This window comes from Mya arenaria, chromosome 12 (assembly GCF_026914265.1).
Source record: "Mya arenaria isolate MELC-2E11 chromosome 12, ASM2691426v1".
NCBI classification, from domain to species: Eukaryota; Metazoa; Mollusca; class Bivalvia; order Myida; family Myidae; genus Mya; species Mya arenaria.
Genome location: NC_069133.1, coordinates 61,040,247 through 61,112,335, shown reverse-complemented (window position 1 = coordinate 61,112,335; position 72,089 = coordinate 61,040,247). Strand labels below are relative to the sequence as shown.

Genomic DNA, 72,089 nt, shown 5'->3' with positions numbered 1-72,089 from the left:
TTCATTTCTTAAAGATACATATTCAGATATCTCAGAAATCGTTTTGACTGCTTCTGACGAAAATCCGGATGTAAACTGTAAAATCCTTGCCAGTTTACCAAGTGAATGTCTGTTTGTACATTTTCGAAGGACGGTACTCAACATTTCAGGATGTATATTTAAATGAATTGCTGCAAAGAATTCTTGAAATGTTCTGTGTACATATGAAATTTGTACAGTATGATCAACGACCGACTGCGTTTTGATAGTCGTTTGTGACAGCAAGCCGGCTTTGAGACATAGTTCTACATCGAGTTGTTTCATACCACAGTGTGTCAGTTTCGTTGTTTTAAACACAAGTGAGTCTGACTGAATGAATGACGTATATGAAAACTTTGCGAGTCCGATTATCATTCTTGCAAACTGAATATATTCCTCTTTCTGACGAAGAACAAAAGGTAGCCTGTCCAAATCATTATCTGAAGGTTCACTGATTTGTCTTGTAATGCATTGGTGCTCTTTTTGGTCCCTAAAGATTTTCAGCATTAATTGAACTACATCCACATATATCTCCGTTTTAGTCTCGTGCAGTTTATGATTATTGAACCAGCTGCACAACAGAAGCTTTAGCATTAGCGGTACTGTCAACAAACTTTGCAGTTTTCTTTGTTCTATTTCATGCTGGAAATCGACTACTTTAAGAGATTTTCCTTTACTTTCATTCAGTCTATCAAGAACATTGCTAGATAATACTTTGATTGTTTCAGTAGTCATACCCTTCAATCGTATTTCGATATCAATATCGGAAGGCCTTGGAAGTATTTCTGTCATTTTCCATGGTCTTGATGTGAATATTGCGGTACATCTGTTTTCTTTCCTTGGTATACCTGAAGGCGTTTTTGGAGAAATGGGGTCCTTTGTCTGCATCCTCCACTCATCCAATCCATCTACTATATAAAGGCACTGTTCTGGCATTGTTTTGATGATCCATCTGAAGGTTTGAATATGCGAGTCTTCAAGTAATTGAGCTTCAATCATTTTCTCGATGCTACGTTCTTCTGCAGCGTGCCGCAAAGACACATAAAACATGAATCTGAAACGTTGCATGTAAAGCATGTTCTTTGCACTTGCTTGTCTTACAAACTTCGATTCGTTTTTGTTAGATCTTCTTAACTGGTTTGAGCTTTCCTTGACTGAACATCGTTTTGATAAAATATTTACATGCGAAAAGCACCACGATGAAGTAATCTTTCTACACAGAGTCGTTTTGCCCATACCCGCATCAGCTATGACAAATATGTTTTTCTTGCAATCCCCACCTGAAGTTAGCATTTCCTCAAATGTATCAATCTGCTGCACGGTTTCATTATTTCTATTAACTTTCTGGTGTAAATCGTGTCCAAGATTGTTCTGATATGTCTTCTCAGTTCGAACTATTTTTTCCATCCTAAGCGGTACATACAAATGTTCAATATCATCGTCTTCTTCTGGCAATAATGGGGTCACATCCACCTTCACGTAATATTGTCTGTATGTATCTATCAGGTACTGTTGCAGATCTAAAATAAAGTGCATTGAGTACAGAAAGTAATGATACTTATAGAGTTGTATTCCGGCAAATCTGCTAAAATAACATCAATCTGAAGATAGCCAAAACTATTCATATAATTATGTATGTGTTGGGGAATGCCTGTGAAAAATAATTCTACGCAGCATCTAGAAAATACAACCAAAATGGCTAATTTCAGTTCTGTGTACACGATTTATTGTTGTTGATTTTTCAATAAAAGATTGTATTTTAAACAGTACAAGCATTTGTTTCTTATATCCGGAGCACGACGTTTACGTTCATGACGTCGCTTTTCTGTGTTTGAATTTTCGTGATGAATGGAATGGGCATAAACTAACACCTTATAACTGGTGTTTTATTCATTTGTTCAGTAAAGCAGCTCCTGTATCATGTTTCTGAAATGATGTCCATGCTCGTGATATAATCATCATTTGAACTCAAGTTAGAAGTCATTCAAATCATTTTCTAATTTTCTAAACTGCCCGTCCTAGAGTATTTTCTTCCCGTTTAAAACATTTATGACAGACAATAATTAATTTTGGGCTATGCATGCGCTTTCCCACTAATTAGCTTTAATGTATTTCATTTATTGCTTCAGCAAGTGAAATAAAATGCGTATTCTCAAATACATTTGTGAAACGTAGGCGGAAATTGAAATTTAATTATACATCCCATTATTAAAAAACAACAACAACAATGTTACCAGAACAACAAGTGATTGTCCAACATATTAGTAGTAGAATAAATGCTATATGCATTGAACTATGTATTTTGTTTTTCTCTCTCAAGATGTCTGATATCCCGTTTCATTTCGATCAAATATTAAATATTCAAACGCTTGGTCGTCATTTTGTACGCCAAATAATTATATCAAGCATTCAAATATGATTTACCTCAGTGTATTCAATATTCATAGGAAAAATGTAATCTCGCATATATTTACCATCTAAGACATCTTGCGAAACTGTTGAATCAGCTTTTGTTTTCTGCAAAGAAATATCAGTTATATTTAGGCTTATTCCTCGGAATTGTACAATAAATATTCAATTGATTATTATCAATACTATTCTATGACAAATTATCTTTAAAGAGATACAAATGATAAGAGAAAGAAACCGAATGTATCCGATGATCAATGACACGTATGTAAATTTCGACACTAGTGAACCCGTAGCATATTGCGATCAATGCAACGGGTTGAATGTGTAGGAAAAATGTGTAATGGTTAGATCGGAAGGTTACGTGGCAAATACAGATCACAATTTCACTTCCGAAGTCAATGGAAGTATAGAAACAATATCAGCCGAAATAAATTTATTTATTATTATTTAATAATATAATTATAGGACATTTAGTATAAGCCATTGTGACCAAAACGCAATACCCTTTAAATTTTCCAAAGTTATATGGGGTCGCCTGTCATGATCATTAAACGGTATGGCTACAAGGAGAGAAAACTTCAAAAGACGATAGATAACTAAAATATAAGTACTTCAAAAAACTCGTCGTGCTTCTTCTGTATCTTTTGAAGCTGAAAGTCCGTATGCTCAGTGAGTGTTTCAATCGCATTCTCCTTCGTCATTTCGATACTGTTAATAGCTATTTGTTCTAGCTCCTTCGCCTCTTCCAAAGTTATGATACCTTCATCATTTATTAACTGAAAAGGGACACGATTAACGAATTAAATGCAATTATATCCTTTTATTTTGAGTATAAAGTAATCTGTGCTTCGCTTTACATTATATTGTTAAATGCACTGCACCTCATGTTAAACAGATTATTTACGACTATGGACACTATACTGACACTATTAATCAGTAAATTGCTCAAATACGAAAGCATTATATATACACGTACATTAAATCAATATTTCGATTAACAATATAATAAATGTTTCACTTCTATCAATTGTTGTGTAGCAAGCTGGGCTTTTGGGTCCTTCAGCAGGTGTCGTTTGTCTGTTAGAATGCAAATCATGGATTGTATGATATCTCGCATCCCAATTTCTGACAGTTGATATGTTGCAGAGTGTAGAATTTCATTTCTAGATTTTCGAACCTGGAACATTGCATTTTGAATAATTTGTTGTAATTGGGTGATAGTAATTATGTGTGTTTGGTTGCACCAGTAAGTCAGAGAAAATTCGTTATTATGTTCATCAAAACACAAGCTGAATATATAACTTGTATGAGGTCACTACCTCTATAATTCAACCTTTGATATTTAATGAAATGTTTTATTGTTGTTTAGTTTTTTTTACAGACAAGGACGTTTTTAGTTAACAGTCCATGTAAATTTAGGATAAGCTAAGTTTACAAACTGCTTTGACATCAAGCATTCTTTGATTATATTTTCTATTCAAAACTATACATATCGCGTTTCGTTCATAGACACCTTTGAAATTGAAACAATGCGCCTATTATATACAGTCAGGTATTTATCAATACTCTCAAGGGTATTCAATAATTTTGTGCAATAACGCTCTTTGCACTGATCTGATCTAAAAACAATACAACGAGGAAAGCAAATATTCAGCCATAAACTCTTTTTAAATGAAAACAAATATCAAATGCAAACTTTAAAAACTGAAAGAAATGTCTGAATAAAAATATTGTAAGATATTTACATATCATAAACATGAAGAAACTCACTCTCTGAAGAGGCGCTATGTCATCAATATAGTTATGCAGAAATTTGCAGTTGATCATGACACTAAGAAGACTAGCCGCATCTAGGTCAGATGCACATGTCGACTTTGAATAACATTGTGTACTTAGGTAGCACAGGCAAATCGACCAATAGTCGGACGCCCACTGTGAACAATCTGTGCTGCTGAAAATGGGGTTTCTTGAAAAGTGGCCAGCAACGATTAAGTCGAAAAGTACACTGCAAGGACTTCCGGGCGATGAACATAAACGCTTTCCTCGCATGTTCTGTACACAAAAACATTTTAAATGCCGAAATTCCCGATACGGACAACTGCTTTTTGCGCGCACATGCCATGGCAAGATGTGTTTCACCAAACATTGAGAGCAATTCTCTAATTTCCCGGAGATAATTAGCTTTCTCGCGTCGGACTTCAACTGTTCATGGTATTTTTTCGTATGTGTGTCTATGAAGTCTTCTACACCACATTTTAAAACTTTAAGAGCACGGACAGCCTTCAACCAGTTTCTGTGCAATGGATCATTGACGTTTTGCACATCACAGGAATCCGCCATATCAACCCACACCAGCTTAAGTATTCCGAATATCACAACACATGAAGTTTTCTTGACAATCTGTTCTCAAATGTCAATATATTTGAATTTATATCTTAGATGGATTATGTTCTAAAACCTTTTTAATAAGGGCTTGAAGACAAACGCGAAGTTTGTCTGTACAAGCCCTTTAACGGTTTGTACGTGTATGTAAGAGGGTGGTGTCTATATAACATCTGATATTGTGCGAAAATGACACGCCTACAAATTTAAATATGTAAATGAGGCGGCGGCTACGTGCAACTAAGTTTATTACATAGGTTATGTTAGACTATATTTAATGTTATTTAGAATATTGATAATTCGGTGTCGTTCATTTTTATTTTTATGTTTTTGTATCCTGACCAAAATGTAGATATGGGTATTAACTAGATCAATAGATAACTAGAGAATGATGTTATCAAAATGGATGATTTGGAAACAAACATTATAAGTATTTAGTTGTTTCAGTGCAAGGTTGCTTTTCTGAAGTGAATTTTGTGAAAAGGGTTTTTAAACAAAGTTACTTTGAAATTAATTATGAATCAGTAACGGGCAATGCTTTCGACACAATCTATATACCGTGGTAACAATAATGATATAATATCCGCACCGATTATTTCCGGCGTCTTTCTGTAAACCCATATACTAAGGATATAGGGATCGCAATATACCGGATGTTCCCTAAGAATACTCCCTGCATCTCTTTGTAAACCATTATACTAGGCATATAAGAATCGCAATATACCAGATGTTCCCTTAGAATACTCCCGCGACTCTCTGTAAACCCATATACTAGGCATATAAAGATCACTATATACCGGATGTTCCTTAAGAATACCCCCCGCATCTCTCTGTAAACCGATGTACTGAGCATATAGGGATCGCAATATATCGGATGTTCCCTAAGAATACTTCCCGCGTCTCTCTGTAAACCCATACACTAAGCATCTAGGAATCGCAATATACCGGATGTTCCCTAAGAATACTCCCCGCACCTTTCTGTAAACCCATACACTGAGCATGTAGGAATCGCAATATACCGGATGTTCCTTAAGAATACTCCCCGCATCTCTCTGTAAACCCATATACTAGGCATATAAGGATCGCAATATACCAGGTGTTCCCTTAGAATACTCCCACGACTCTCTGTAAACCCATATACTAAGCAAATAGGGATCGCAATATACCGGATGTTCCATAAGAATACTCCCCGCATCTCTCTGTAAACCCATATACTGAGCATACAGGGATCGCAATATATCGGATGTTCCCTAACAATAATACCCGCATTTCCATGTAAACCAATACACTGAGCATATAGGGATCGCAATATATCGGATGTTCCTTAGGAATACTCACCGCGTCTCTCTGTCAACCCATATACTAGGCATATAGGGATTGCAATATACCGGATGTTCCTTAAGAATTATCCCCGCATCTCTCTGTAAACCCATACACTGAGCATACAGGGATCGCAATATATCGGATGTTCCCTAAGAATACTCCCCGCATTTCCATGTAAACCAATACACTGAGCATATAGGGATCGCAATATATCGGATGTTCCTTAAGAATACTCCCAGCATCACTCTGTAAACCAATGTACTGAGCATATAGGGATCGCAATATATCGGATGTTCCCTAAGAATACTTCCCGCGTTTCCCTGTAAACCCATACACTGAGCATCTAGGAATCGCAATATACCGGATGTTCCCTAAGAATACTCCCCGCACCTCTTTGTAAACCCATACACTGAGCATCTAGGAATCGCAATATACCGGATGTTCCTTAAGAATACTCCCCGCAGTTCTCTGTAAACCCATATACTAGGCATATAAGGATCACAATATACCGGATGTTCCCTAAGAATACTCCCCGCACCTCTTTGTAAACCCATACACTGAGCATCTAGGAATCGCAATATACAGGATGTTCCTTAAGAATTCTCCCCGCAGTTCTCTGTAAACCCATATACTAGGCATATAAGGATCGCAATATACCGGATGTTCCTTAAGAATACTCCCCGCATCTCTATGTCAACCCATATACTAAACATATAGGGATCTCAATATACCGGATGTTGCCCAAGAATACTCCCCGCATCTCTCTGTTAACCAATACACTAAGCATATAGGAATCGCAATATATCGGATGTTCCCTAAGAATACTTCCCGCGTCTCTCTGTAAACCCATATACTAGGCATATAAGGATCGAAATATACCGGATGTTCCTTAGGAATACTCACCGCGTCTCTCTGTAAACCCATATACTAGGCATATAGGGATCGCAATATATCGGATGTTCCTTAAGAATACTCCCCGCATCTCCCTGTAAACCCATACACTGAGCATACAGGGATCGCAATATATCGGATGTTCCCTAAGAATACTCCCCGCATTTCCATGTAAACCAATACACTGAGCATATAGGGATCGCAATTTATCGGATGTTCCTTAAGAATACTTCCTGCGTCTCTCTGTCAACCCATATACTAGGCATATAGGGATCGCAATATACCGGATGTTCCCTAAGAATATTCCCCGCATCTCTCTGTAAACCCATACACTGAGCATAGGGATCGCAATATATCGGATGTTCCTTAAGAATACTCCCCGCATCTCTCTTTAAACCAATATACTGAGCATATAGGGATCGCAATATATCGGATGTTCCCTAAGAATAATTCCTGCGTCTCCCTGTAAACCCTTACACTGAGCATCTAGGAATCGCAGTATACCGGATGTTCCCTAAGAATACTCACCTAGTCTCTCGATAAACCCATATACTAGGCATATAAGGATCGCAATATACCGGATGTTCCTTAAGAATACTCCCCGCGTCTCTCTGTAAACCCATACACGAGGCATATAGGAATCGCAATATATCAGATGTTCCTTAAGAATACTCACCGCATCTCCCTGTAAACCAATACACTAAGCATATAGGGATCGCAATATACCGGATGTTCCTTAAGAATACTCCCCGCATCTCTCTGTTAACCAATACACTAAGCATATATGAATCGCAATATATCGGATGTTCCATAAGAACACTTCCTGCGTCTCCCTGTAAACCCATATACTAGGCATATAGCGATCGCAATATACCGGATGTTCCTTAGGAATACTCACCGCGTCTCTCTGTCAACCCATATACTAGGCATATAGGGATCGCAATATATCGGATGTTCCTTAAGAATACTCCCCGCATCTCTCTGTAAACCCATACACTGAGCATACAGGGATCGTAATATATTGGATGTTCCCTAAGAATACTTCCCGCTTCTCCCTGTAAACCCATATACTAGGCATATAAGGATCGCAATATACCGGATGTTCATTAAGAATACTCCCCGCGTCTCTCTGTAAACCCATACACCGAGCATATAGGGATCGCAATATATCGGATTTTCCCTAAGAATACTCCTCGCATCTCCCTGTAAACTTATACACTGAGCATATAGGGATCGCAATATATCGGATGTTCCCTAAGAATACTTTCCGAGTCTCTCTGTAAACCCATATAATAGGCATATAAGGATCGCAATATACCGGATGTCCTCTAAGATCACTTCCTGCGTCTATGTCAACCCATATACTAAGCATATAGGGGTCGCAATATACCGGATGTTGCCTAAGAATACTCCCCGCATCTCTCTGTTAACCCATATACTGAGCATACAGGAATCGCAATATATCGGATGTTCCCTAAGAATACTACCCGCATTTCCATGTAAACCAATACACTGAGCATATAGGGATCGCAATATATCGGATGTTCCTTAGGAATACTCACCGCGTCTCTCTGTCAACCGATATACTAGGCATATAGGGATCGCAATATACCGGATGTTCCTTAAGAATTATCCCCGCATCTCTCTGTAAACCCATACACTGAGCATACAGGGATCGCAATATATCGGATGTTCCCTAAGAATACTCCCCGCATTTCCATGTAAACCAATACACTGAGCATATAGGGATCGCAATATATCGGATGTTCCTTAAGAATACTCCCCGCATCCCTCTGTAAACCAATGTACTGAGCATATAGGGATCGCAATATATCGGATGTTCCCTACGAATACTTCCCGCGTTTCCCTGTAAACCCATACACTGAGCATCTAGGAATCGCAATATACCGGATGTTCCCTAAGAATACTCTCCGCACCTCTCTGTAAACCCATACACTGAGCATCTAGGAATCGCAATATACCGGATGTTCCTTAAGAATACTCCCCGCAGTTTTTGTAAACCCATATACTAGGCATATAAGGATCGCAATATACCGGATGTTCCTTAAGAATACTCCCCGCATCTCTATGTCAACCCATGTACTAAACATATAGGGATCGCACTATACCGGATGTTGCCTAAGAATACTCCCCGCATCTCTCTGTTCACCAATACACTAAGCATATAGGAATCGCAATATATCGGATGTTCCCTAAGAATACTTCCCGCGTCTCCCTGTAAACCCATATACTAGGCATATAAGGATCGAAATATACCGGATGTTCCTTAGGAATACTCACCGCAGTTCTCTGTAAACCCATATACTAGGCATATAGGGATCGCAATATATCGGATGTTCCTTAAGAATACTCCCCGCATCTCCCTGTAAACCCATACACTGAGCATACAGGGATCGCAATATATCGGATGTTCCCTAAGAATACTCCCCGCATTTCCATGTAAACCAATACACTGAGCATATGGGGATCGCAATTTATCGGATGTTCATTAAGAATACTTCCTGCGTCTCTCTGTCAACCCATATACTAGGCATATAGTGATCGCAATATACCGGATGTTCCCTAAGAATATTCCCCGCATCTCTCTGTAAACCAATACACTGAGCATAGGGATCGCAATATATCGGATGTTCCTTAAGAATACTCCCCGCATCTCTCTTTAAACCAATGTACTGAGCATACAGGAATCGCAATATATCGGATGTTCCCTAAGAATAATTCCTGCGTCTCCCTGTAAACCCTTACACTGAGCATCTAGGAATCGCAGTATACCGGATGTTCCCTAAGAATACTCACCGAGTCTCTCGATAAACCCATATACTAGGCATATAAGGATCGCAATATACCGGATGTTCCTTAAGAATACTCCCCGCGTCTCTCTGTAAACCCATACACGAGGCATATAGGAATTGCAATATATCAGATGTTCCTTAAGAATACTCCCCGCATCTCCCTGTAAACCAATACACTAAGCATATAGGGATCGCAATATACCGGATGTTCCTTAAGAATACTCCCCGCATCTCTCTGTTAACCAATACACTAAGCATATAGGAATCGCAATATATCGGATGTTCCCTAAGAACACTTCCTGCGTCTCCCTGTAAACCCATATACTAGGCATATAGCGATCGCAATATACCGGATGTTCCTTAGGAATACTCACCGCGTCTCTCTGTCAACCCATATACTAGGCATATAGGGATCGCAATATATCGGATGTTCCTTAAGAATACTCCCCGCATCTCTCTGTAAACCCATACACTGAGCATACAGGGATCGTAATATATTGGATGTTCCCTAAGAATACTCCCCGCATTTCCATGTAAACCAATACACTGAGCATATAGGGATCGCAATATATCGGATGTTCCTTAAGAATTCTTCCCGCGTCTCTCTGTCAACCAATATACTAGGCATATAGGGATCGCAATATACCGGATTTTCCTAAGAATACTCCCCGCATCTCCCTGTAAACCCATACACTGAGCATATAGGGATCGCAATATATCGGATGTTCCTTAAGAATATTTCCCGCATATCTGTGTAAACCAATGTACTGAGCATATAGGGATCGCATTATATCGGATGTTCCCTAAGAATACTTCCCGCGTCTCCCTGTAAACCCATACATTGAGCAGTTAGGAATCGCAGAATACCGGATGATTCCTAAGAATACTCCCCGAGTCTCTCGATAAACCACTATACTAGGCATATAAGGATCGCAATATACCGGATGTTCCTTATGAATACTCCCCGCATCTCTCTGTAAACCCATATACGGGGCATGTAGGGATCGCAATATACCGGATGTTCTCTAAGAATATTTCCCGCATCTCTCTGTCAATCCATATACTAGTTATATAAGGATCGCAATATACCGGATGTTCCCTAAGAATACTCGCCGCATCTCTCTGTAAACCCATACACTGAGCATATAGGGATCACAATACATCGGATGTTTCCCAAGAATACTCCCCGCATCTCCCTGTAAATCAATACACTGAACATAAAGGGATCGCAATATACCGGATGCTCCCTAATAATACTTCCGCATCTCTCTGTCAACCCATATACTAGGCATATAAAGATCGCAATATACCGGATGTTCCCTAATAATACTTCCCGCATCTCTCTGTCAACCCATAAACTAGGCATATAAGGATCGCAATATACCGGATGTTCACTAGGAATACTCCCCGTATCTCCCTGTAAACCAATACACTCAGCATATAGGGATCGCAATATATCGGAAATTCCCTACGAATACTCCCCGTGTCTCCCTGTAAACCCATTTACTAGGCATATAGGGATCGCAATTTATCGGATGTTCCCTAATGATACTTCCCGCGTCTCCCTGTAAACCCATATACTAGGCATATAGGGATCGCAATATATCGGATGTTCCCTAATGATACTTCCCGCGTCTCCCTGTAAACCCATATACTAGGCATATAGGGATCGCAATATATCTGATGTTCCCTACTGATACTTCCCGCGGCTCCCTGTAAACCCATATACTAGGCATATAGGGATCGCAATATACCGGATGTTTCCTAAGAATACTTCCCGCGTCTCCCAGTAAACCCATATACTAGGCATATAAGGATCGCAATATACCGGATGTTCCCTAAAAATACTCCCCGCATCTCCCTGTAAACCAATACACTGAGCATATAGGGATCGCAATATATCGGAAATTCCCTAAGAATACTCCCCGTATCTCCCTGTAAACCAATACACTGACCATATAGGGATCGCAATATATCGGATGTTCCCTGATGATACTTCCCGCGTCTCCCTGTAAACTCATATACTAGGCATATAGGGATCGCAATATACCGGATGTTCCTTAGGAATACTTCCTGCATCTCTCTGTCAACCCATATACTAGGCATATAAGGATCGCAATATACCGGATGTTCCTGTAGAAAACTCCACGGTCTCTGTCAAACTGTATATATACAAACTGTATACTTGGCACATAGGGATCCCTCAACCCTTATCCAGAGCACAGCTGCGCTTGCTTACCGACAAGTACTAGAACGTTGGTGATTAGTTCTTAGCAACTTTCGTCAAAAGATAACTATACAGAAAGTGACCTATTCAAAGTCTCCTACTTGCATCAGAAAGAAATAAAAACGAGTGAACATGTTTATTTATCAATACGCATTTCTATAACGTTTAGAACCAAGTATAGAATATAAAATAGTTAGTTCTTCTTCTTGGTACACATACTGAATTTACATACATTCATATTACAATAAAATATATTCTTAGACATGCATGTTGAAAAATGCACTCTTATGAAGAGGAAATAATTCATAACCTTAACGAGTTCAATATAATCTTTACAAAAGTTATCCTTATAAATACATGTAAATAAACGATTTCGTACATATCAAAGTATCGCATTTGATTACAAGCTACATATTACAATGTAAACAAAAAATCGATATGGGAAAATAGTACTGCTTCCATTGAAATTGAGTGGAAATTTTTAACATGCGTGAATTGATTATACCTACCATACACGTTTGTATAGAAGCAATAAAATCATGGATACGAGTGTGAAGGCCGCAGAGTCAATAAACATCTGTAATATTTTCAGAAACATTACTGATATTTCAGTTACTCATTTAATTATCAAAGGTTCTCAAATATTTTAAGTTGAACTTAGTATCTTTTTTGCCGTCATTCTCTAAAGATTTACACAAGATACGATCTGATAATGAATTCACAACAGTATGAATAAAAAGAGATTTTAAATAATCGATCATGTTCTTACTAATCAGTATTGAGAAAACTAACTTTGTTGATGTTAGACTAGATGTTGCATTAGTAGTACATTTTGTAAAATAATTAAATTTCACATCATATGCATGTTGTATTATTGTTTTACGTAGACATTATAGTAAAGACCCATAATCTCAAATATCATTACGAAAGGATGCATTACAAAACTAGCTAAAATAAAAAAAAAACTTCGAATCGAAGTTGAACTCTTTCAAAAACATCGTTCTTTCCATAGTCCAAAATTTCAGCTCCATAAAGGGTATATTGGTTTCATAGTTTATTAAAGATTTCATTGTGTAAGTCTATAATTAACGAAGTCGATTTGCTTTTTGTGATAAACTGTACATTGCTCTAATGTAGCCTGATTAGCAATATGTACAAAAAAAGAACAGAGCCTGGTGTGCCGCCCATGATAATGGCCTGTTGTGTCGTCCTTGACAATCGACTAGTATGTCCCAATCACATAAGTAATCACATGGTTTGCTGAAATATAAAAAATAATTCATTTATTAGTTTTATTTTTTACATTTTTTTCAGTAAATGTCTGTTTAATTGAGCATGTACTTTTGACCAATCATTAGGTAAAATTAAACCTTATTTTAGCAGTTACCACGAAAAATGAAATAAGCAAATTTTAGATTGGACTAGTCAAGTTATATATAAGTTCATTGCCATAGAAAAATAGCACACATAGACAAAATATTAAAAGCATGCATTTATTCATCTTTTTCATCCAATCATATATACTTCAATACTTGTAAATAAGTCATAAGTGAACAAACTATCACAGGTGATGTGGATGTCTACAAAGCAAGTTTTACTGGTGACACATTAATAGACACATTCATACCTTACTTTCAGTGTGAAATTTAACAGTGTATTTTATTACTTATGGTCTCATCAACTATACAATGACAAAACAGAAAATGCGATATAACTGAGAAGTTTCGCTATGACACATGTGTTCAAATGCTAAAATTTAATCCGGTATTTCCCCGGTGTTTATCCTGATATAAATACTTGGTACATAGTTGTACACAATGACAATGAATTACATCTTAATGGCTGTCTGTTATCAACAAAAAATCACTTAAAATTGTGATAAAATATTAAGTATTGCCATCACACTCCATGGCCTCATTTACAATAACCCAGCAAACATTGCCCTGTTACTGGTACTCCCTGCCTCCTTCAGTCTTGAATCCGCCTCCTAATTACCGACAGCAGAGTGCTGAAATTGAGAAGTGCTTAACATGATGAATGGAAATGTCTGACTTCTTCACACCAATACTATAATATATGATATTGGATGTTATATAGACACAACATTACTATAACATTTAACATATGTCAGATCTAAATGATCTAGAATATTCATAGAGATCATTCCTTTGGATCCTTTATAACCAAAGACATTTTTAAGAAATTAATGAGTATTTGAGTTGGATTGAAGACAAAGCGAATGAAGTAAAAAGGTGCATGTTGCAATTTGGCTGGTTATTAATCTTAACTGAATTATGGTGTCAATAAACATGCAAAAACTTTTTACTCGGACCATCATTTGTGATCCCAGAACACATCACACACGCTCCAAGCAACAAATCATTATGGTAATTCAGTTTTTGAATATAAACTTAACAACATTACTCTTACCATATGCAGAATGGCAATCATTGCTTCCTTCTGCAACACTTTTGACACGTAACACTCTGCCAATCTGTCAGGAAGTGAAATCAACATTAATTTCAGCCAGACAAATCATTTGAAAGAGGAGGCCTAACTTTGATCATTTGATCTTATAGCCGATTTCACAATTTGTTTATTTCGCATCTCAAACCAAGTTTTTATGAGCTTAATTAACCACTCATTTACAAAAGTATATCATATTAGAGTATTTCTTACCCAAACTCTTCATTAAACAAGTTTGCAAATTCATTGTTTGCAATGCCATCAATAATGTGAAGTTGACTGAAGATTTCCTCTGGACCGAAAATAACAGTGACATAAATTGATGCGTTTACTAGACAAAACCATCAGTCACTAGATAAGGTTTGATAAAAGTAATTTCAATTCAACTTTGACAATTTTTCATACTTTTAAAAAGTATTGTCAGTCAATCAGATATAATCATGCCATATTACTGATAGGAACAATTCTGAATGATTTCACTATAACCTTTTTCCCAACTTTATTACTGTGATAATTTCACTTATAACATAAATATGAAATAATTATATACATTAACAAGAGCTGTCACAGAGACAGTGGGCTCGACTATTCCGCAGCTTTTCAGTGTAAGGAATGAAACGTTTTAGCGAAACATGCATGGATCACTGTCAGATGAGGTTTCAATGCAATACATGATGTGCTGAGATATTAACATAAATGTATTTACATGGAACATTTTAACCAGAATAATTTAGTCTAGTTTTAAGTTGGGTGGTTGAATACCATTGTATAAAGTCTTTATGCAATACCTCAAGTAATTGTTGAGATATTAACCTATGTGTGCCTACACGCAAAACCTTTACCAGAATATCTTAGTTGACTATATAATAAAGGGCAATTATTTACATTAAATGTAAACTAGAGTTATCTTGGTAAATTCAGTAGGTTTGATTGTTGGGTTACATTGTATCAAGTCTCAATGCAATACCTCGCTGAGATATTAACCTATGTGTGTGAGCAAAACCTTAATAAGGGTGTGACGCCGACGCTTGGGTTGGTAGTACAGCACTTTATATTTTTCGTATAGTCGGTTTTAAAATAAGATGGCTCAACATTGACTTTACTACTAAGCTGTTTGAAAAAAAAATCTTGCTTACTACTTTTTCTTCAAGAAAATTCTGTCAAGGTTTCTTCTTAAAATTATCTGTGCCTGTAAAGAAATTGACACAGATTTATCGGACATATATAATTCAGAGATTGAAACTAATTACATAGTCTCTGGTTCATAAGAAAACCTTTACAAAACATAATTATATCCTGTTCTGACTTATGACTTGTCAATTGTTCATTGTCACAGTGACCTTCAACTTTAAATCTTGGTATTATAATGCTGTTTCTACAATCAACTTTGTATAATATGTCATACAATTGTTAAATACAAAAACACAGAAAAATCAAAAGGAAAAATATTTAGTAAATATTTCTTCTTCTTTTGCCCATTTGCTCAAAATGTGAGTCATTTCTGAAGACATGACTGCAAGATTTTAAGAAGCGACTTTGAATGAAATTGTTTTGTGTGCACCTTTTATAGAGGCAATAAGGATATTTAAAGAAAAAACATAGTTTACTACTTACATCACATGAGAACACATTTGCTCCATAATACCGACTGTAAGGCATATTTCTACACCTCAGGAATGCCTCATGTCTCTGCAGCCATCGAGTTTGACTATAATTGAAATATCTATATATTAAGAAAGGTAAAGAAATATGTCTGCATATCCATGACTGATTATGTAAAAACTTGACAGCTACTGATATGTGATAAAAATCATTGTAGCATTGATGGTCAGACTGTATGCAAACTCTGCACCACAATATTATTATATTCATCCACATGTGTTAAAACTTATATTACTTATGAACTGTAAAGATAAAAACCAATTGGTTAAACTTGCCTTATTTTGTAAGATAATTATGGCTAACTACCATTTGTCTCAATAATTTTGTTGACGCATTCTCCGTTATTACAATGACTCTTAAGCTGCCTATTAGTCTTATTATTAAAACATTTTTTACGTAATTACAGACAACCATTGATCCTTGTATTTTACTGATCTACCCTTGGACAAACTATTTGCAAAACCAAAGCTACTGCTATTCAATTGTTTAAATTAACCTTTTTGTTCCCTGTGCATGGATTATCAGCCATAACGACTGTACCCAGCATGCATCTGAAATATAACAAGTGATTGAGCATTACATATGCAAACATGTACATATATACTCTACTGGTATAACGCTTTATAAATAATTAAATGTATATTGTTATATACAGTGCAAACAGAATAACATTTGCATCTATGATGTACCCCTCCTGAAAGATAACAATAGGGATAAGATGGTCCAATATGGCTCTACTTTGAAGTAACTTCTCCTTTGTAGAAAGATTCAGGTTGCACTTTACACAGTGAATACGTTGTTAAAAAAATTGTACAAGTGTACAAAGAATAATTTAACAGTGAAAGTTTAAAGATTCACACCATCAACATTAACTTATTAAAAGCCTGGCAATTAAACACATAACTGCCTGAATTTCTTCAACATTGAAGCAGTGTTGGTTTATACTTATTATTTTACTCAATTGTTAAGACAGCATTAAACAGAAACCAATAGTCTGTTTTTTGGGTTTTATAAATTCATTATTGCTGCATTAAAAAGACTGCTCAAAGCTGATATAAATCTACTACGGTATGTTTCTCAGGCAGCTGTGGGTTAGGAAAGTTACAATGGTGAGGGCTCAAACCCACAAATCTTTTAGTGAGAAGCAAACACCCTTACCACTGACAACTCTCAGTTATCAAATTCCCAACATCTTCATCAACCTCTGTGAAGATGCAACACTAAGTGTTTTATGATTTTTTTTCTAAATTCAAAGCTAAAACACAAATAATTTCACTGTGTATTATTACCAGACATGCCTCACACCAGAAGGCGGTGGAGCTATCTGCAGGTGTTTCATCTTGATCACGGCCAATGTACCCAGGATGTAACCTCGAACAACATATATCACACTCCCAGTATTTTCTGTGAATAATACCATACTGTAATTGAAATACAATTATATAAATCCTAAATCAGTATTCAAAAGCAAAATTCAAAGGCCAGTTGTTTTTACCAATTGAGGGTAATGTTCTGAAGTTTTCTGTTTCCTTGCTGTTATTGTTATGTTTATACCTTTCATCATGAGGTTCTGTGCATAAACAACATGTTTGCGTCTTTTCTGCCAGCAGTTTTGGGCCTACTGGCTTCTTTGGTCCTCTACTGACTTTTGGTCGCCAGTCCTCATACCAAAATGAACTTCTTCTCCTCTGAAAGAAATGGAATATTACTGACATCATAATTTTACAAGTGAATATATATGAATGATTGATAGAACTAATTAATGAAAGATGGCATTATTTCTTTAAAATATGGATCTCATTGTGTTCCTGTGATTGTTGAAGTAGATGTTTTCTTGTCCATAAGCTGAAATCATATGCACACTAATACTTCGGTCAATTGTAACCATGCCCCCCCCCCCACGTCCGGGGGTATATTGGGGAAAAGGGCCGTGTTTTTACTTTCAAGGTGGCCCCGCAGGGCCGGGTGATCACAGTGGTTTTGTCAAAGCGCCAAATTTAGCGGAGGTGCGGGGCATTTGGCCGGGGTTTAACCATCAGTTCGTCCCCGCAGGGTGGGGATTTTACCCGGGGTTGGCTGGACTGAAAGTCAAAGTCCCGGCTATTCCCCGGACTTGGGGGGGATAGGGTGGGGGTGGGGGGTACAATTGACTGGTGCATAAAAAACATCATTCTGCATCAAATGTGTAGTAAGTTTTGATTAATTGCTTATAGAATTTGCAATTAATGTAATGTTTGCTTAAAATAGCAAACAAAATGTGCAAATAGATGCACAATACAGACAAAAGACTAATACAAGTCAGCAGTCACAACATACTCAATTAACACATAGATCTCTGGCATACCAGTTTAAATTGATGGGATTCAATATTTATTTAAAAGCTGGCTGAAATTTCAAACAGTAAAAAATATCTCAATATGTTTGAAACAGTGAAAGATTGTTTTTTATTGTTTATAAATGCCTATAAATCACCACAAAGAACATAAAATAAAAATGTTTTGAATTTTGCTATGCCTATGCTTTACTATTTTAGAGCTGGCATTGTAAATGTCTTGTTAATTTTACATGAACAATATCCTTTTTTAAGAAATTCATATAGACTGTGTTTAAAGAACAAATTGAGAAGAAAATATTTCTCGACCATATTCTATTTCAAGTCGAAACAGCTGTTAAGAAGAGTAAATTGCACACCTACAAGCATGTTACAAACTTCTGAAAAATATTGCAAAAACCGCCACTGTTTTTGTGCTGAACTGATGACCCCGTATTTTATGATTATATGCAGGAAGAAAAAGGTAGTGGGGAGGGGAAATCCCTCCAGAACCCACCCCATTTAATTAACAAATTACCTAAATGTCATTTTTTACTTTGTAGGAAAGAGTAAATGTCTAAAACTGTCTTGCATGCTTATACATGCCTTTAGCTTCTCCGTCTACGAGATGGAATGTCAGTGCGGATATTAGTCTGGTTCCCTGCTTACTGATATTTCATACAGTACGTCAGGCAAAGGCCAATAATGGCGGCGCCCAGTGGACGCTATATGGTTACCATTTATTTTACTTTTGTTGATCAAGTTAATATAACAACGGCATTTGAACACTATTTATATGTAGAATATAATGGTACACTCGAGTTTCGGTGATCACTTGTCTGGAAAGAAATATTTTGACTTGAGTGAAGTTTACGTAATTCGGACGCTGTGTATTTTCGGATGGTTGTCAAGTGTGAATGAATGCCTTATATGACTTCACCTTCTGTTATTATGACTGATAATTAAAATGAGAATTTTAAATGAATAGTGGAACAAGAAAATATAATATTAACACTGTATTTATTGCATGATTTGTTTGGTTGCATAAAGATTAAATGTTTTATGTTTCAGATTTCCCAGTTCAGATGTTGGAAGAAGTTTGCTGTTCAATGACTTACATCACCTGATTTAAACATTCTAATTGACAAGCTAGTTATGCCCCCCCCCACCCCACCAGGTTGGGAATAGCTGGGACTTCGACTTTCGGTCCAGCCAACCCCGGGTAAAATGCCTGCCCTGGGGGGACAAACTGGTGGTAAAATATTGACTGGTGCATAAGTTCTCAGCTCAATTAAATTAGAAGCCCTTTTTTAAATATTAAGGCCTATAAAAATACATTTGTTTTGGGTTACCCGACCCTACCTACAGAATAGGTGCCGACACTACTGTTTTATAGTCAGTTTGAAAAAAAAAAGAAAAACTAAAATAGGTTAATCGCTTTTGACTTTGTAGTTAAAACCTAAATGCTTTTACAGGAAAGATAACTTTAACACCATTATCTAATGATGAAAAAGACATTAATAAAGCCTAATAAAAAGAAAACCTACCCTACCTATTTTGGAAAAGGATGTAACCCTAACCAAACAAATTTATTTAGGTCTTATCTACAAGTTAGGTCAAAATGTGTTTTGCCATTATATCTTGGACAAGTTCATTTAACCATCCATATCCATTTATTGTATCAGACTATCACTCTAAGAGATATGACCATTGAAATGGTGACAGTTAGCATCTATTTATTGTGATGGTTCTGCCCCACAGAACAAGTGGGTGTGCATTACTTTGCATATGCTGGTCATTCTGTCAGTAGACCAATGCTTGTGAGGTTGAAACTAGAAATGCTCAAGACTAGCTTGGTCGTAACGATTGGTAGAGAGATTGGTGAAGGGCACAAGATGACTCCTTATTTGAGATCTTGAGGTCAAAGGAAGAGTAAGGTAACCTGAACACAAAGCTTGACAAACAACAGAATGCTTTGACTTACTATATTGTAAGGATGTATGTATGTATGTATTAAAATTTTATTTTGACCTATCGGTCAAGGATAACCCGTGAAAGTGCAAGCACTTATTTCCAACAGGGTCCTTTGTTTTTGCTGAAGCGACAGCATGCTGAAGAGATAGTTCTTTTTCAAAGAGACCCCTTGGTTCTTTTACGTGTATTGCACAGATACACGGGGTACAACTTTCCTGGGTTAAACCAGTATTGAGTACACCACTTTTCCAAGCACTACCCTTAAATGCCGTGCGCCAGGCAAGAAAGCTACTTGTACCAACTTTTAAAGTATTTTGGTATGACGCGGCCAGGGATCGAACCCACTATCCCCCGCTCCGTAGGCGGATTGTTTACCACTAGGCCATACAGACGGAAGGATGACTGACGATATGACTACCTTCACCAAACAACAAGACTAAACAAGGATTAAGGCTTGTAATTGACAACAATTTTTACATTGTAAGATAAATAGATTGAATCTGTATCTTTGTGCCTGCTCGGCCACATCAGTTGCCGCTTGGTTCTTCTGGATGGGATGTGAAGGTTGTCTAACATAACTGACTGAGCTCTCAGAAATTGACAAGAGTAAACTGAAACCAAAATAGCTTCAAATCTTAAACATATATTTAATATTAATTCATCCTCATAACAATCTGGGGCCGGTTCCTCAAAACCTCTGTTAAATATAACGCTACATTACCTTAATAGTCCGTTAAATCCTTAACGGAGCGTAAGATAACGCTCCGTTAAAATCCTGTTGCTTAAAGAGACTTAACGCTGCCGTTAAATTACGTCAGCGTTAAGTCCATAACGCCAGTGTTAAATCCTTAACAGGCTGTTAAATTTCTACTTCCTGTCCCATAATGCATTATTCTCCTTCCAAGATGGCTGACTTGTCTTCTGCAAAAAAAAAGAGAAAAACAAACTTTAATAAAAATGAAGTTTTGATGTTAGAGGAACTTATGAGTGTAGAAGAAACTAAAGAGCTACTTAGCTCTAGCTTCAGTAACAAGGTTACAAATCAGAAAAAAAGAAGAATGGCACTGAATTGCTGGAATAATTTCCTCTTTGGGCTTTGCCATAAGATCTGCAGAAGAAGTATCAAACAAATGGCAGAATATAAGAAGAATTGCAAAGGAAGAGGTGACAAGGTGAAAATATTTGTTTAATTCTTAGATATATAGAATACTGCAAAATAATAAATAATACCAAATGTCATCTTTAAAAAAATAAGATATTGTGATGTTGATAATTTCACTGGTTTGTTATGTTGTTTTCATTTGAAGATTTTCACAGCACACAAAATCATTAGAAATTGTTTGTTACTAAACTGTAAGTAAAGTTATTGGTCATGGAATAATAAAATTTTCTTAAAAATTACAGTGAAAAGCTGCAGAGACGCGAGAGTGGTAGGGGCTTGGCAAGTCTAAAGGTTGCATCTGAGCAATCACAGAGGATTGTCTCTGTTCATGGCAATGCGAGCTTCAGCGGCATAACAGGAGGGACGGACACTGACGAAAATGGTTTGAACTTTTGCAGTGTATGTGTTTGAATAATGTACGATTACTAAATAAAAACTGCTATATGGAAAACCCAATGTTCTAAAAATAAACGTACATCATGTTGCTATTAATAGAAATATATTATTTCTGAAAAGCAATGACGAATAAGTGAAATTTTACTCTTCAAAGCTGCTTAAACATAAACATAAACATTAACACGTACCTGTTATTCCATTCACTTGTCGAAACATCTACAGTAATCACCATTTGTTGTCAGTGTTATAGAAACACGATCACATGGCAAGATCAAGCATTTAACTCCTAAGAATAAATATCGCAAAGAAAACTATACCAAGAATTGAATTGCGACGCAGTGACCTCCCTTTACGAGCTGTTGCAAAGTGACACACTATTAATTGGAATTCAATTACATTTAATTGGAAACTATATTTTGTCATGTACAATCGTTATATACATACAACTTAGTTACAAGTGTATATATATTATACATTTAGTCGACTTTCAAAAGCATGTTAATGGCATGATAAATCGATAGTCGTTAACTGTCAAGTGACTTTTCTGTCCTTCTTGTTGGTAAATTTTGAAAGAAGTCAAAACGTACTTTAATTCTTTGTTATTTAATACAGATTGTTAGAAACTTATTATGAAATAAGTTATATGATTTCTTCAATATACAATGTTGCTGTGTTGTTCCTTTATCTTGAAATAAACGTCAACTTATGCTTGTTAATTGCAGATGGTTTGAGCTATATTGCTAACATCCCATCAGTGGTCCCACAGGAGGGAGAGGAGCCCTCTGATTTCGAGCCAACATGCCCAACTGAAGTGAAACAGGACCCCTGCACCTCGAGCTTACGGGCAACGTTTGCAGGGAGAGCTTCTGTGTTAGTTTATCATTTTCAGTAATATGGTTATTTGTTCTCTATACAAAATAATATATTTACTAACGTGTAACTGTCAAAGTGTAAACCGGCTTTTGTGTTGATATGGAATGCGTATACGAACCAAGTTTACGGCAGCTTCTAGGATATCCATGTAACAGTTTTAACTTAACCTTGTATTGATAATTGCATTCTCTGATTTTATGTTTTCAGACCAAAGCGGAAGAAACCCCTAAGCGAGGAGGTTGCCGAGTGGCAAATTCGTTTCTTCAAATCTCAGGTGGCATTGTCAGAGAAGAAGGTATAAACATCATTCATAAAATCAATTTCCTATTATTTTTATTGTTTTCGTGATTGTTGCAGCTAATTATTATTATTGAATGTAATAGAATTAGAACTGGAAGTGTAGTAGTACTAGTTATAGTAATAGTGGTAGCAGTAGTAGTAGTCGTAGTAGTAGCAAAACAGCAGCAGTAGCAGCAGTAGCATTAGTAGAAGTAGTAGCATCAGAAGCAGTAACAGCAGCAGGAGTAGTACCATCATCAGCAGTAGCAGTAGGTAAAGTAGTATTAGTAGTATCAGTAGCATTATTATTATTAGTATTATCATAATTATAATTAATGTTATTATTATCATTCTTATTATTATGATTAAATTAATTAGTAATATTAATCATTTTCAGCAAAAGCTGGTTGAGACACAGCAACGGGTACTAGAGAAATATGAGAGGCGTATGGACAACGAGGACGTTGACTCTTTCATAAAAAGCCAATTTTTCAATTAAATTAAATTTAATTGTATTGTATTGTAAATAGATAAATGATATATGTAAAAATGAAAACGAACAAAACGAACAGTTAAAGCTATTATTTATTACAGCATGATGATGATGATGATGATGATGATGATGATGATGATGATGATGATGATGTAAACTTGATGATGTGAACATGATGATGATGATTATTATGATTATCTGAACATGATGATGTGAGCATGATGATGATGATGATGATGATGATGATGATGATGATGATGATGATGTTGATTAAAAGTAACTGTTAACAATAAAATCCCGTGTCGCTGTTCCAGTACCAACATCATCCTGCACATTATTATCAATGTTTTGTATGACATCTACATCATCTACCTCTGGCATATTAAACATTTATGCTACATTATGTAGAATTGCACAGGCTGTAGCTATGCGACAGGCCTTGTCTGGACTTAGTCTGATCTGAAATAAAAATAAATAAATAGTAATCATAGCAAAGTTTTTAATATCATTACATATCATAAAGGTGAACAGTAAAGTTAAAAATGAAAGCAGTCACTTTATGCACTTAAACTATAGACTGAATAAACTTAGTCCGAGTATTCAAAAAACATATGCAAGAAAGTACCTCACTGTGCAGAACGTGGAAGCGCCGCTTGAGCCTACCAAAGGCCCTTTCTATGCAAACCCGGGTTCTAGTATGGGCTAGCTGGTACCTCTCCTTGGCAGGAGTGTCAGCGTTCATAAACGGCGTCATGAGGAATGGCCATAAAGGATACCTGTGGCAGGGAATAAAAACAATATCAATAATAAAATTGACAAAAAAACAACAACGTCCCGATGTTACAATCTTGTAATCATACGGGTGTGTGTAAGATTGTTTATACTTGCCCTCGGGCCTTGCTCATTCAGCGATTGCTCCCTTAAGAATATTAGTCATTTCGATTTTTGGAGCATGCTGTGCACAGACAGAATGTAACCCTGGTTTGAGCTACCCTGGTTCTTTAACGTGCATGAGTGTATAGCACTGACCCCCATTTAACGTCCCTCCCGCGAGACGATTAGTACGTTTATTGATGCGACAGGGAATAAAAACATGCGACCCCTTGGTTGAAAGTGAAGTGTTTATAATTAACAATTAGACCACGGTTCTTACCCACTATCTCCAAGAAGCACCCCATCTTCCAGACATTGATTGTCTCGTTGTAGCCTGTTGCACAGCCCTGATGTCCTGAACACGTGTGCATCATGGCACGAGCCCGGCCAACTGGCGTTGACACTTGTGAACAATCCTGGGACAATAATTATTTAGTTATTTACCAATTAGCATAACAACACGTTCAGTCTTACAATTTTATGACATGATTATAAACAACATTTGCATTTTTTATCATCAATTCAATTCAAACATTTATTGCATGAAGGCCTCCAGCCCATATCATCAGGGACGGTTCCTTAATGTTCTTTAATGTACAATCACAAATGTAAAGTTTATTTGTGTCGATGTCGGGGGAGAGAGGGAGCACTAAGAGCTGTATGTCCCAACTATAACCCCTCAATCATCAAATCCTGGAGCCATCCCTGCGTATGGTTAGGTTAGAGTGGTAAACCGTATTAAGTTAAATGAAAAACATTTAGGGGACCATTTGTAAAACTTTCTATGATAATTGTCACATTCTGACCAAACAGAATATGCCCATTATTGATCGATAATCGGGGTGAATTTCAGATTTTATGACCGTTTCGGTCTAAGACGAGTTGACAAAAATTATTTGATAAAGCGTTTACAAGAAAAGGATCTTTAGAATGTTTATGGTGAAATTTCAATCATTTTTACCTTCATGATCGCAAACTGCCTGCATGTTGATACTATGATAGCCTTTTCGGTTGACAAAAGCTGGCTCATCAACAGAAGGGGCCTGGATACGGATGTGTGTCCCGTCAACGCACCCCACTACGTGAGGGAAGCCTGCCGATGTGAAAAATCCGCTCTTCACTCTATTCTTCTCTTCGCCGGAAGGCCATACAATGAATCGTTTCATTCTTTTGCAAATAATATATGTCACGTGGGTTACCACACGAGAAACTGTTGATTTGTGGTAACCCATGCTGTCTCCTACAACATTGAAAAACGCCCCTGTGGCGAGGAACCGAAGGGTTATAAGAACCATCTGTCGCACACTGAGGGCTCTGTTCCGGTGAGTGTCTCTTTTTATGTCATCCTTCAAGATATCCTCCAAAAATGCTACGCCATCATTTGTGAAACGATACCTCTCGTGCATTTCCCCATCATCAAGATGCTGAAAATGAGGAGTATGTCTATACTGACGCTGTTTCCTTACATTTGGTAAAAATACACCTGCCATGGTAAAGCTGCCGTTAACTTTAATCGAGGTTCTTATCTCAATTAACTTTAACGGTCAGTTCCACCGTTAACTCCATCGTTAAAACTTAACATTCCTTTGAGCAACAGAAAATTAACGCCATGTTGAAATTTGAAGTTAGTTGTTTAACGGTCCGTTAAGCCTAACAGAGGTTTTGAGCAACTGGCCCCTGAACTGTAAAAACATAGTTTTTCACATAATTACCTTTACTGATAACTCATCATAATATGATTTGCTGAGCAGGTGGGTGTGACATAAAAGTTTTCTGTTGCCAATAAAACCTCAAGTGAAAATATTACCGCAAACACCAAACTTGTTAAAAAATCGAGAAAGGAAAGTAATTGTATTATCTGTAATGCTTTCAATTCTTTGAAGATCTGGTTCATAAGGAGGTTAAATTCACTAAATGTAGCAGAATTTTTTTAATCATCCTAAAAATAAAACAAGAAAAGTACACTAAATCATCCTGTGGTATCTAGTCTCAGAAATCGTTAAAAGGTACATTACGACACAAGACAGTTCTATATTAATGATTTCTTCTGTATCTAGATGAACTCACAGTCGCAAGACATACATATTTCTGTATGTCACGATGGTCGGAAATGTGTAACAGCATTACCGGTAAGCTATGTAAGAGCCTTTGAAGCAAAGTTACCTCATATTTGGATTTGGCCAGACGAGCTATCCCAACTATCCAATTCCAGCAATTTGGGCCAGGGTGATCTCTTGGTCTGATAATTATAAAAGATATGTGTTAAGATTTTAATGATGCACAAAATAAACAAGTATTTTGTTCCTATCTTTTACATTTTTATGCCCCCTTTTGAAAAAAGTGGGGTATATTGTTTTGCACATGTCGGTCGGTCGGTCGGTCTGTCTGTCTGTCGGTCGGTCGGTCGGAATACCAAATGGTTTCCGATCAATAACTTGAGAACGCTTTGACCGAGGGACCTCATACTTGGTATGTGTATTGGTCATCACCAGCAGATGAACCCTATTGATTTTGAGGTCAGTGGGTCAAAGGTCAAGGTCAGTGTGACCTTTACATGAAAAACGGTTTCCGATCAATAACTTGAGAACGCTTTGACCCAGGAACCTCATACTTGGTAGGTGTATTGGTCATGACCAGCAGATGAACCCTATTGATTTTGAGGTCAGTGGGTCAAAGGTCAAGGTCAGTGTGACCTTAACATGAAAAACGGTTTCCGATCAATAACTTGAGAACGCTTTGACCCAGGGACCTCATACTAGGTAGGCTTATTGGTCATGACCAGCAGATGAACCCTATTGATTTTGAGGTCAGTGGGTCAAAGGTCAAGGTCAGTGTGACCTTTACATGAAAAACGGTTTCCGATCAATAACTTGAGAACGCTTTGACCCAGGAACCTCATATTTGGTAGGTGTATTGGTCATGACCAGCAGATGAACCCTATTGATTTTGAGGTCAAAGGTCAAGGTCAGTGTGACCTTAACATGAAAAACGGTTTCCGATCAATAACTTGAGAACGCTTTGACCCAGGGACCTCATACTAGGTAGGCTTATTGGTCATGACCAGCAGATGAACCCTATTGATTTTGAGGTCAGTGGGTCAAAGGTCAAGGTCAGTGTGACTGTAAGCTGAAAAAAGGTTTTCTGATTGTCCATATTTTTTTAATGCATGCACAGATGATTGGGATTGATGTATAAATGTTTGTATAGAAATGATTTTCTTTTATGTTACTATTTTAGTTGGGCATTTATTTGCCTTCTTAAGTTATCATAAGTAGATGACCTGCCTCATATGCATCCAATGACAAATCAGCTGTCATTTCAGTCCATGCATATTTCATTCAATTGTCCAAATATTTCTGGCAACCTCGCGCTCAGGGGGCATAATGTTTGACAAACATCTCTTGTTTATATTTCATACAATCCTTATGATTGCAATTGCTCAAATCAGATTGTTTGGATAGCTTAAATGGTCAAAACTGTATACTAGGTTTTTAGCAATGAACTGATGTGTTTTAAAATCTGATTTGAGTATGTAATAAATAACCATTTACTGATTTTAACCAGAACTATTTTCATCAAAACCGAGACTGCTCAAAAAAAGCAAATTGTACATGTTAAGGGCGGGGTTTGACCTCCGTTAACCAATGGAAATCAATATGGAAATACCCGAGGTACATGTACAATCCACCTTCCGGCACTTCCAATAAAGGAATGGAGAACAGATATTATGAAAAAACGTCTAAAGAGTACTTCTTTTGACCGGAAATTATATTTCATAACTCTGTCATAACAATTGTTTTTTTTTACCCCACATCTTAAAAAATACCGTCTAAACCGGATATCTAAATAATTAAGATAAAAGTATTTATGCGCATTTTACGTCAGTTGATGTAAACAATGATTTGCATATACCAATATCAATATATATATGGTATCAATATCATGATGCAATAACACGGATTTAAAAGATTAAAAGAGGTTAAACCTGTGAAAGACCTGCTGCTCCAGACCAGAGGCCTAAAAGACATTTAAGACAAATAAAAAAAACAAAAAACTGATAGTCAAAATAGTTGCGAAAAGCAGATTAAAAGTAGTCTAAAACGAAAATATCACCTCAGATCAGATCTGAGATGACCAGGGCCTTCACAGCAGCACATACAAGAGCACAAACAATAATAAAGCATGGTATGACAATGACGATATCATATACAAAGAAAGTTTTTATTAGCTAGCTACTGCATAGTAAGTACTAGCAAGCAAAATTGAACAGTAAAAGCAAATCAAGTAGCTTGCAACTATACAAAAAGAGCAGAGCATGCAGCAAGAACAATTGAACAAGCTAAGGCAAGCAGAAACACATAACACAAAATAAACTCCAAAGACACAACACAAGCAAGATATAAATTAAGGTAGATATTGAACATAAAGATAAAGATGATGTCCGGCCCTGTAGAACAAGCAACTAATTTGATTTACACATTGAACACCTGCAGTCTCGTCCATTCCAATGTGCAATCAAGCTTTTGAATTGGTTGTAGTTTGTTGTGTTTCTAAAAACTTCCGGGAGCGAGTTCCACAGGACCGGAGCAGCATACTTAAAACCATTTTTTCCATACCTAGTTGTTGTTACTCTGGGAACTTCAAGTAAGTTTGTATACCTAAAATTATAACCGGCATCATGCACTTTAATTAAATCATTTAATACAGGTGGGGCAATATTATTCAAGATTTTAAAAGTTTCTAGCCATTGGTCTAGTTCTTCTGATATACAAGCTATGAAGTTTTGCTCTATTTAGAAGTTGTTGATATGTACTGAAGTAGTCATCATACACAAAACGAAGGGCTCTTTCTTGTATTTTTTTAATCTTGTTTGTGCTTTTATTTGAGCAGAAGTGCCAAGTTAACGGACAGAAGATAAAATTGGATAAGATAAAAGAGTGAAAATTGGTTAGGCGGCTTAATCTACACAAAGTTCTGCCCAATCTTTTCAATATATTGAGTTGTTGTGCAGCTTTACTACATATAAGTTTTACCACTTCATCACATTCAATATTGGCATTTTTAATACTAAGCTTGGGCTTTTTAGAGTGCGTTTTAGTGCCTATGGCGATAGCCTGAAACTTGTCAGGGTTTGCCTGCATGCAATTAACAGAGAACCAGTTGATAAAAACATTACTTTCATTTTGAAGGACATAAATCAGAGTATCGAAGTTAAATGAGCTAAAAGAAAGGATGTTGTCATCAGCGTAGTTGTAGAGAGATCCTTGTTTGATAAAATAGAAGATGTCATTGAGAAATATGTTAAAAAGTAAAGGACCAAGGATCGAGCCCTGTGGCATCCCTTTGGTTATCTCAGCCCAGCTACTTGTTATGTGACCTATTTTGATTTGCTGTTTTCTCTGAGTAAGATAGGATGTTAGTAAGTTCAGTAAGCTGGCAGACAGACATAACATTTAAGTTTGCAAAGTAGTATATCATTGGGCAGACAGTCAACAGCCTTTGACAGGTCCATAAGGACAGCAGCAACATATTGTTTTGAATCCAGAGCGGACTTACAGTCTTCAACTAATTTTAAAAAGGTGGTCTGACAACCATAGCCTTTTCTAAATGCGCAAAGAAATTTGTTAAAAATAGGTTCAAAATACTCAGATAGTTGCTCGGCTAAAACTCCTTCAAATATTTTTGAGGGTGCAGGCAAAATACTGACAGGCCTGTAATTAGACTTTTGTAGAGGATCATTTTTCTTGAAGATTGGAGTAACCTGAGCTTGCTTTAGGCGATCTGGGAAAATGCCATTTTCTATAGAGTTATTTATAAAATCAGTATAAAATGGGGCTAGTGACTGTGATCCTAGCTGAAGTAGTTTAATTGATATTTTATCAATACCTGTAGCTTTTTTTACATTAAACTTTTGTATAATTTTTGAGAATGTTGGTTGCCCTACATGAGTAAAATTGAAGGAGCTGGGTGTAATGTTTTGTTCTAAGATTTTATTAATGCTGGGATGATTAGCCTAATTAAAAACGACATCTTTACCAATATCTTTGGCAACATTTGGGAAGGACTCATTGAAAATTTCTGCGACTTCAGTACTGTCTGAAATAATCTTTTCGTTATTGTTTAAAATAATTTTGGACTGATTGCTTTTTGATTTTTTTGACATGTAGGCTTTAATTGTTGACCAGAAATCTTTATTCTTACATCCACCTAAGCATCTTTCCTGAAAGTAATTGTTTATTGATATGCGTTTAAGCTTGTTAACATAATTTCTACTTTTTCTATATTCTTCCCATGTGTTAGCATTTTTATTTTTCATGTATTTAGTTTGAAACATTTTCTTATTGTAAATTGCTTTTCTTAGTCTTCTATTCATGTAAGGCAGCTGTACAAGCTGTTTATAGACTTGTTTAAGGGGAGCGTGTTTTTCTATAGTATTCATAAGTTTTTTCTCAAAATAATTTTATACAGTATCTATGTTATTTTCATCAGGGTGATAACCATCATTAATCGTGCTAAGATCATTGTAAAAAGAGTCGATGTCGAACTATTTGAAACTTCTGAAACTTACTTTTTGCTTCTCATTTCCTGGTGCATTATTATTGATGACTGTATTATGAAGCAGTTTTGTGTCAAATTGTCTTCGTAATATTTGTTATCTTTTATTTAATAGTTCTTAATGTTTTTGTCCCATAAGTCAGATGTACATATTGTCTCTTTTGCTGTTCAGATGTAAATCTTTTATTCATATGAAATATATGATATTTGGTATGAACATTATTGTTATCTGATGAGGAATTCATTTATAATCTTTATAATATAGAACCTTTAAATTATATGCATTTTATTTATTTCCTTAAACATCTGAAGGGTTTTATAATTGTTTTTAATTCTTCAACAAACTGTTATTTCTTGTGTCTACATGTTTCCTTTAATTTTAGCACCTTCATTATTTTATGTTCTAGGTAATCTTTATGCAACAGGCTTAGCTAGACAAGTTTTGCTAGCTAAGCCTGAGTGAGACATTTCAGACATTCTTGTTATTTCTTAACCTTTTAAAACAACAATATGTTTCATATAAAAGCCTAAGAATCACTTTTATTAAGGACTTCGAATTGTATGGTGTTCCATTACATTGCTTTATACTTCGTGTGTTACCAAAGTCAGGACATTGTGTTACATATGTTACTACTGCACTACCCGAAAAGAACTGCTGGCTATTGTAAGATTGACAAGGCCCTATAAACACTATCTTTTAGGTAATGTTTTTAGAGTGCGGACAGATCATAGTAGCTTAACATGGTTGGTACTGTTTAAAGAGCCACAAGGTCAATTAGCAAGGTGGATTGAGGAGTTGTCCCAATATCACATGGTGTGCAACATAGACCGGGTTCTAAGCATGGTAATGCAGATGCCATGTCCAGGTTGAGGGTTGATCTGGTGCCATGTCACTCTTATATTGCAGGGGTAACTCCAAAGAAATTACCATGTGGTGGGTGTGATTACTGCAAAAGAGCAGATGATCGGTGGGGTGAGTTCACCAGGTCAGTGGATGAAGCGGTAGCCTTCAGATTGATCACTGGAGAGAGTAGGGAAAGGAGAGCAAAAGATAATGTCAAAGATGAAAGGGGAGGGTCCGAGTCAAATGAAGGTTTAGGGGCACCTTGTTCAGGCAATTATTCAGGCTGTTTCAGCCAGGATATTCCCGATGAAAGGCACCAGGGAGATAAAACCGGCAGTACTGCTGGGAAGGCACTCAGGGGTGACGGAGATCAGGGGCTTGCCAAGTTATGTCGGGAAGGGATTTTCAATGAGCGAAATCAGGGGGGAAATACCAGATTGTACACCCGGGAAGGTAAACCTGATTCGTGTGTCAGGGAAAATCATGTTTGAACAAGGAGGCAGTTTTTCTGATTCATTGGGTTATGACATATCTGACAGTCAGTCAGGGTTTGACATTATCATAGATGGAGCGGACATCATGATTAGAACTTGTTCTGTTAAGGTACCGCAAGAAGCGACAACAGAAAGTTCATCTTGTTGGGGGTTTACTTATGAGGAACTCCAAATAGAACAAGCTGCTAATGGAGATTTGGGTATCATTAGGGCTTATCTTGAGGCAGGTACTGTGCCGACAGAGGGAGAGTTTGTTTTTAGCCTCCTCTGACAGCAAGTACTATTGGATAAACAAAGAACTGTTTAAACTAAATCATGGTGTGCTGTTTAAGCAAAAGACAGAATCGGAAGATCTGGAATTGGTGGTACCCAAAGCATTGCAATTGCTCAATGAAAAAGCAGAAGTAACCGCAAAGGCAGCCGTGAATGAGTTTTTCTCAAGATTCGGTTTTCCTTTTCAGATTTTTTTCTGATCAAGGACGCAATTTCGAAAGTAAATTGTTTTCAGCTCTTTGCCGTGCTTTAGAAATACATAAGGCACGTACCACACCGTATAGACCCTCAGCAAATGGATAGGTTGAGAGTTATAATAGAACACTGATGGAGGCGGTGCGTTGTTTTTTGGGCAAGTCGGAAAACAAATGGGATGAGCACATACCTCAGATAGCAGGAGTTCTTCGGTCAGCTGTGAACAGAAGCACCGATTTCACACCAAACATGTTGATGTTGGGTCTTGAGGTGAACACACCGGCAAGTTTGATGTTCCCAAATCACGCTGACAAAAGTGTTGAACCCGAAGAGTATGTTGCAGAGCTACAAGACAGGATGAAGAAAGCTTATGACACTGCTCGAAAACAATGGAAAACCTTTTTAAAGTGGATGAAAAGGTACTTCGACCTAAAGGTTCTATTAAGGCCATACAAAGAGGGAGATCTGGTGTACTTGTTAGACACTGCAGTGGTGAAAGGAAAGTGCAAGAAATTGACTGCACCATGGAAAGGGCCTGCCATCATTACAAGAAAGGTGTCTGGCTACCAGTACCAGATTAAATTGAAGAATGCGGTGGTGGTAACCAATCATGACAGGTTGATGCCTTGTACAGCAAGAACTATCCCAGCTTGGATAAGAAAGGACCAAGAAAAACCGGAAAGTGATCCATTCCTGTCAAAAGGAACGGGGACAGGGTACTGTATATGCAAGCAGCCATGGGGAGGTAGATTCATGATTCAGTGTGACTATAGTGATGAATGGTACCATGGCTCTTGTGTGAATGTTACACCCTCTGAGGCTTTGAATATTGATAAATACAAGTGTAAGAGTTGTACAACATCAAGGAATGCTTAATAGACATTTTTTGTCTTTTTTAAAGGATGGCTGACAGTAAGATCGTTCGGGAGGTGAAAGAGCTTCTCGAGAAAACATAGTACGGGACGAGGAAAAGGGAAGGGGTTGAATTACTGTAAAAGAGTGGCCAATGAACTGAACAACCTGGAAGTTGTGGACAGGGAGTGAATAGTAACAAATATCCACAAACTTCCACCCGTCAAAGTGAAGGAACAGATCTATGAGCCGCTGAAGCAAACGAAAGACTTCAGGCTGGAAATTGACCCCTAAATTGAAAAAGTGGTAAGCGATGCCGGAAAGGGGGCTGAATGTGAAGAAATGGAGGTGGAGTTAGAATTGGACTTGTCCGCACATTCAAAACTACTAAATACTCCGGAAGGTGAAAAGGGGAGATCACAACAAAAATCTCCCGTAAAGGTTGTGGTTTCCCCTGCTATAGTAAGGATTTCCCCTGTCAAGGCTCAACTGCCTGCACACGCCAGCCGGAAGACAAGTAGGGATGCACAGCAACCATCCACTTCAGGATATCAACATCAGCCCGGTGCAGGAGACAGGAAACGGGTGAAGAGAGCTTCTTGCTCTAACAACCCAGAGACGAGGAGAGTTTTTTACTCTGAAGAGGCCGGAGGGAGTGGACGCCTGACCATATCAAAGGGAGTTTCTTACTCTAGTGATAAGTCAGCGAGTAAAACTGATCTGGTTCCACTCAGCCAGGAAACTAGGATGTGGCCTTGCATTACGGTTACATAAGAAATCGCTCCTGTATCAAACCAGGCTGTGGAGGTAATGCAAGGTATCCAAAAGTTCATGCCTTCTGGGATCATGTCCAAGGCATTTTTGACGAGCGCCTGCCCCCCGATGACGAGGAGGTTCTTGAAAGAAGAAAGCGGGCTTTGATCCTTATGACAACCTTGCTGCTTGGGAGGCCAGGGACTTTGGATGAGTTGGTTGAGTGCCTCCACATGCAGAGAGTGTTTGAGTTTGCAGATAATGTCTCTGTTTCAGACAGATTGAAGTTACATATGGAGTCTTTTTGCCGATATGTTGGACATTCGATTCCCACCAATTTTACAGTGTACCCACTCAATTCTATTGGGCCGGTACTTCATTATAAGGCATTGATGATAAACTTGGCGACGTTCGATCAGGAACAGCAGACCTATCTGAAAACAATATTTGACGAGCCAGCAGATTTGATGAGGGATCCCCTGCCAATTGCCTACGATGCACACTTTCATCTGGACAGGCTGAAGAGCAAGTTAAGTCTGCCAAATTGTGCCACGTTGGAGGCCATCTGGTCTAAATCAGAAGTATTGCCTGGCATTGAAATAGATCTCATCGGATCGTGTGCAATCTTCTGTGATCCTAAGACGTGGCCAACAAACAGACAACTTCAGGATCTTCCCGGATTTTGGCAGTGGCGGTAGTGATCCACCAAAGGCACGCCCACAACCACCAATATTCACGAGAGTCTTCAGATCTCAAAAGATTGGAAGTTCTTCTGCGCCAGAAAAGGGTTGTTGCGCTGGGAGAGATTGTTGTGGACCATTCGGAGAGGCCGCATCATTGGCACCATCAATTGGAGCTACTTGACCTGATTTTGCCACTAGCACACGAGAAACACAGTTATTTTCCACTGTAGGGGAATGCAGAATGATGACAGGACGGAGGCGTATCTGATATTACTGCACTATGCCAAAAAATACCTGAACAGGGACCACACTGTGTACCTCCACTGCTTTACTGGAGACAGTTACGTCCTCGAAAAGTGACAACAAGCATTTACCCACCTGTATTGTGGTTTTACAGCGATGGCCAAAAGTTTCAACGAAGACCAGAAGCAAGCCATGAAGAAGGTCCCGCTGACATCCATGTTGTTGGAGACGGATGCACCGTATTTTCCACCCGAAGGAGAAAGGATCTCGGCTCCAAATCAGCTGTACCGTACAGCAAAGATTGTGAGCCATATATATGGAATGCCAGCGGCGGACCTACTCCAGACTACAGCGGAAAATGGAAGGAGTCTTTTCTGTGGGGAGGACTAGAGGCAGGAGGGTAAATGGAACAAAGCTGAATGAGAAATGTGGTATTTTTACCAGTTCTCAGTTTTTAGAACAAATATTATATAAAAAGTAACTCTTGTAAACAAAAATAAATTAAAGGGGAAAGAGAAATATGGTACTTTTACCAGTTCTCTGTTTTTGGCAAAAGGAGAAAGAGAAATATGGTATTTTTTACGGTTCTCGGTTCTTTTAAAAATAAAAATAAAAATGTTAAGATCAATCAAAATTTAGCAAGTCTAGATAAATGTTCCATTTGAAACAGAAGAAGTATTTTTTACTGCTAAAAAAACAAACTAATACTGAAGCAGCTGAAGGTTGACCAATACAAGAATTCATCTCTTGCAATTTTTATTCCCACTGTACATCTCAAAAACATTATGTAAGGGGTCACTGTATAGAACTTAAAAGTTAATGGGTTACCATAGTTTTATCATCAGTTAAGGGGTTATCACGGTTATGAGGTTATGGTCCGTTAAGGTGGTTAGTCTAAGCTTTAGTCCAATTTTGGTCAAAGGTGCAACTTGTCGGCAACAGGTTAAAGGGAGGTTACATTTAGGCAGGTTAAATCTTCCCATTGTACCTAGACTTTAATTTATTAAGTTGGGGAGAGTGTTGTGACGACGCTTTGTCACTTAGTTGTATGTAACCCGGCCGACTATAAGGAGGCGTTTTGTAGAGCCTTACGGTGCGATCGAAAGACTGCGCATGCGCTCTCTTTTGATGCAGCTCGCGAAGACACGAGGCGTTGGCAACAGTGTTCTGTGTTCTAGGAGAAAACAAGAGTGTTTTAGTGTGATTTAAAGGGTTCCTACTGAGTAATAAAGGGTTATCTAGGACTAGTAGAGCCAGTAGACGCGCTAAACACTTTAGACCAGACGCATAAAAGACATTTAAGACAAATAAAATAAAAAAAACAAACTGATAGTCAAAATAGTTGCAAAAAGCAGATTAAAAGTAGTCTAAACGAAAATATCACCTCAGATCAGATCTGAGATGACCTTAGCAGCAATTCCTTCACATACAAGAGCACACACAATAATAAAGCATGGTATGACAATGACGATAGCATATACAAAGAAAGTTTTTATTAGCTAGCTACTGCATAGTAAGTACTAGTAAGCAAAATTGAACAGTAAAAGCAAATCAAGTAGCTTGCAACTATACAAAAAGAGCAGGGCATGCAGCTAGAACAATTGAACAAGCTAAGGCAAGCAGAAACACATAACACAAAATAAACTCCAAAGACACAACACAAGCAAGATATAAATTAAGGTAGATATTGAACATAAAGATAAAGATGATGTACGGCCCTGTAGAGCAGGCAACTAATTTGATTTACACATTGAACACCTGCAGTCTCGTCCATTCCAATGTGCAATCAAGCTTTTGTTTTGATTGTAGTTTGTTGTGTTTCTAAAAGCTTCCGGAAGCGAGTTCCACAGGACCGGAGCAGCATACTTTAAACTATTTTTTTCATACCTAGTTGTTGTTACTCTGGGAGCTTCAAGTAAGTTTGTATACCTAAAATTATAATCGGCATCATGCACTTTAATTAAATCATTTAATACAGGTGGGGCAATATTATTCAAGATTTTAAAAGTTTCTTGCCATTGCTCTAGTTCTTCTAATATACAAGCTAAGAATTTTTGCTCAATTTAGAATTCGTTCATATGTACTGGAGTAGTCATCATATACAAAACGAAGGGCTCTTCCTTCTATTTTTTCAATTTTGTTTGTGCTTTTATTTGAGCAGAAGTGCCAAGTTAACGGACAGAAGTTGAAATTGGATAAGATACAAGAGTGAAAAATGGTTAGGCGGCTTAATCTACACAAATTTCTGCCTAATCTTTTCAATATATTGAGTTGTTGTGCAGCTTTACTACATATGATGCTCATATGATTTTCAAAGGTAAGGGCAAAATCTAAGTTGAATCCAAGAAGTTTTACCACTTCATCGCATTCGATATGGGCATTTTTAATACTAAGCTTGGGCTTTTTAGAGTGCGTTTTAGTGCCTATGGCGATAGCCTGAATCTTGTCAGGGTTTGCCTGCATGCAATTAACGGAGAACCAGTTGATAAGAACATTACTTTCGTTTTGAAGGACAGAAATCAGAGTATCGAAGTTAAATGAGCTAAAAGAAAGGGTGTTGTCATCAGCGTAGTTGTAGAGGGATCCTTGTTTAATGAAATAGAAGATGTCATTGAGAAATATGTTAAAAAGTAAAGGACCAAGGATCGAGCCCTGTGGCACACCTTTGGTTATCTCAGCCCAGCTACTTGTAATGTGACCTATTTTGATTTGCTGTTTTCTCTGAGTAAGATAGGATGTTAGTAAGTTCAGTGAGCTGGCAGATAGACCATAACATTTAAGTTTGCAAAGTACTATATCATGGGGCAGACAGTCAAAAGCCTTTGACAGGTCCATAAGGACAGCAGCAACATATTGTTTTGAATCCAGAGCGGATTTCCAGTCTTCAACTAATTTTAAAAAGGTGGTCTGACAACCATGGCCTTTTCTAAATGCGCAAAGAAATTTGTTAAAAATAGGTTCAAAATACTCAGATAGTTGCTCGGCTAAAACGTTTTCAAATATTTTTGAGGGTGCAGGCAAAATACTGACAGGCCTGTAATTAGACTTTTGTAGAGGATCATTTTTCTTGAAGATTGGAGTAACCTGAGCTTGCTTTAGGCGATCTGGGAAAATGTCATTGTCTATAGAGCTATTTATAAAATCAGTATAAAATGGGGCTAGTGACTGTGATCCTAGCTGAAGTAGTATAATTGATATTTTATCAATACCTGTAGCTTTTTTTACCTTTAACTTTTGTACAATTTTTGAGACTGTTGGATGCCCTACATAAGTAAAATTGACGGAGCTGGGTGTAATGTTCTGTACTAAGATTTTACTAATGCTGGTGTGATTAGCCTCATTAAAAACGACATCTTTACCAATATCTTTGGCAACATTTGCATAGAACTCATTGAAAACTTCTGCGACTTCAGTACTGTCTGAAATAATCTTTTCGTTATTGTTTAAAATATTTTTGGACTGATTGCTTTTTGATTTTTTTGACTTATAGGCTTTAATTGTTGACCAGAAATCTTTGTTCTTACATCCACCTAAGCATCTTTCCTGAAAGTAATTGTTTATTGATATGCGTTTAAGCTTGTTAACATAATTTCTACTTTTTCTATATTCTTCCCATGTGTTAGCATTTTTATTTTTCATGTATTTAGTTTGAAACATTTTCTTATTGTAAATTGCTTTTCTTAGTCTTCTATTCATGTAAGGCAGCTGTACAAGCTGTTTATAGACTTGTTTAAGGGGAGCGTGTTTTTCTATAGTATTCATAAGTTTTTTCTCAAAATAATTTTATACAGTATCTATGTTATTTTCATCAGGGTGATAACCATCATTAATCGTGCTAAGATCATTGTTAAAAGAGTCAATGTCGAAATATTTGAAACTTCTGAAACTTACTTTTTGCTTCTCATTTCCTGGTGCATTATTATTGATGACTGTATTATGAAGCAATTTTGTGTCAAATTGTCTTCGTAATATTTGTTATCTTTTATTTAATAGTTCTTAATGTTTTTGTCCCATAAGTCAGATGTACATATTGTCTCTTTTGCTGTTCAGATGTAAATCTTTTATTCATATGAAATATATGATATTTGGTATGAACATTATTGTTATCTGATGAGGAATTCATTTATAATCTTTATAATATAGAACCTTTAAATTATATGCAATATTTCATACCTTTTATTTATTTCCATTAACATCTGAAGGGTTTTATAATGGTTTTTAATTCTTCAACAAACTGTTATTTCTTGTGTCTACATGTTTCCTTTAATTTTAGCACCTTCATTATTTTATGTTCTAGGTAATCTTTATGCAACAGGCTTAGCTAGACAAGTTTTGATAGCTAAGCCTGAATGAGACATTTCAGACATTCTTGTTATTTCTTAACCTTTTAAAACAACAATATGTTTCATATAAAAGCCTAAAGATCACTTTTATTAAGCACTTCGAATTGTATGGTGTTCCATTACATTGCTTTATACTTTGTGTGTTACCAAAGTCAGGACATTGTGTTACAAATATTATTTTTTGACTTTGTGTGTGTTACCAAAGTTATAATAAAGGACATTGTGTTACAAATATATATTTCTAGGAACAGTTTATTAAATGTGTTTAATAATTTGTGTTACAAATTTGAAATACTTAAACACTTGTGTTACAAGAATCATTGATAACACTGTATAAATTACTTCTACTGGTGTTCCATATAACTGTATACATGTGATTATATTCTGGACGTTATTAAAACTTTAAAACATTCATTGTGAGTTGCGTCAGGATTTGAACCCACACATTCATGTCATTAAAGTTGTGCTGATCATATTGGGACAATCACTAATACCAATTGGGAAATTTAAAGTTTTAAAACAAAGGTTTTTATGATAAGTCAAAAATACATCTAAAAGAGATGGTGGACAACCCTTTTTAAAACATGTAGGTTCTTTAATAATATTTTACAGGTTAAAAGATTCAATAATATCCAAAAGTGTTTTGCATTTTGTTTCAGACAAGAGATCATAGTTCAAATCCCCGAGCACGGCATAATAGTCATAAAGACTGACACATCTGTCAACAGTTTTACAAAAATGTTCATCAAAAAGATTATTTTTCATACATGGAGGTCTGTAAACACAGATAAAGCACCATTTTGATTTGTTTAAATTTACCTCGTATATAAGGTTTTCAAGATTGTCTGATTCAATGTCTCTCCGTCTACGTGATGGAATGTCAGTGCGGATATAAGAGGCTAAACCTCCACCATGAGAATTTCTGTCTCGCCGTTCAGGTTTAGCCTCTGATATCCGCATAGTCTGGAGTTCCTTCCCCTATCACTATCGTTATCGGGTCAGGCAAAGGCCAATAATGGCGGCGCCCAGTGGACGCTATAAGGTTACCATTTATTTTACTTTTGTTGATCAAGTCAATATAACAACGGTATTTGAACACTATTTAAATGTAGAATATAATGGTACACTCGAGTTTCGGTGATCACTTGTCTGGAAAGAAATATTAAGGAGGTCATAGGGGTATGGCATTACAATACACCCTGCCCCTGTGATCAGTTTTTACTTCTATTATTTCATTGACCTGGTTTGGGTTTATGTCTTGTCTGAAGCAATGTCAATACAAAACATTTATTTGTTAAGTGTATTGGTTGAAATGGCCGAGAGGTCAGCTTATCAGACGCTGATTCAGAGGGTCTGGAGTTCGATCCCTACCTGACGTTTTGATGAAAATAGTTCTGGTTAAAATCAGTAAATGGTTCTTTATTACATACTCAAATCAGATTTTAAAACACATCAGTTCATTGCTAAAAACCTAGTATACAGTTTTGACCATTTAAGATATCCAAACAATCTGATTTGAGCAATTGCAATCATAAGGATTGTATGAAATATAAAAAAATGTAATAGATAAGAACAAAATACTTGTTTATTTTGTGCATCATTAAAATCTTAACACATGTCTTTTATAATTATCAGACCAAGAGATCACCCTGGCTGGCCCAAATTGCTGGAATTGGATAGTTGGGATAGCTCGTCTGGCCAAATCCAAATATGAGGTAACTTTGCTTCAAAGGCTCTTACATAGCTTACCGGTAATGCTGTTACACATTTCCGACCATCGTGACATACAGAAATATGTATGTCTTGCGACTGTGAGTTCATCTAGATACAGAAGAAATCATTAATATAGAACTGTCTTGTGTCGTAATGTACCTTTTACCGATTTCTGAGACTAGATACCACAGGATGATTTAGTGTACTTTTCTTGTTTTATTTTTAGGATGATTAAAAAATTCTGCTACATTAAGTGAATTTAACCTCCTTATGAACCAGATCTTCAAAGAATTGAAAGCATTACAGATAATACAATTACTTTCCTTTCTCGATTTTTTAAGAAGTTTGGTGTTTGCGGAAATATTTTCACTTGAGGTTTTATTGGCAACAGAAAACTTTTATGTCACACCCACCTGCTCAGCAAATCATATTATGATGAGTTATCAGTAAAGGTAATTATATGAAAAACTATGTTTTTACAGTTCAGATTGTTATGAGGATGAATTAATATTAAATATATGTTTAAGATTTGAAGCTATTTTGGTTTCAAGTTACTCTTGTCAAGTTCTGAGAGCTCAGTCAGTTATGTTAGACAACCTTCACATCCCATCCAGAAGAACCAAGCGGCAACTGATGTGGCCGAGCAGGCACAAAGATACAGATTCAATCTATTTATCTTACAATGTGAAAATTTTGTCAATTACAAGCCTTAATCCTTGTTTAGTCTTGTTGTTTGGTGAAGGTAGTCATATCGTCAGTCATCCTTCCGTCTGTATGGCCTAGTGGTAAACAATCCGCCTACGGAGCGGGGGATAGTGGGTTCGATCCCTGGCCGCGTCATACCAAAATACTTTAAAAGTTGGTACAAGTAGCTTTCTTGCCTGGCGCACGGCATTTAAGGGTAATGCTTGGAAAAGTGGTGTACTCAATTCTGGTTTAACCCAGGAAAGTTGTACCCCGTGTATCTGTGCAATACACGTAAAAGAACCAAGGAGTCTCTTTGAAAAAGAACTATCTCTTCAGCATGCTGTCGCTTCAGCAAAAACAAAGGACCCTGTTGGAAATAAGTGCTTGCACTTTCACGGGTTATCCTTGACCGATAGGTCAAAATAAAATTTTAATACATACATAGATATATGTATACAATATAGTAAGCCAAAGCATTCTGTTGTTTGTCAAGTTTTGTGTTCAGGTTACCTTACTCTTCCTTTGACCTCAAGATCTCAAATAAGGAGTCATCTTGTGCCCTTCACCAATCTCTCTACCAATCGTTACGACCAAGCTAGTCTTGAGAATTTCTAGTTTCAACCTCACAAGCATTGGTCTACTGACAGAATGACCAGCATATGCAAAGTAATGCACACCCACTTGTTCTGTGGGGCAGAACCATCACAATAAATAGATGCTTACTGTCACCATTTCAATGGTCATATCTCTTAGAGTGATAGTCTGATACAATAAATGGATATGGATGGTTAAATGAACTTGTCCAAGATATAATGGCAAAACACATTTTGACCTAACTTGTAGATAAGACCTAAATAAATTTGTTTGGTTAGGGTTACATCCTTTTCCAAAATAGGTAGGGTAGGTTTTCTTTTTATTAGGCTTTATTAATGTCATTTTCATCATTAGATAATAGTGTTAAAGTTATCTTTCCTGTAAAAGCATTTAGGTTTTAACTACAAAGTCAAAAGCGATTAAACTATTTTTTATTTTTTTTTCAAACTGACTATAAAACAGTAGTGTCGGCACCTATTCTGTAGGTAGGGTCGGGTAACCCAAAACAAATGTATTTTTATAGGCCTTAAAATTTGAAAAAGGGCTTCTAATTTAATTGAGCTGAGAACTTATGCACCAGTCAATTATAACCACGGGTATTTTACCACCGGTTTGTCCCCCCAGGGCAGGCATTTTACCCGGGGTTGGCTGGACCGAAAGTCAAAGTCCCCGCTATTCCCGACCTGGTGGGGCGGGGGGGGGGGGCATAACTAGCTTGTCAATAAGAATGTTTAAATCAGGTGATGTAAGTCATTGAACAGCAAACCTCTTCCAACATCTGAACTGGGAAATCTGAAACATAAAACATTTAATCTTTATGCAACCAAACAAATCATGCAATAAATACAGTGTTAAAATTATATTTTCTTGTTCCACTATTCATTTAAAATTCTCATTTTAATTATCAGTCATAATAACAGAAGGTGAAGTCATATAAGGCATTCATTCACACTTGACAACCATCCGAAAATACACAGCGTCCGAATTACGTAAACTTCACTCAAGTCAAAATATTTCTTTCCAGACAAGTGATAACCGAAACTCGAGTGTACCATTATATTCTACATATAAATAGTGTTCAAATGCCGTTGTTATATTAACTTGATCAACAAAAGTACAATAAATGGTAACCTTATAGCGTCCACTGGGCGCCGCCATTATTGGCCTTTGCCTGACGTACTGTATGAAATATCAGTAAGCAGGGGACCAGACTAATATCCGCACTGACATTCCATCACGTAGACGGAGAAGCTAAAGGCATGTATAAGCATGCAAGACAGTTTTAGACATTTACTCTTTCCTACAAAGTAAAAAATGACATTTAGGTAATTTGTTAATTAAATGGGGTGGGTTCTGGAGGGACTTCCCCTCCTCACTACCTTTTTCCTCCTGCATATAATCAGAAAATACGGGGTCATCAGTTCAGCACAAAAACAGTGGCGGTTTTTGCAATATTTTTCAGAAGTTTGTAACATGCTTGTAGGTGTGCAATTTACTTTTCTTAACAGCTGTTTCGAGTTGAAATAGAATATGGTCGAGAAATATTTTCTTCTCAATTTGTTCTTAAAACACAGTCTATATGAATTTCTTAAAAAAGTATATTGTTCATGTAAAATTAACAAGACATTTACAATGCCAGCTCTAAAATAGTAAAGCATAGGCATAGCAAAATTCAAAACATTTTTATTATATATGCTTTGTGGTGATTTATAGGCATTTATAAACAATAAAAAACAATCTTTCACTGTTTCAAACATATTGAGATATTTTTTACTGTTTGAAAATTCAGCCAGCTCTTAAATAAATATTGAATCCCATCAATTTAAACTGGTATGCCAGAGATCTATGTGTTAATTGAGTATGTTGTGACTGCTGACTTGTATTCGTCTTTTGTCTGTATTGTGCATCTATTCGCACATTTTGTTTGCTATTTTAAGCAAACATTACATTAATTGCAAATTCTATAAGCAATTAATCAAAACTTACTACACATTTGATGCAGAATGATGTTTTTTTTATGCACCAGTCAATTGTACCCCCCACCCCCACCCTATCCCCCCAAGTCCGGGGAATAGCCGGGACTTTGACTTTCAGTCCAGCCAACCCCGGGTAAAATCCCCACCCTGCGGGGACGAACTGATGGTTAAACCCCGGCCAAATGCCCCGCACCTCCGCTAAATTTGGCGCTTTGACAAAACCACTGTGATCACCCGGCCCTGCGGGGCCACCTTGAAAGTAAAAACACGGCCCTTTTCCCTAATATACCCCCGGACGTGGGGGGGGCATGGTTACAATTGACCGAAGCATTAGTGTGCATATGATTTTCAGCTTATGGACAAGAAAACATCTACTTCAACAATCACAGCAACACAATGAGATCCATATTTTAAAGAAATAATGCCATCTTTCATTAATTAATTCTATCAATCATTCATATATATTCATTAATTGATAAACAACAACAATCGTTAAGGAATGAAGTGTTAATGTAAATATATACAATTGAATACTTGTGCGATCGTTGTCCTGTATTTCGCAAAGAAACAGGAAAGAGTTAGATAAAGTCGCGTTTTATAGAAATACAAACGCTTTAATGTTATTTTAACAGCCTTTAATGAAATTAAAACGACATTTATATGATACAGATTAGTATAATTCGACAATGCTGGGTGGATTGATTTACGGCTAGGGCTCGGAAATGTTTAGTTTCCCGTACATGATGAAAACTAGGGCATGAGGAAATCCCGTATATTATGGATGTACGAAGATGCAAAATGGAAACACAGACATGTATTGTTTCCCGTACACGGTTAGTGTTCGTGTTTGTTAAGTTTCCTCGAAAATGATACATATACCCGTTGGGTCTCTCTCTCTCCCCCCCCATTCTCTCTCTCTCTCTCTCTTTCTCTCTCTCACTGACAAAGATAAAAAAAATAGCATTAAACGTGGTAAAACGCAATAAAAGTAAAAAATATTTAATACTAAAATTATTTTTCTTATTATTATACTGCATGATATGCTTTAGGTAGAAATAATTTGTAGTATAAACGTTAAAATAATTTATTTTCTGAATAACATCGGAACTGTTACAGTAGAAAGGAAGTCTCTATATTAAAACTAAAGTTTAGAGACACAAAACGTGTATTAATTCGCCTTTCGAAAGTCAACAAAAGAAGAGTTTGTTTAGTAAACTCTTTGGGTTTCGCAGTATTTTTCCCCATGACAAATGAGTTGTTTTATACAATTTGTAAGAAAATATTATTACTGGTATAATAACTTCCGTTAACATATGTCTAAACAACCTCTTAAAAGCAAGTGCAAATGCTTCAGTTTACAAGAAAAGGGCGAATTTCAAGATATAAATAAAAAGTAAAATATCGTCAATATTCTATAAATTGATTCCATATACTTATTATATATTTCTTATTTTAAGATCGACGAAAATTATACTTATAGTATGTACGGTTACATTAAACGATTAATGTATTTGGAGGGTACATTTTCTACTTAAAGGTCATCTTGGTATTAAACAAATACTAACAATGCATGAATAAAATAGCAATATGGGAAAATGTCAGTAATTTGGTTTTCCTTATTTGTTTATATTTCTCTCAATTTTGAAGAACACATTTTATTTCAAATGTAAAGAAAACGGCGTACAACACTACCATTGAAAAGCGTAGGTTGTTAGTGTTTATGGCAAATACCAACGTGAAATTGATAAGCCCCGCCTAATCTGAACCGTGATTAATCAGTCGGCTATTGATCGGCTAGTTTGACTGACAGCTCGCGTCATGTCAATTAGTGCATGCCGTGCGAAAATCATTTGCCATCAAAAACACATAGTCAGTGGGTCATAATACTATACGAAATACATCCATAATACACAAATTCTAAAACTCATCAACGAGTTCGATAGACTACGGGAATTTTATTACCGTCTTTATTATAAATTGAAACGATGCAAAATAAATAAATATAAATAAGATCCTGCTTCTTCATAATACTATTTATTGTATTAAAACAATTGTGACTTCTGTTTTGATAAGTTCTGATAAAATCCGTTCTGAGATCATATTAAAGTTAAAGCTGCACTCTCACAGATATACCATTTTTACAACTAATTATTTTTTGATCAATGATAAAAGATTGCTGACAAAAGATTAGATCGCATATTCATCTTTCCGTTCGAAATTTAATGTTTTATGGCTTTAGTCGTTACTAACGGTTTAAGAAAAGTACATACAGCATCATTTAAAAAGTTGTCAAAACGTTCAAACTGTGAGAGTGCAGCTTTAAGAGGCCATCTGTTTGTAAAGAAACAGACTGATTACTTGTTATAAGCAAAGCATTATTTTTTTATTTCAAGTTTTCTATTTCAAGTTATTAAAATTCCATTCAGTTCTGAATTCAAACTTGCTGGGTATTTTCGAGGGAAAACAGTATAAAAATGAAATCGAAATTTAAAAAGCAGCAAACTAGATACTGGTTAGCGACCCCTTTTCGGCCGGAAATGGAGGGTTTCCTACGTTACTTTTGACACAAGATAGCTATTACGATAAAACTTAACACTCAGATAGGTTGGCTCTTTCGACAAAAACTGTGTAATTTGTTTTTGAAAATAGGTAGGGATTCCGAATATTTCCACGCGCAAAGTACCCCTATAATTTCGCTAAAATAAGCACCCTACTGTACCAATTATTCGCCCACCCCATTAATTCGCTATTCGATGTCTTTCGTATATTTCTCTCTAAACTATATCTTCAAACATTTTTATTTTATTTGACCAGTCTAGCCACCGTTTAAAACGACAATTGATCAATAAGTATAACATGTTTACTATTACATACTGTTAATGTATGTGTAAAATGATACAACACCTACTCAGTAATTCTTCCCTTAGCAGAAAATTTAAGAAGCAGCTGGGATCTGGGATTCCTTCTTGAAACATTACCTACATAATGTATGCATATTTATAGACTTCCGAAGAGGGACAACGCATGTCGGTACAAGAATGTAATGATTTATTCAAATTTGAGTTGCTTCCCTTAGACGAAAAAATTGGCGATAACTTCACCATTTTGAGGTTTTACCATTTGCCTTTTCGAAAATTGAACTTAAAAACAGCAATTTATGGTATTTGAATAATTTATCACCGGCTTTATACTTTATAATGACAAATCAATAGTGTCGTCTGATAGTGCAAGGTATAAGGAAAATTAAAAAATCCTTACAGGGCCTCATGCAAGCGAGCGCGCGCGTTATGACGTCATCCCCGCTTGCAACTAACAAGGTTAGAAGTGTAAACAATGTTTATTTGGGTCGAATTCCACATACTACTTACATTTTAACGCAGAAAACAGCTGATATCTGTCAAAAGAGATGACGCAATAAAACGCCATACTAATTTGTGTAAAATATTTCGTTTTGACTGGTTTAAACTGGGTGGGCGAAAAAGTGGTACGGGCGAATAATAGGTCGCTAACCAGTATTGTTCAATTCCTTATTTTATTTAAAAGAGCTTTTATTGTTAGCTTACATTTTTTCATTTTTTTTTCATTCTAAACTTTATTTTTATTGATAGCGGTTGACCCAAACCCACCCATTGGTATGAAAGAGTTGAAATAAAGATGTGCCTTAACTTAAAAACGGATACTCTTAGATTAACTTTTTATTTTATCGAATTCGATAACGAATTTCTCCTATATAAAACTTTAACCAGTTCGAAAACGAATTTTTTCTTAAATTGAACTTGAACCAATTTGATACCGAATTTCTCGTGAATGAAACTTTAACCAAATTGATAGCGAAATTCTCCTAAACTAAATTTGACACAATATGATAACGAATTCCTATTAAACCAAACTTGAACCAATTTGATAACTACATTCTTCTTAATATAACTTGAACCAATTGGAATGCGGAGGGATATTCCTGTTTGAGATAATAGAAAACAGTAGGATGATCATCAATCACTTTTGAACTTATTCTTTGAACGGCGTTCCTCGATATTATGTTTTCGGTACTTTATTTTTCTAACTTTTTTGTCTACAATGACTACAAAGCTATAAAAAAACAACATTAATTGTACACAGATGATGCAGCCATTTTAGTGTCTGGCTCAGCAAAACCTCCTATAAGACATGCATTGTTGGCCGATTAATAGTTTGTGAGTCGCTGGCTTATTCAAAATAAGCCCTACTTCGATTAGCCAAAACCAATATCGTTGCATTTGGTTAACGTCATAAGTCGCCACAATTAGATTAGAACCAAATTGTTCCGAGTTCGAAGCTCTCTGCCTTTCTCTTCTGTTCTTCCTTGTTATATTTATTTTCGTAGAACTTAATAAGTTTCTAGCTACCATAAATGCATTTTTTTAAACTTTTCATAAATATCTTTCAATTTTGAAATATTTGAATACTGCACAAACAACAAAGATGCAGCTTAAATGACTTTACGAACTAACTAGCTTGGTGCAGAAATTAGAATAAACTCGAACAAAAATGGAATTGGATACAAAAGGAACTCAATACTTCAAGTCTTAACATTACCTTAAATACATTGGTATTAAATAGAAATATATAGAGAAACCAAACATATTCTTACGTGAGAAAAAATATCCACACCAATAACCCTGCAATTTTAATCTGCTTTCTTGCGACTTAGTTTACGACAGCGGACTTTATACTTGCGACAGAGTTCGCTACATCACTACATTACTCAATTATAAATAGATGCCACCATAATGTTGATTCAAATAAGTTTTTGCATACCGATTTTCGATCTTTAACTCAGCTTGTTTCATTTAAGGGCCTTGTTGTGATACCATAAACACCTCCCAATCCTCCAGTTCATATTGCTGTTCGTCTTGGGTGTGATTTGTCCACTATATAGTTCTTCCACAGTATAGTTGGTCCACATTGAAGTTAGTCAACAGTGTAGTTCTTCAACAGTGTAGAGCGTCTACTTTATAGTTCGTCAACAGTGTAGTTTATCTACTATATAGTTCAGTGTAATCCGTCTACTGTATGGTTTGTTTACAGTGTAGTTTGTCTACGATATAGTTTGTACACAGTGTAATCCGTCGACTATATAGTTTGTTAACAGTGTTATCTGCCCACTATATAGTTCGTCCATACTGTAATCCGTGTACTGTATTGCTTGGTAACAATGTAGTTTTTTACCGTATAGTTCGTACATGCTTGTTGATGCTCTGGGGCGCTGACATTATTTAGACAAAAAACAAAACAAACGATTGTTGACGTTCTGGGGCGCTGACAGTATTAATACAAAGAATACCACTTGTTGATGCTCAGTAGCGATGACAGTATTAATACAAAGAAAGCCTCTTGTTGATGCTTTAGGGCGCTGATAATTTTGCTTTTTAATAACTGACAATAAATAATTTCAAATAATCCGAGACTGCTGTTTCCAGTGTTAAAAGTTTCTTTTTTGTATTGTATAACCATTAATGGCTATATTTGTTCTTAGTTTTATCAATAAATAGTCAAAATACCGACCCATATAAGCATATCAGTAAACGTATCGTTATCAGAGAAACAAGTTAAATTGATACGTGTGTTTGCTTTTGATTAGTACTCATGCATTAGGTTAAGATAAAACCAATCTTACAGCATCCCGAAAACTATCCTATACGGCTGATAATGAAGCAAACGAGATAAAATATCAACGTTATGGTATGGTGAAACTCGTTGTATGATTGTTGATTATGTTATAGCTAACATAGACACAGTAATATAAATAACTACTAATTCAGTTCAATACATGGAAATACCAGGGCTCTTGCTTGCATTTGATATTTAATGAGCATAGCAATGTAGTATATATTAGCATGCAATTGGAATGGTGGATACTATTTAATAATTACATTGAGGTGGTGGGCGTGTTTGTTGTTAAAGTGTAAATATACTCAACCAGACTGCGACAGTATGAATCCATCGCCAAAGACTCTAACTGGTAACCTGCTTATCGACAATAAAGGGGCGTGCGACTGGTGAGTGTTAATCGAGAAAGGTTTTCTTATTTCTTAGGTCATAAGGTAAGCGATATGGCTCCTTGTTATTTAATGATTTTTAGTTGGCTACTGACTATACGTTATTGTTTTGTTATTGATAACAGTCGCGACTGTTAAAAAATGCGAAATCTTCACGCTTACTGACCTTATTACTCAGTAATATTTGTTTGTTGTTTAAAAGAATCAAATCGATAACCTAGCTCCTGGTATTGGAAAATGTTTAAATGTTTAATGCTAACTTATCTCATGTTAAGATTGTTAATGCTGACTAGTCACATGGTTAAATTGTTAATGCTGACTAGTCAAATGGTGAAATGGATAATGTTTATTAGTCACATGGTTAAATTGCTAATGCTGCATAGTCACTTGGCTAAATGGTTAATGCTGACTAAACACATGGTAAAATGGCTAATTCTGAGTAGTCACATGGTTAAATGGCTAATTCTGAGTAGTCACATGGTTAAATGGCTAATTCTGAGTAGTCACATAGTTAAATGGCTAATTCTGAGTAGTCACATGGTTAAAGGGCTAATGCGTCATATGTAAGTTGGCTAGTTTAGAGAATTCACATTGATAAATGGTTCATGCGGACATGGTTAAATGGCTAATTCTAAGTAGACCAAGGTTAATGGCTAATGAGTACGTGTCATATGATTAGATGGCTAATGCTGAATATTCACATTTTTAAATTGTTAATGTTGACTAGTCACATGGGTAAATTGTTAATGCTGACTATTCACATGGTAAAATGGGTAATGCTGAGTAGTCACATGGTAAAATGGGTAATGCGGACTAGTCACATGGTAAAATGGTAATGCTGACTAGTCACATGGTAAAATGGGTAATGCTGATTAGTCACGTGGTAAAATGAGTAATGCTGACTAGTCACATGGTAAAATGGGAAATGCTTACTAGTCACATGGTAAAATGGGTAATGCTGATTAGTCACAGTGTAAAATGGGTAATGTTGACTATTCACATGGTAAAATGGGTAATGCTGACTAGTCACTTGGTTACATGGTTAATGCTGACTAGTCACATGGTTAGATGGGTAATGCTGACTAGTCACTTGGTTAGATGGGTAATGCTGACTTGTCACTTGGTTAGATGGTTAATGCTGACTAGTCACTTGGTTAGATGGGTAAAGCTGACTAGTCACTTGGTTAGATGGGTAATGCTGACTAGTCACTTGGTTAGATGGGTAATGCTGACTAGTCACTTGGTTAGATGGGTAAAGCTGACTAGTCACTTGGTTAGATGGGTAATGCTGACTAGTCACTTGGTTAGATGGGTAATGCTGACTAGTCACTTGGTTAGATAGTTAATGCTGACTAGTCACTTGGTTAGATGGGTAATGCTGACTAGTCACATGGTTAGATGGGTAATGCTGACTAGTCACTTGGTTAGATGGGTAATGCTGACTAGTCACTTGGTTAGATGGGTTATGCTGACTTGTCACTTGGTTACATGGTTAATGCTGACTAGTCACTTGGTTAGATGGGTAAAGCTGACTAGTCACTTGGTTAGATGGGTAATGCTGACTTGTCACTTGGTTAGATGGGTAATGCTGACTAGTCACTTGGTTAGATGGGTAATGCTGACTTGTCACTTGGTTAGATGGGTAATGCTGACTAGTCACTTGGTTAGATGGGTAATGCTGACTAGTCACTTGGTTAGATGGGTAATGCTGACTTGTCACTTGGTTAGATGGGTAATGCTGACTAGTCACTTGGTTAGATAGTTAATGCTGACTAGTCACTTGGTTAGATGGGTAAAGCTGACTAGTCACTTGGTTAGATGGGTAATGCTGACTAGTCACTTGGTTAGATGGGTAATGCTGACTAGTCACTTGGTTAGATGGGTAATGCTGACCAGTCACTTGGTTAGATGGGTAAAACTGACTAGCCACTTGGTTAGATGGGTAATGCTGACAAGTGACTTGGTTAGATGGGTAATGCTGACTAGTCACTTGGTTAGATGGGTAATGCTGACTTGTCACTTGGCTAGATGGTAAATGCTGACTAGTCACTTGGTTAGATGGGTAAAGCTAACTAGTCACTTGGTTAGATGGTTAATGCTGACTAGTCACTTGGTTAGATGGTTAATGCTGACTAGTCACTTGGTTAGATGGTTAATGCTGACTAGTCACTTGGTTAGATGGTTAATGCTGACTAGTCACTTGGTTAGATGGGTAATGCTGACTAGTCACTTGGTTAGATGGGTAATGCTGACTTGTCACTTGGTAAGATGGGTAATGCTGTCTAGTCACTTGGTTAGATGGGTAAAACTGACTAGTCACTTGGTTAGATGGGTAATGCTGACTAGTCACTTGGTTAGATGGGTAATGCTGACTAGTCACTTGGTTAGATAGTTAATGCTGACTAGTCACTTGGTTAGATGGGTAATGCTGACTAGTCACATGGTTAGATGGGTAATGCTGACTAGTCACTTGGTTAGATGGGTAATGCTGACTAGTCACTTGGTTAGATGGGTAATGCTGACTTGTCACTTGGTTAGATGGTTAATGCTGACTAGTCACTTGGTTAGATGGGTAAAGCTGACTAGTCACTTGGTTAGATGGGTAATGCTGACTTGTCACTTGGTTAGATGGGTAATGCTGACTAGTCACTTGGTTATATGGGTAAAGCTGACTAGTCACTTGGTTAGATGGGTAATGCTGACTAGTCACTTGGTTAGATGGGTAATGCTGACTAGTCACTTGGTTAGATAGTTAATGCTGACTAGTCACTTGGTTAAATGTGTAAAGCTGACTAGTCACTTGGTTAGATGGGTAATGCTGACTAGTCACTTGGTTAGATGGGTAATGCTGACTAGTCACTTGGTTAGATGGTTAATGCTGACTAGTCACTTGGTTAGAAGGTTAATGCTGAATTGTCACTTGGTTAGATGGGTAATGCTGACTAGTCACATGGTTAGATGGGTAATGCTGACTAGTCACTTGGTTAGATGGGTAATGCTGACTAGTCACTTGGTTAGATGGTAAATGCTGACTAGTCACATGGTTAGATGGGTAATGCTGACTTGTCACTTGGTTAGATGGTTAATGCTGACTAGTCACATGGTTAGATGGGTAATGGTGACTAGTCACTTGGTTAGATGGTTAATGCTGACTAGTCACTTGGTTAAATGTGTAAAGCTGACTAGTCACTTGGTTAGATGGGTAATGCTTACTAGTCACTTGGTTAGATGGGTAATGCTGACTAGTCACTTGGTTAGATGGGTAATGCTGACTTGTCACTTGGTTAGATGGGTAATGCTGACTTGTCACTTGGTTAGATGGGTAATGCTGACTTGGTTAGATGGGTAATGCTGACTAGTTTACTTGGCTAGATGGGTAATGCTGACTAGTCACTTGGTTAAATTGTTAACGCTGATTAGTCACATGGTTAAATGGTTAATGTTGATTAGTCACATGGTTAAATTGTTAATGCTGACTAGTCACATGGCTAAATGGTTAATGCTAACTTAACATATGGTTAAATGGCTAATTCTGAGTAGTCACATGGTTAAACGGCTAATGCGTCATATGTAACTTGGCTTATTTGGAGAAGTCACATGGATAAATGGTTAATGCTGACTAGTCACATGGTTAAAAGGCTAATGCGTATGTGTCATATGGTTAGATGGCTAATGCTGAATATTCACATAGTTAAATTGTTAATGCTAAGTTGTCACATGGTTAAATGGTTAATGCTGACTAGTCACATGGTTAAATTGCTAATACTGACTAGTCACGTGGTGAAATTGTTAATGCTGACTAGTCACATGATTAAATGGTCAATGTTGACTAGTCGCTCGATTAAATGGTTAATGTCGGCTGGTCATATGGTTAAATGGCTAATGCGTACATGTCATATGGTTGGATGGCTAATGCTGAGTAGTCACATGGATAAATGGTTAATGCTGACTTGTCACATGGTCAAATGGTAAAAGCTGACTAATAAAGATTCATTCAGTATTAAGTATTAAGAGACTAATAATGCAGTTATAATTAACTCGATAAAGTTGAAAACAGTTCAAACATCTATTGATATTTGTTGCATGTGGATTTTCATCACAAAAAGACGGACAACTTAACTGCTGTAAAATAACACATTGATTAATGAATATTACATTATTAATTAATTTAATTTGAAGGGGATGCCAGGGTTTTCTTGCATACGGATGCAAAACATATGCCGTTATTATCGACCCCAAAACTTTACAGGTATGTCAAGTGTATTTCCCTTAAACCGTTTTATGATAAAGAATGCTCTAATTGACCATAACAATACGAATTGTAATTGTGATTGATAACGTAACGTTCCATTACATGTAGTAATTGTTTCAAAAGAATTTACACATTCGTTCTAAATAAATAACGTCTTTCATTATCAACATCTATCATTACTTACGCCGTAACCAATTACTGAAATATATTTTTATTTGATTATATTAACTTTATAAATTATATGTTCCGAATGTCACCTTTATATTCCAGATTATTCAAACGGTCGGGCCACAGAAAGGCTTCATCAATGTGGTGGGTGCTTCAGCAATCAAGTTAACTCATAGTATATGGTTATTTGAATACTTTGCAGAGAACGAATTCCATGCAACAATTTAACGAAAGTAAAAGTATTCATACGAGTATATTGACTTATTTGTGATAGCATCGGAAACATATATGGCTCAGTAGTACACACTATTGTCCATTCTACAAGGAAATATGAAATAACCCCAGATATAACTCGGGTGATAACCTGTTTATGTATTCATTATTACCTTAAGAATATGGAATAATGAACTCCTAGGAAATATATATAACCGATAATGAACATTATATAATTATATTGTTTTCGTCTTTAAACACAGATATAGGCCAATTGTAAATGATTTTTTTTCTTTGCGTGGTAGAAATATGCATAGCTGTTATTTAAAATAAGGTCACATCATTGACGATAGTTTTATTGCAATTAGCATTAACGTGACAAGAGGAAATGAACGCATTCAGTACAAGTATTCCTTACTAAACCTTTGCGAAGTTTGTACAGTTTTATACAGTATATGACCTATCAGGAATATCTCTTTCCACACATACGTGGTTTAAAACATTGTTGGAACTAGGGTGAAGCTGGCATCATGTGCATCATGGTAAGATAATTTGTAAGATAATTAAAATGAAATGATCGCTTAAACACATTGTCATTGACACGGCGGGGAATCCACGTGGATTATCCGCCGTGATTGATGAATGTCAGTTTTAGCACCCCTCATTTACTCTTTAAGCTTTTATAATGCGTAACAACTGTTTGTACTTTTGCGTTTCTCGTCCAGTGTCGCACAAGCCCTAACTGTTTGCCTCTGATCGTGAACTATGTTCGAATGCTTTAATACTGGGCTTTACATTTATTATTTGACTACTGAGCTTCATGGTATCATTGAATTAGCAGAATAGTGTTTTCAAGATTGGTACTTAATTATTTGCCTATATATATATATATATGTGTGTTATAGTTTGAGCCAGATTAATGCTTAATGAAAACACTCAATTCTCTGTAATTATGCGTGTTCACACATTTGAACATACAATGATGTTCTTAGTGTAGCTTTTGAAAATTACAAGAACAAAAAAAAAACGCGTTTAATAATATCGGAAGACGGAGAAATAATACTATTTAAAGTATGATCACATTTATGGTCAAATCAAATGCTGCCACTCATTTTCGAGAAATACTCAAACATATTGCCTCACTTGCCCCTATTTCTCTAGGTGCGTTGGTCAGGCGAAGACTATCATCATGCGTTTGCAACGGGAAGCACCTACAATCTTTACCTTGCCTGTGCTGATACGAGTGGAGATGTGGTCATATGGGATGTAGTCAGCGGGCAAGTCAGAACTGAGCTATCGGATGCATCAGCAACGAAAGCGGTTATAGGTTTGTTTTAGTTATTGTTTCATATGTTTCGATCGATAGTGCTGTTATAAACAATATCGTTATAAAAAAAATGGAGTAACAGAAAACTACAAAGCAAATTAGGTAAGTTTATATAGCAGCTACACATTACAGAATTTGTTAACTACTCTTAAACACGTTATCTTGTGACACATAAACACTCAATGTCGTTGTGTTTTCATAAATTGCTTACATCTTGATTTTGGACCATGGTTTTGCTGCGTTGCAATTTATCACGATATTATTTAAAGATATCCAATGGCTGCGTGGCCACGCGACGTCACATGACCTGGTTGTTGTATTACGACATCCTGACTTGCTGGAGCTTTGGGACGGGTTCACTGGAGTGAGGTTGTGGAGAAAATCGTTTGGAGAGAATCTGCTGTCGATGACCCTTGACCCGTTCGATATTCAGAGACTTATTTGTAAGTTAATTGACGAGCAACTGTTCAGCACTGGGTATTTGCCATTCCTTGATTCTGCATAGCTTTAAACATAAAGTGTCTTTCTCCTGTTACATATTTGTTAAAAATGAAATGTAGGTAAACTCACCGAGAGATGAAATTGATATTTGCACATTTTCTGAAAAGCCATTTTTGAAAGCTAGTGTCTGTATGTATGTGTACACTGCGAAATAATTATCAGTTTAATTTGTATATACTTCATAGTTCTGCAATGTACCTTGACTATACTTTTGTTTTATTCCTTTTTCAGGTTTAAGTGAACATCCTCATTTGGTAGTTGCTACTGATGTGACAGTAACGAAGGAGCCATCTTCCTTACGAACTGTGCAGTTTTCAGACCCAAGTCCTAAACAAACTGGTATTGACGTTATACGTTCGAACAATATCATCGAGACCCCTGTATTGAAAGTTTCACTGTAAGCTAAAATGATCATACAAAGTATATTTCATTTGGAGATCGTTATGCCACTTTTAAAAGTGAACATAATGAATAACGTCGTTATGTTTCATAGGAATTCAGGACCGTCCTATACTATTTTCAACTGCGATATTTTAGTTATTTGCCATAAACTATACACATTAAAGACTTCGCACTTAAAATTCAATAAAATTGACATTTACAGGTCAAAGAAGATTTTCAAATGGAAGTGTTGCCTCTGAAAAATCCTTAACGAGAAATTCAAGCTCTCTATCCAAGATGGCTTCCCTAGCAACGAATATTCTTACCACTCAGGATAGCTCAAAACGACGGTAAAACTCTAAACCGGTTACTATCAAATAACTACTATACTGCTGAGAAAATTATTATGAATATATATTCGTATCATAATTACTAATAAATGTGTGTGGAATAACATTTCGATTAATGAGCAATTATTGGCTTATTTAACTTATCTGCTTAACTGAGGCAGGAAAAAATAAAATGGCTTTTAAAAGCAATTATGAATAGTAGAAACCCTATTCAGGAACTAATATGTATCTGTCATCAATCAAATTCTAATTCATTTGTGACTTATAATTATAATGTATTTGAATTATATTTCAATTATTCATCAAGTTAGATTAGCTTACAGATATTTACATCCATTTAAGAACATAGTTATTAATATCTAATAACATTTTTAAATTAAAAGTGTTTTCAGCTTCAATTTAAGTGGTTGAAGCGGCATGCTCGATGGCAACGAAGACAAAACGAGTTGTATAAGGCATTCAATCCCGACTGATCATGGTTGAATTGATGTTGTCAACTGAAGCTCAATTATCCGATGTTGATTGAGGTTGTCATACTGTATACGATATAACACTCATGTATTGTTATTAACCGTTGCAGTAGTTTTGTCGATGACGCAAGTGGCAAGACGAGCTGCAGAAAGAAAGTGATTACTCCCGCACACCATATACTTTATTCTTTGTATTTCAAATTGAAGCTCAAGTGATTGATATTAATTTTGTTTATTGTACTATAAATGGTAGCAGCATGGCCGATGACACAGACTGCACGATAAGGTATATACAAGCAGTGTTTAATCCCGCCTACAAATAGCCTTATTGGTGCTTCGATCTGAAAGTGAAGAATTTTCAGATCGAAATACATGTCGATTTGGGTTTTCGTACTGGTTCAAAAGCAGATTCACTTTTAATAATTAACCGTTGCAGCGGCACGACCGATGACACAGAATGCACAACGAGCTGTATACAGGCAGTTTTCAGTCCGGCACACCAAAACATGGTATTCTTGGTATTTCCAACGGAAATTCAGATCATTGACGTTGAAGTGGATTTAGCGGTTCATGCCCTAAGGCTTGACAAGTCATCGCCAAGCTTTGTTAAGGTAACATGGATACATTGAGCAGTAAATACATATTTAGAACGGAAATGTAAATTTAGTGTTTGGTTATTTTTGTTCCCACTAAATCGAGTAACCTAACCCTGACTTGTCAGTGGTAGCATTTGTTAAATTCCCTAACTGGTCATTCATGGCATATGATTACTTCCCTGTCTGGTCAGTCGTGGTATATGTTTACTTCCCTGACTGGTCAGTCGTGGCATATGTTTACTTCCCTGACTGCCCAGTCGTGGCATGTTTACTTCTCTGTTTGGTCAGTTGTGGAATGTTTACTTCCGTGACAGGACAATCGTCGCATATGTCTACTTTCAAGACTGGTCAGTCGTGAGAAATGAACTTCCCTAAGTGGTTAGTCATGACATATGTTCACTTCACTGACTGGTCAGTCGTGCACATGTTTACTTCACTGACTGGTCAGTCCTGGCATATGTTTATTTCTGTTTTCAGTGTCTACCATGTAGGAATGTTGATATGTTTTTCTGTCTTCACGAAAACGGAAGTGCTTCAGTTAGAGTAAGGAAACAGTCCAACAAGTTTCAAGGAGGTAAACGCATATTCAATACACGCAACTGGTTAAAGAACTGTTATCATAATGTTAATTCTTACTTCATAAAGCAAGAACTTTATTTCTGATAAAATACGACAAAATGATGTCTAAATATGTGTCAATGTTTTCAATGCAAATACTGGGATTAAAACAGATAATTAATAACCTTAATCAGTCACAATCGTAATGAACTAAATGACAGGAACAAGTCGGAAGCAAACCAAAATGTCTTCGGTTACGGCAACTTAAAACATAAATAGAAATTCGAAGATATAATGTGATATTAAGAGATTATATTAACTTACAGAAAACCGGGAAGATGAAATGATCGACTTTAGTTACGATGTGAAATGTCACTCCGATTCCTTGCGTCTGTTGAGGCACTGTAAGGTGTACAACTTTGTCTACCATCCGTTTACGGAAAAGCAGGTTGCCCTGGTACTAAGTGACAGCAGAATAATCTTCATTGACATACTTACGTCGGAGTATTCAAGCCATGGGGTAATTATTACAAATCTGTCAATTTCTGAATTACATATGAAACGCTTAATACCGAGTAGTTTTAAATATGCCTTTAAAACCATTGACTCTGCTTTATTAATACGAACATAAGTAATGAAAGTGTGTTAAAATGCATGTTTATTTCTATATGTTGATGAACGAGTTAGTATGTTCCATTCGTAAATTATTTAGATACAGAAACATTTATTAATTAGTCATTTTACCGTTTTTTAGAAAATGGAATTTTTGGAACATTCTTTTAGGAATTGTATGTTTTGTTTTAAATTGCCATACCGTAGCACATTTGTTGCATCTTCGTTATTGCAAATAATATTAAATGAACAGTTTGTAGAATGATATCACAATTGAACATTTTTTAGCCTTGTTTGACGCAAAGGAAACCCGCCCTGACGTTAGCAGATTCTACTTGCGGAAAGAAGATTGTGACATTAGTGAATGATGCTTTGAGAAGTCGGGAAAAGATAACTCTTCGAATGGTGACAGCAGGCCTCATATCAGGGATAGCATCCCCTGTGACAGTCTTGGAAATGGCCCCATCTGTAAATGATAACCATGGTGTTGGGAAGTGTGTCGCTGTCGGTAAACGATTTGAGATTTAAACTTAATTCGTACTTAATTAACATGATCGAATGTTACAATATTACGTTTCCTGTATCCGAATCATTGTTTCAAGTTGAATGCAGAAACGTATTTATGACTGAGTACATCAGTCGAGGGATGAATGCGAAAAGGTTTTAAATGGCATTAATTGAAGAAGAAGATAAAACTTTTTCGCTTTCACCCCTCGAGTTAATAAAACTTTAGCTTTTGTTAAATCTAAAAACGCATCGTTGTCCACAATACGGTATGATATGAAATAAATATCATACTCGCATATTGCAACAATTACTTACGGCACAATTGCGTACAATTAATCCCACTTCAGGCTCCGAACATGGATCTGTCCAACTAGTTGACCTGTACAGTGGTCAGGTAGAGACCGAGGTAAAGCTGTTCACATCACCTGTACGGGGTATCGTTTGGGTTAATACGACACACCTTCTGGTTCATTCATATCCGGACCCGCCTTCGTATGGAAACAGAACCATTCAATCCGAAATGGTGGATTTGAACATTAAGTCAGGTAGAATGTATATATATATATGAAATTCAATATTATTGCAATTTTGAAGAACATGATTATGAAAGGAAGTAATTCTTATCAGTATCTCGGCCTAGGGAATATGATAATGTATGCCTTATTTATACACATTTATATACGATAATTAGACCAACCATTGTTTTTGTTGCTTCTGTAAAGGTCAGACCACTAGTATTGTGGACAGATCTGAGGCAAAGGGACAGTTGCTCCAGGTTACACTCTCACCTTCTAGGTAAATAAAAATACATTCATTAAGCAAGCTACATTTTGTGTATGTCATTTATGAACGACAAGGTCACTATATCTCTTAAAAAAGGAAAATAGGATGATATATGGTGCAAACCACACTTTTAATAAGCAAGGTATTTAGCAAAAGTTAGAAATAATAATTAGTGCGAACAACACATATTGGAACACTAATTCTAGAGGTAGATTAAATTATTATGCCGTTGTTCAGGACATACTGCGTTATGATTTACAAAGAAAAAGAAATGGAGCTATGGAATATCAATTCGAGGCAGTTGCTCAGAGAAATTTTGACGCCAGAATTCATCAGACCAACGTTTGCAGTATGTGGGAGTTCTTTTATTTATTATGATAACTTAATCACTCTTATACTTAATACGATCGTGATATACCCGTGTCTGAGTTTAACCGTTTTTCTTAACAGGACTTATTTCCTCACTGATGTAACATTATAAAGTAAAAAAATCTTAATGAATTGGTAGCATCTTTTATACCTATATTGAATATAGATATTAATGATCCAAATCAAGGCTGCTTAATCTATGTTCTTAGAGCTAAAGGATCACATGTAAGGTCTTGGCGAATATTTACAGAGTTGGTATAACGTTGTCACATGGAAGAGCACACGAATGGAACGACCAGACAACAATGGCCGGCTCCGAAAAATGGTGAAAAGAGAAAGTTTGGAACAGTTTTTTGTGACGGGTAATGGTTAAATGTTACTAAATAATACACGTGTAATTAGAGTTTGAGTTAGAGTTTGTGTACTCTATGGGTATTTGTTTTCATTAAAGTGACACTCTTATTCAAAATCAATGCATAAACATGTAAAACAAACATCAATTTTTGACTGATAAACCTTTAACTACTTACTAAATAATGTTTTTATGGAACATATTACTTACTGATAACGAGATTGTAACCGTGTACTTAATAGCAGAAAGCGCAAAAATATTAAATGATTGGATGCGTAAACATTTACTGTGGTCTATTATAGTCTCTTAAGGTAGAAATACCGTGTTTTATGCTCATTTTTAATCAAATTAAACTTGGTATCCTGCATAAGAACCATTGTTTAAGACATTTATCAATCCTTTTTTGGAATATTAAAAAAACAAAACATTATTGATTGTGGTAAATCTTATTTGGGAGTAATAGTGCATCTTTAACTTTATGTTTTAACGTTAAATGTTCACATATGCCAAACTTGTTAACATTATCATTCAGTCAGGTAAACAAGAAATGTAATTCTTAAACAAACGAACCCTCATATAGATTAGTAAAATCAATTTAAACTCAATTGATTGCACACATGTCATTGTAATTGTCCACAACTATATCTTTTTTTTCCCACTTTTTTTGGATGAAGGTCAGCTGATAGACAACAATGCTGTAACAAGACTCACAGTTTGTGACGGCGTTATAACTGAACCAACTGTGTTAACAAACGAGAACCTCTTTGGGATCTTTGTATTCACCTTTATTATCTATCTAACTCTAACTAGTATTGACGTTTTTTTCTTCGACGGATTGTAAAAATGCCAGTGTGCAATTATTCTACAATGGTTTAACATATTATCGTAAAACTTAGTTTAAAATTCCTATTTTGGTACAACGCATATATGTACACAAATGTGTTTCAAATGCAATAACTCTGCTTGAGTAGTTGTCGAATAATACCTATTGTTCAATTAAGTTACTAGAATCATACGATACTCTTGATCTAATAAAACGCCATAAAATAATTTACCAGTACTGTATAAGAAGTACAGAGCAACTATAATTTAGTTTCATTCAATGTTTTCAGAATGCTTATGATCATACATACGTTATTTCTGAATAGGCACCCAAAACAGAAATAGTGACCATGCGTTGGCAGACACATTATCTTTTGATAGGAGATCGAGCTGGAAATGTGTATTTAAATAACGCCAAGGAAGGACGCCATCATGCAAGGTAGGTGTTGACTGGAATACGTTACAAGTTTAATATTTTGTTTGGAAAAGGTATAAGTAATTTCTATTGATCTTTATATTCTAGATGACATACGTGTATACCATATCGTTTAAGCATTATGGATACATGTACCAACGTCATAACTTGTACTTACTTAAATTCCTTTCATTATTGAGCGTTTTATTAGTACCCTTGGCCGATGACTAGAAATTCACATAATTATTTTAATTGCAAAAATAAATTCAACTTATTGCTAAATTATATATTTTGATTTAAAACGCCAAAAGTTCATGGATTATTCATGGTTTATGTTTGTGGAGTTTTGTGCTGTTGTTCCATGTTTCAGGTTTGTGATGTTTTTTTTTTTTTTTTTTGTGTTCTATTTCTTAGACGAGAGCCACCGCGATACGCGTCGATGCGAAGTTTAATTAAGGTTAATTAAGGTAGCTGTCAATTTCTGAAGGCGATCTTTTTGTTCCCGTCCTATGCATATAATTCTAGACAATTTTATTCAACTCGTACAAACTCGATCCGTTATGTAAAACTGCACCACCGCGTTGGCTCCCGCATATCGCCGCGATTTCCCGTGATGACACAATGTCTCCCGCTGCGTTAATACCTCATTTTTTTTTGCAAATCACGCGTGGTTGGTAGTGTACAGCCTACAAACGACATGATCATTTTAAAACTTTTTTCAATTCTAGAAAGATTGTCGATAAGCGAGGGTTCGAGATCCGAAGCATTCAATTTGCACCAGGGAAAATAAACATGCAGTTTTTCGTACAGTACTCGGACTGTGTATTCGTGTATATTCTTCACCCTGAAACCTATTCGGTAAGTTCAAAATGGTAAGAACGTTTTTGTTAGCCGCAATAACCGTAATATGGTATTGTATAAACAAAATTTTATAGTAAACTTTTATATTTAAGGCTGACCTGTTAGCAACGAGCCCAACATTAGGTTCTGAAATGGTTGACCTTACATGGTGCGGGGAAACTAGTGTTGCCATAGCAACAGAGGACGGGTGCATCCATGTTGTCGACATTTGTTGTAAAACTCCAATATCCCCAGTAACATCAACCAATGCAGAAATAGGTTTGCCTTTGTGTGCTGTTTTAATAACATTGGTACCACACACAATAGAAATACTTTGCCATACTTACATTAAGCATACTTTCATTTATTATACAAGCAATCGACTCTTCTAACGTGAGTTCGTAACAATTTTCAGTTCGCGGTGTAAAATAAGTGCGTCATTGAATTAAAATCAAGATTTGCGCCGTCGTAAAATCTGAATTTGACAAATGGACACATGCTTCTGTGGCTAACATATTTTTGAAAATGTAATACATGTGTTAGTATTATACCATATTTAACACTTTAAAAGCATGTTTCAGATGACTTTGTTCACGTAAGAGAGGGTTCTATGAAAAACAGCGTTTCTTCTGTTTCAAAGTGGCAACTCAATGGTAAGTGTTATAGTCGTCATTACTTTGCACATACCGCATTGCAGTTCTCATTTTTCATTTCGCACTGCCGACGCATATCACTGCTGTGGGTGTCAACCGGGTCAGTGCTCCCAGCAGGGCGTGTTTGTGAGCAATGCATGTGTTGCTAGAACTTAACATTACTATTTGTTTTCATTCGCTAAGAATACTTTGATTATTATTTGTTTTATGTGAAATAACAGGGAGTTTTAGCCCAGCTTTTCTTGAGCCAAAGATGACAACACTCTTGAAATACAGTTTACAGACCAACATAAAACCGTATAACATCGAGGTCACCAAATTAATTGACCAACTCGAGAGGTTAGATGATTATTTAAGACAAAACACTGTAGTTAGCTGTTGACCATTAAAGTATCATTTAATCACACAACTCAATGTTGCATTCTGTGTCAAATTGTAATTTCTTGTAAGATTTCTTTGAATTTGTAATAGTTTGTAACGTCTCACAATATCATCGTGGTGACATACATTTGTTTCAGAAATGTTGTTCACTTTATTCAGGACAAAAACACGAACATAAGTGAAAGATGTTTAATGGTTGCAAGGTAATGGTTTGAAACACCTTTATAAAGAACAGCTAGGACATATAACAAATATCGATAAATAAGATGCATATAACTTAAAAAAGTATAACTTATAACTTTATAAAACAAAACCATCAAGCATTAATTAGTAAATGGTTAGGTTAAGCTAAATATACTCGACTTTACCATATTTGAATGTTTACTACGAATAACTTTCATTCGTTTCGATATCATATCCATATATGGCTTTCTAAAAACGGTATTTTAAGACGCACGTGATCATAATATCTGTATACATTCTAGAATGTTTGGCGATGAACACGATGTCAATTTTTGGCAGCAGGTGAAGTACTCTTGTCAAAATGGGAAACGTGATACATCAGTTTTGGTAAAACATGGAAATCAAATAACCTAAAACTTAACCAAACAACCAATATATGCAAAACCGGTTTCCACGGCATTTTCCTAAATCATCACTCGCACTATAATTATCCTTACCATTATTGAATATGTTCATACATCTAAAAACCCTGCACACAAGTACAACACATTATTTACGCATGTCCCTTATCTCCAACCAAGTATGCACATTATACACCATTTGTGGAAACATAGTTACTCATACATGTGTTCATTTTCTTTGGACAAAACTACTGTTTTGTAATTTCCTCCTATCACTTGAAATAGAATGTGTAACATCGCCATCGTATTAATTTATTTTGGGTCTTAGAAATCCGTTGCTATCATTATTGATAAGTATTAACTACTTATGTATACGGGTTGACCTTTTGACTTTTCTCGCTAAAGACCCGCACCACCACATACACCCGTTTGATTATTGTGTGCATGCGCGTTTCCTTGGTGATACACTTCTTTGGTAACTTCTGGTCACATGACAAACTCATGTTGTAGTTTGTCACAAACTTCATTCAATTTCAAGAACGCGAACTTGTAGCTTAAAGCATATCGGAATGAAAGTACTATATGCACATAAAGATTACATTTTCAACGTGTCCATTTCCAGGAAGACATTTCGAAAGACATTGACATACCGAGTATTATATCTTCATTAGCAACTGAGAAAGCAGAGCCGAAACTGATAGACTTCGATAGCGCTGAAGGGACGACGGATACGGATGTTGAAGACAGTCAAACTGACAATGAAATGGATATAACTTTGTCGAATCGGTTTGATACAGACCCTAGTCTTGTTTCGTGTTTCGGCGACATGATGATGAGTGAGGATTTCAAGGTAAGTATATAGTGCAGAAAATCAGTATTATTTCGACGTATGAAAAGTTTGACTTATCTTAAACATGTCACTCACAAACACACACACACGCACATACACACACACGCACGCACGCACGCACACACACATACACACACACACATATATGTATATATATATATATACATATGTATATATATGTATATATATGTGACCTGTGTATTACCAAAAAAGAAAAAAATACTTTAAATGAATCTCAAATGTTGTCATGAGTTAAATGAGAATAAATATTCCAAAACAATTAAAGTCTATTACTACAAATGCAAGCATGTTTTGCATTTCAGAAATATAAACAACGCATTATCATGTCCCTGTAGTTGAAATTGATTTTATTGTTGTTTTGTTTAAATATAGGTATATGAGAGCCAAAAACTGTACTTGTTGAACAAACATCGGATAGATATGCGCGTTAAAGAGCTTTGCAGTCAACGGTGGATTATGTTGAACAAAATAGACATGGCGGTTTCTGTTCTCATGGAAACAGACTTGGAACAGTCGCAGTTCAAGACAGATTGTCTTAAGTAAGCTTCGTTGTATGAAGTCATTAGTGATTGCGGTTACAAACTTATTATCACCGCTGTTTGTAATCTGACTCTAGGAAAGCATTCATGTTTGAAATATGTTTTAACTTAGCATCGTTGCTTATAGTCATAAATAAACAATCAAACGCGTTGCTTTATGGTATATTTTTTCGAACGTTTGGTATTAAACATTTATCATAAATGTACCATTATGGCCACTGTAGGTTTCATTGCATTCTCACATTCTTTCATATGAACTGATCTGATGCCACACATGTTTTCTCACTATTTTGGTTCGTTACAGGGCCTGCCTAGCTTCTAGTGTCAACCAGACTAGTACATACCTGAGTACAATGAAACTGGCCGCAACACATCTTATTGTTGCTGGATTTATCTCGGGTAAGCAATTGAACGCCGATAGGGATCATAAATTTCGCCTCAACGAGAGCCAAGCGAGGTCACCGGACATCACAAATAACCGAACATTGTTTTAAATGTTAAAAACATTACATTTAGCTTTTATTAGCCTGTTCTATTTTGTTAACTGGGTGAATTTTACTTTGTTTGTATAGAACGAAATCAGAGATGCGCCATGTATTTGTGGAGCAGACATCCAGTCCGATTAAATGAACTTTGTTTGCATGTCCAAGTTCACTACTTCACCAACAGCGCATTCCTTTTCAGCCGAAACAGACAGTTTATTGTAAAAAGCATTCCGACATTATGTGTCTCTTGTTTAGAGTTTGTTGGGGTTGATACGTTGTGATTCTAAACAGGGCCATATTTAAAAATAGCAACTTGGACTGTACCTGTAGAGTCCATTGTATTCTAACTACTCTCTGCAAATAGCTTTATTTCAATGTTTTGAAGCATTGAATGATCGTTGGTTTAACGTCGCTTCAACCAACTAATGAAGCGTCAAATTAAGTGCAAAAAGGCAGTCGACTGAATCAATAATTGAAGAGACCTATATTTCTTCTGACAATCTTTAGAATCTGAAACGCTAAAGTGTCTTTTTACAATAGACAGACTACTTTTTCTCTCGGTAACAGACGGAGTCGAGCTGTTGTGTTTGATAAACCGACGATTGGACGCCTGCAAATATCTCATTTCCTACGGGAGATGGCGCGAGGCTTTGTGGCTGGCAAAAGCGAGCCTAAGCCAAGGCGAATGTCTACAAGTCGTATGCAAGTGGGCCGAATATCTCTGGAATTCAGACAGGAAGGTAGCCTTTTTTCTTTCAAAACTCAGTTATGAGTAGTAATGAAGTAACTATATTTTATGTCTCTGAATCATTTTTCTTCGGGGCCGTTTTTTAATAAATTTGTCTTTAAAAAGACAACATCTATTAGCCTCATTGCTAATTACATTTCAGTTTCATTAAGTAATCATAATACTGTATTACTGCGCAAGAATAAACTGTTTCATGTTTTACGTTTCAGTCGAAAGCAATTTTAGTTATGTTATCTGCACAGCAGTATGTAATGGTGTTACGAATGCTTTGTGCCCAACGTCACTTTGACACAGCTGCCCTGTTTCTCGCCAGCTGTGTAGAACGTGGTGTTTTAACCAGAACGAAGAGCACAGGTATGAACAATGTGCATTTTTTCATCTTTCACATTTATTTCATAAAATCTATTAATTAAAATTCAATCGCAAAAGCCCTACAAAAAGGCCATATTCATCAATTCTTTATTTACTGTTAAACATTTAAAATAATATTTTCTGTTAAAAGAGGACGGTACATTTTGTTATTATTAACGAAGTTTTGATGACGCAAATAGACACTCTTGTGGTCTCAGAAAAGAGTCCATCACAAAATGTGTTTTATCAACCATTGTAAACACGTTTTTACGCCTGACAAATGATGGTTATCATCTTAAACAACGGTTAAAAAGGACAGTTGTTTAAATGCCCCATTTTCCATATGTGTACAATATTATAATCTACTGGTTTATTTGGCATATGGGCATAAACACGCATTTGAATGTTTAAAAAAGGGACAGACAAAAGCTTGCACATATTAATAGTTTCATACAAACTTGGAAATAGGAATACTTATTTATAAAGTTTAAATCACGTTGCATACCTGGCCCAAAACAATCCGCATGGCCGAGTCTAAACTCATACTCGGAAAAGAAAGTTTGTCTTAAGTCTGAAGTCAGACTTGAGACTGTTTGTTATCATGAAGTTCAACACAGATCCTAAAGTTGTTTACACTTTGCTTGCAGAGCGGATATACCTGGAATTTGCAAAACTGTTGAGTGTGACTAACTACACTTCGGCTGTGAACCAATACTGTGACCTTGCTGGAGAAAGTGGTGTTCACTTCCGAGACACACAGAACGAATAAATAATAGCTGTTTCCGTGGGCGTTTTAAACCACGAATCAGCGTATTAATGATATAATAATATTGAGAGAATGAAGATATATAAAAATAGTACGCGCTTCTCAAAAGACAAACCGTTATACGGATAAGGTGTATCTATAAGTTGGCGCTTGTCAAACTTAGTACAGATGAATTGGTTCCAGCTTCTCAGAACAAGAACAAATAAAAACAATTAATCCGTTGGTGCTATATCATTTAAAATAACAAAAAGTAAAGTTACCTTTTGGTGCACGCTCCTTAGAATACACAACATATCGATAGCGCCCCTTAAATACAGATGATTGAATTTTCACCTTCATCTTTATGCGTATGATGTGCGTCCTTCTTCAAATTCTGAACATATATGTATATGTTAATCTCTTCGTTATAATATAAAAATATTACATGAAATCCATTGGAGCCTATAGCCGATCAATTGGAAGATCATTTTTACAACTGCTAAGCCAAGGTTGCGGAATACTTTGCCCGTCAGCAACTAATAAATATTTCATTGTATTGCATTTAAAATAAATTATTCTCTTAATAAATATTTCATTGTATTGCATTTAAAATAAATTAATTTTAATAAATTGATGCATCGTGTCGATTTGAAGTCGATATACAATTCAGGTTATTGTTGAAGTGATGTAAGATAAATGAAAAAGAAAGGAACACGAACATTTGATGTCCGAGTGTTAGAAAAGACATTGTTTACTTTGTAAACGTACCAATGCAATTAATGAATACAAGCAGAACTGAAGTCTTAAGTTTCGACCCCTGTTTTCTAATGAAAAAAGACAACACGAAAATACACAAGGTCTCTTTTTGTTTTTAAATAACATATATATATATATATATATATATACACACATTCACTATATATTCTTTAAACATTGCAATTGATAGCAGAAACTTTTGAATTAATTGTACACCGTTATACCATAACATATACAAAATTGCCTACATGTATCACATTTCAAATTTTATGGTAGTTATCTTTTACACATCGAATATCAAAAATCAAGAAAACATTATATACATATTAGGTCCACTCTTGCGTTCCCTAAATTGTGCTGAATAAATAACTTCTTACATTAATTAAGGGATAGTTAATCATAAAATACCCCATGAAACTACTCGGCCAATTTAGCTTTACATTGGATTTTGAAAGTAAAAAGGGACGAGTCAAATGTCTGCCGGAACTGACATTTCAGATTCCCTTTGTTAAGGAAGAATTAGATTGTCAATTGAAATGAGAGTTTGTTTTAAAAATTGATGAAAATAACTAAACCAGGGTATGTATCTTTGATTTGACTTTGAGGATGCAATTGAAGTTGCTTTCAAACAACGTTTAGCATTGAACGGTGAACTTAAATGTCAACAAAAGATTGACCTTATCACGACATGTTTAGGAAATAGAAAATACTCATCGGTATAATTGTTATAACACGAGCCAATAATTGAAATAATTCCTTAGAAGCTAAACACATCGCAATCATAGCAATTAGGTTCGATGGTGAAAATTGTTCTCACGATGTCAACTACACGGTCGGAAATCAGTCTTTTAAAATGGCAAAATAAAGCGAATAATGTGAAACAGCTAATGGGCACATTTTATGACGCTCAATAACAGCAATACAAATTTCTGACGGATATGTATTCTAGAATTTTTATCTCCAATAGTATCGATGTAAAATGGATCATTAAACATTTAAAGGATCTTAAAACTTCGTATACTTGTTTTATATTTGAAAATATATACATTCGATAACTGTATATGGTCCATTTAACATCATGTAGCTTGCAAAAATGTTAAGTAGCCTGTCGAAAGCTTGGAGCATATAATGACGTCCAATATAATCTTAGACATTTGCTCTCTCGAAAATAACGCTGGGAAAAGGCAATTGTTTGCTGATTTCAACATTGTTTTACGATTCTCGATCTGGCCTGACCTTTTGAGGTGACGGCATTGCTGCTTCATGAGTTTTTAGTTAATTGCCCTCGTTAAATGTACGTTAGGTTCTGGACCTTGTACCTTTTAACATAGTTTTCGGTAAATGTTCGGATAACAGTGTTGTCCTACTGATCAACACCGTCAAATATTCCAAAGTTATACAGGACAACGTACCCGAACAAATTATATAACTATTATATAGGTGGATCCGCAGTGGAACGCTAAGCAAGAAAACTGCGTAAGGTCTAATTAGTCATCGAGCTGCGTCATAATAGGCTGTTTGTTGCAAGAAAATATGAAAGTATGCAGTTTTAACTGATATTTTTATTGAGGGAAATGGACGAATGGTAGACATGCCAAACACGTAATGACTTAAAATATATAAGTCTAGTAGCAGTCTGTTTCACATTAAGCAGGCGGATAC

At 36.2% G+C, this 72,089-nt stretch overlaps 3 protein-coding genes and 2 long non-coding RNA genes across 6 annotated transcripts; 2 read left to right on the top strand and 3 right to left on the bottom strand.

Moving 5' to 3' along the window:
- Positions 1-1,013: 1,013 nt before the first annotated feature.
- LOC128210859 (uncharacterized) lies at positions 1,014-4,927 on the bottom strand. Its single transcript, XM_052915211.1, has 6 exons — positions 4,201-4,927; positions 3,449-3,607; positions 3,042-3,206; positions 2,493-2,535; positions 1,299-1,538; positions 1,014-1,072 (listed from the first exon to the last, which is right to left on the bottom strand). Exons 1-6 carry the CDS (start codon positions 4,768-4,770, stop codon positions 1,014-1,016), a joined length of 1,236 nt encoding a protein of 411 aa, XP_052771171.1. The 5' UTR covers positions 4,771-4,927.
- A 7,396-nt stretch (positions 4,928-12,323) lies between these two features.
- Positions 12,324-22,313, bottom strand: LOC128211986 (uncharacterized). Its single transcript, XR_008257362.1, has 9 exons — positions 22,226-22,313; positions 21,201-21,400; positions 17,749-17,882; positions 17,484-17,598; positions 16,691-16,745; positions 16,147-16,240; positions 15,669-15,721; positions 14,497-14,560; positions 12,324-14,074 (listed from the first exon to the last, which is right to left on the bottom strand). It is a non-coding gene; the product is annotated as an uncharacterized LOC128211986 (long non-coding RNA).
- On the top strand, positions 21,432-24,054 carry LOC128211985 (uncharacterized). The gene is made up of 5 exons (XR_008257361.1): positions 21,432-21,651; positions 21,884-22,023; positions 22,760-22,907; positions 23,118-23,205; positions 23,587-24,054. It is a non-coding gene; the product is annotated as an uncharacterized LOC128211985 (long non-coding RNA).
- An 18-nt stretch (positions 24,055-24,072) lies between these two features.
- LOC128210858 (putative nuclease HARBI1) lies at positions 24,073-26,045 on the bottom strand. Its single transcript, XM_052915210.1, has 4 exons — positions 25,517-26,045; positions 24,836-24,971; positions 24,308-24,458; positions 24,073-24,141 (listed from the first exon to the last, which is right to left on the bottom strand). Exons 1-4 carry the CDS (start codon positions 26,043-26,045, stop codon positions 24,073-24,075), a joined length of 885 nt encoding a protein of 294 aa, XP_052771170.1.
- Positions 26,046-50,528: 24,483 nt separating this feature from the next.
- Positions 50,529-70,322, top strand: LOC128211164 (WD repeat-containing protein 11-like). 2 transcript variants are annotated; one of them, XM_052915621.1, is made up of 29 exons: positions 50,529-50,798; positions 54,978-55,047; positions 55,321-55,362; positions 56,593-56,758; positions 57,028-57,201; positions 57,491-57,598; positions 57,864-57,990; positions 58,897-59,071; positions 59,534-59,630; positions 59,941-60,134; positions 60,515-60,734; positions 61,081-61,278; positions 61,456-61,528; positions 61,754-61,865; positions 62,136-62,247; positions 62,912-63,012; positions 63,386-63,498; positions 64,203-64,332; positions 64,428-64,593; positions 64,896-64,967; positions 65,189-65,306; positions 65,486-65,551; positions 65,834-65,873; positions 66,555-66,782; positions 67,176-67,342; positions 67,647-67,741; positions 68,395-68,567; positions 68,785-68,929; positions 69,574-70,322. In XM_052915621.1, the coding sequence occupies exons 1-29, from the start codon at positions 50,734-50,736 to the stop codon at positions 69,693-69,695; spliced, it is 3,669 nt and encodes a 1,222-aa protein (XP_052771581.1). In that variant the 5' UTR covers positions 50,529-50,733; the 3' UTR covers positions 69,696-70,322. The 2 variants fall into 2 exon arrangements, with proteins under 2 accessions (XP_052771581.1, XP_052771580.1); XM_052915620.1 differs by having other exon boundaries at positions 65,834-65,918; positions 69,574-70,321.
- Positions 70,323-72,089: the final 1,767 nt, after the last annotated feature.

Coding starts and splice junctions, on each gene's coding strand:
- LOC128210858 (XM_052915210.1), bottom strand. CDS start 26,045: ATGGCAGGTGTATTTTTACCAAATGTAAGGAAACAGCGTCAGTATAGA. Junction 24,972..25,516: donor GGCAGTTTGCGATCATGAAG/GTAAAAATGATT, acceptor TTATTGTCCCAG/GATTGTTCACAAGTGTCAAC. Junction 24,459..24,835: donor GTGCTTCTTGGAGATAGTGG/GTAAGAACCGTG, acceptor TCCCTGCCACAG/GTATCCTTTATGGCCATTCC.
- LOC128210859 (XM_052915211.1), bottom strand. CDS start 4,770: ATGGCGGATTCCTGTGATGTGCAAAACGTCAATGATCCATTGCACAGA. Junction 3,608..4,200: donor ACATAGCGCCTCTTCAGAGA/GTGAGTTTCTTC, acceptor GCAATGTTCCAG/GTTCGAAAATCTAGAAATGA. Junction 3,207..3,448: donor CTACACAACAATTGATAGAA/GTGAAACATTTA, acceptor GTCCCTTTTCAG/TTAATAAATGATGAAGGTAT.
- LOC128211164 (XM_052915620.1), top strand. CDS start 50,734: ATGAATCCATCGCCAAAGACTCTAACTGGTAACCTGCTTATCGACAAT. Junction 50,799..54,977: donor AATAAAGGGGCGTGCGACTG/GTGAGTGTTAAT, acceptor TTTAATTTGAAG/GGGATGCCAGGGTTTTCTTG. Junction 65,307..65,485: donor TTAATTGACCAACTCGAGAG/GTTAGATGATTA, acceptor CATTTGTTTCAG/AAATGTTGTTCACTTTATTC.